Source organism: Pristiophorus japonicus, chromosome 5 (assembly GCF_044704955.1).
Source record: "Pristiophorus japonicus isolate sPriJap1 chromosome 5, sPriJap1.hap1, whole genome shotgun sequence".
NCBI classification, from domain to species: Eukaryota; Metazoa; Chordata; class Chondrichthyes; family Pristiophoridae; genus Pristiophorus; species Pristiophorus japonicus.
This window is the reverse complement of record NC_091981.1, coordinates 121,390,772-121,462,860: the sequence shown is the minus strand read 5'-3', so window position 1 is coordinate 121,462,860 and position 72,089 is coordinate 121,390,772.

The following is a 72,089-nucleotide window of genomic DNA, read 5'->3' as shown; positions in this document are numbered from 1 at the left end:
ATGGATAGGGCTCAGCTTGGACCTTTGTGCCTTGTTGCACTACAGTCTCTCGAAGGCCTTTTTGCTCATGATAGACTGACTCGCACCCGTGTCCAATTCCATGGATACTGGAATTCCGTTCAGTTCAACTTTTAACATGATCGGTGGACATTTCATGGTGAAGGTGTGTACCCCGTACACTTCTGCCTCCTTGGTTCGAGTCTCTAGTTCAGTTTGATCTGCCATGGACTGGTCTTCCTCTGCAAAATAGTGGTTTGCAGGGTTTGTAGCTCGTCTGCACATTCGCTGGAGGTGTCCCATTGTTCCACAGTCTTTGCACGCATAGTGTTTGAAGCGGCATTGATGGGCTCGATGATCACCTCTGCAGCGCCAACAAGGTGTTAATTGCCTCGCATTCACGCTTGATGGTGGACTCTGAGTCATCTGAGGTCATGCAGCTGCAGGCATGTACATTCTGCCATATGCATTCCTGCCTGAAAACGACGTTACTTTGTGTACAGTACTTGCCGATGCATCTTTATGCTGCAAAATTTGTTTGGTGTTATCGGTGGTGGACATAAATGCGTGGGCTTTGCTCAGGTTCGGTGTTTCAACCGTTAATAGCTTGCGAAGGATAACATTATGGCCAATGCCAAGCACAAAAAAGTCTCCTAGCATTTGCTCCAGGAATCCACCGAATTCGCAATGTCCTGCAAGGCGCCTTAGTTCGGCGACTTAGCTCGCCACTTCCTGGCCTTCAGACCGTTGACATGTATAAAATCAATACCCTGCCATCAGAACGCTGTCCTTCGGACTTAGGTGCTCCTGGACCAGCGTACACAGTCCTTCATACGATTTGGTTGTTGGTTTCACCGAAGCAAGGAGATTCTTCATGAGGCCATAGGTTGTTGCCCCGCAGATGGTGAGGAGGATCGCCCTTCGTTTGGCAGAATTCACATGCCCTTCCAGCTCATTGGCCATGAAGTATTGGTCGAGTCGCTCCACGAAGGCTTCCCAATTATCACCTTCTGAGAATTTCTCCAGAATGCCAACAGTTCTCTGCATTTTTGTGTGATGGTTCGTTATCTATTACTCATCGGCAGTTGTTATGTCTCAAATAAAGCAATGTGACCGAATACTGTAGACTTGAGCAAGTGTGACCGTAGTCTCTTTGGGCCCAAGTTTCCACATGATTTGCGCCTGATTTTTAGGAGCAACTGGTGGAGAACGGATTATCTTAGAAATCGCAATTCTCCACATTTTTTTTTCTGCAGTTCTAGTCAGGTAGAACAGTTCTACTTTGGAACAGAATTTTTTCTTCAAAAGGGGGCGTGTCCGGCCGCTGACGCCTGATTTGAAAGTTTCCACAGTGAAAACGTACTCCAAACTAAAGCAGAATGGAGCAAGTGAAGATTTTTGTAGAACTGAAAAAACCTGTTCTACACATTAAAAAATCAGGCGCAGGTTACAAATTAGGCGTCCAGAACGAGGTGGGGGGGATGGGAAGTCATTAAATTCTATAATAAATCCTTATTTATACTTATACAAATATTATACAAATAAATCCAACCTGAATAAACATTTATAAGCAAAGAAAAGATTAAATAAACCATCTTCCTACCTGTGTGAAAGTGCTTCAGCCAGGGAGAATTCTACAGCCGTTCGTGCCGCTGAGCGGGAGGTGGAGGGGGGGGAGAGAAAACCGTTCATGCCGCTGAGCGGGAGGGGGGGGGAGAAAGCCGTTCGTGCCGCTGAGCGGGAGAGGGGGGGGGAGGAGAAAGCGGTTTGTTGTTGTGGAGGGGAGGGAGGGGAAGGAGACAGCGGTTTGTTGCCGCGGAGGGGAGGGAGGGGAAGGAGACAGCGGCTTGTTGCCGTGGAGGGGAGGGGAGGGAGGGGAAGGAGACAGCGGCTTGTTGCCGTGGAGAGAGGGGAGGGAGGGGAAGGAGACAGCGGCTTGTTGCTGCGCAGGGGAGGGGAGGGAGGGGAAGGAGAGAGCCGTTTGTTGCCGCGGAGGGGAGGGAGGGGAAGGAGACAGTGAGAAGGGTAGCCTCAGTGCTGATGTGCTGATGGCAATGTGATTTTATTAAAAAATGTTCAAAAATTAAACAGCTACAAAGAACTACAAAAATGGCCGAGTGCCAATGTTTTTTTTCACACTGAGCATGTGCGAACGCTCCAACGCGCACGCGCAGCGTTGCCGGTAGGAAAAAAACTAATTTAAATAGTACCCGCCCCCTCCCACTTACAAAATCGGCGCGAGTGTAGGCTCCGCCCCCCTGGGCGCCGCGCCAAACAGACAAGGAGCTGCAAAGCGCTCGAGAATAGCGCGTTTTTTTTCTGGCGCCGTTTTAGGCGCGAAAAACGGGCGACCAGCTCAGAGGGGCGCCTGTTTTTTATCCTGTGGAAACTTGGGCCCTATATTCTGACTCCAGAGTGCCGGCACAGCATGGGAGGCCTGCTTATGTGCAGTGCTTCTAAGGGATGCTGGGATCCCTTGGGACTCCAACAGATGTGCCCTCTGGTGGTGGTCGAATGCTGGTTACAAGGTGTTGCATACAGAACAGAACTGTGTGAAATCCACTCTCCTACTTGCTCTTTGTATCCTTTACGAGAATCACAAAATGTGACAACACAAAAACAGGCCATTGAGCTAAAATTCTGTCAATGCTTTACTTATTATACCTCTTCATCAAAGTACCCACAATCTCATGGAAAAGCTGAGAAAGCAGTTCCAAACTGAAAAAGGTTTTTTGAAGAAAGCTAGCCCTGCTTGATTATCATGACATCTCTGCAGACAGTGTTGTATCACCAGCAATTGTTGGAGTGATAAAATGAAACCAGCATTCCCACCTTAACCCAAAAATTATCAAACGAATTTTACCAGAGATAAGAAAAAAATAAGCAAAAGATGTGCTGTGACTGAAAGTCTCATCCTTTTAAATTACAACTACCAAAGTTACAGCAAAGGCGCATGTGTCCGAGCAAAATTAATATAGACCAGCAGTTGTTCTGTGTAAGACTGACAGTAGCAATCATATACAGCTGCAGGCTTCATACAGTTATTTAAATGAAGGAAGTTCCTGGGCAGTTCCATTCCTGTTTTGTATCATTTTCAGCTGCAGGCTGCATACGGGTAATAAAAGCTGAGAACACAGCAGCAAAACCGAATGTGAACACAGATTCATATATGGGCAGCTTCAATCAGGTAAGTACCAAATGGCATGAAATAGCTGGCGTGCTTAAACGTTTCAATCGGTGCATTTCTAATAAATGCCTCCGGTGGTGACAAATGGTTAGCACCATTTGCTCAATATAATCAGCTGTCCAGATAAGCGTGGATGTTGTATTACAAGAGTAGGTGTTGATAAGGAGTAGAAGAGATCTCATCAAAAGGTATGAAAGTTCGAGCCAATAAAAGCTGATTTAAAAAAGAGCTAAAACACTGGAACAATAACCCTGAGATTAGTAAATTGGATCAAGGAGTCATACCCATCATCATTTCCCAATATCCTCTCCCGGAATATGCCAGGAATGCCAAATCAGAAAATCTCTCCTACCATGTGTTCAGAGAAGGAAGCGGCCATTTTAAATAAAGCTCAAGACATGCATGCTACCTCAGAGTTATTGTTCAACCAAGATACAAACCTTCATATGCATTGGAGGCACACAGTGTGACCAGAAAACTACTCTTGTGAGGAATTGAGATTGTGCGATGTAGTAAGGATCTGAGGAAAGCCTCCTTCTACTCCAGAAGACAAATCCTGTCCTCAACTGGCTTCCTACAAACACACTAATATTTAAATTAGATAAATACATGAGGGAGAAAGGAATAGAAGGTTATACTGATCAAGGAGGCTTGTATGGAGCATAAACACCGGCATAGACCAACTGGGTTGAATGGCCTGTTTCTGTGCCGTAAATTTTATGGGGGGAATTTTAATCTAAAAAAGGGTGGGTTTGGGTCGGGTGGGACGTTAAAGTGCTAAAAATCTGAATCCTGATCAGAATCAGCCTCCAATCGTGCATTTCCAGTTTTAACGGAGGTGAGACAGAGGCGGGCAACCAACCCGCTCCGAGGAGGAGGGTCATCCATTTAAATATTATAATAGGCTGGAAGCCTCTGATTTAACCTCTATTTTGAATTTAATTTTAGCTGGTCTGGTTTTGCAGGCCTTCTGAAACGTGTCAGCTAATGGAAGCTGAGGACTGCTGAATTCAGGAAGTAAGTGCCTTTACACTTACCTCCTGGATTAGCATCTGAACAAATCCACCCCCGCAATCGAAAACGCCCCACGAGGCCTCCACCCCCCAGCCCTCTGGACACCCCATACCCATGCTTCTCCGGCCCTCCAATGTCATCTGCCTCCGCCACGCCCCCCACCCCACCCCCCCGCCCCCAACCCCGCTGCACTCCTCTGGCCCTTCCCATGTTCCTCCAGCTGTCGATATTTGCCAACACCATCCACTCATCCCCCCCACCCCGTGCTGCGCCTGGCCCCCGATCCTCCATCGACCGTTCCCCTCCATGTTGTTCCCGGTTCCTGATCCTCACCCGGCTCCTCCCCGCCATACCCACTTCCCCGTGCTGCTCCTGGTCCCCAATCATTTCAGAAAGTCCCCCACTGCTCCCAGCTCCCGATCGTTTCAGAACTTCCCCCCACTGCTCCCAGCTCCCGATCGTTTCAGAACGTCCCCCACTGCTTCCAGCCCCCGATTGTTTCAGAACGTCCCCCACTGCTCCCAGCCCCCGATCGTTTCAGAACTTCCCCCCACTGCTCCCAGCCCCCGATTGTTTCAGAACGTCCCCCCACTGCTCCCAGCCCCCGATTGTTTCAGAACGTCCCCCACTGCTTCCAGCCCCCGATCGTTTCAGAACGTCCCCCACTGCTCCCAGCCCCCAATCTTTTCAGAACGTCCCCCACTGCTCCCAGCCCCCGATTGTTTCAGAACGTCCCCCACTGCTCCCAGCCCCCGATTGTTTCAGAACGTCCCCCACTGCTCCCAGCCCCCGATCGTTTCAGAACGTCCCCCACTGCTCCCAGCCCCAGATCGTTTCAGAACCGACCCCCCACTGCTCCCAGCCCCCGATCGTTTCAGAACCACTCCCCACTGTTCCCAGCCCACGATTGTTTCAGAACCGCTCCCCACTGCTCCCAGCCCCCGATCGTTTCAGAACGTCCCCCACTGCTCCCAGCTCCCGATCGTTTCAGAACGTCCCCCACTGCTCCCAACTCCCGATTGTTTCAGAACCACCCCCCACTGCTCCCAGCTCCCGATTGTTTCAGAACCACCCCCCACTGCTCCCAGCTCCCGATTGTTTCAGAACATCCCCCACTGCTCTTGGCCCCCAATCGTTTTCAAACCACTCACCGTGCTGCTCTCAGCTCACGATAGTTTCAGACACCCTCCCTGTGCTCCTTGGGTCGCACTCTGCCACCCCATCCCCCACGCAATCCCTCCCTCCTCCTCCTCTCTGCAGCCTAGTTCCACAGGCCTACCCACCCGCAGCCAGCCAGCCTCTCAGTCTGGCCGGCGGCGGGTGGGAAACAGAGATTTCCCATGCAAATCAGGCTCTGCCGGAAACCCATTCTCCCGGGTTTCGCGACCACTACGGAGCCCCCTCGCTCCCAACCTGCCTTTTCCATTATAATTCAGGCCAATGTAATTTTATATAATAGGAACACACTTCACCCAGGAATCATTGAATGGCAATCTGGAGTCAGAACCCTACCTTATTTTTCACTTCACTATCCTAAGGATACCAAAACAAATTTTCAAGCGCCCACTGCTACCCTGATGGATACGCACTAACTCAGCATAAAGCAGGTGGCAAACCCGTGACCTAATTGTACTCTGTATGACACTTCCACTTGAGAAATGATCATAAGGCACGAGTGTGAACACAGTGCAATCTCTGGAAGAAGAGCAACAAAACATCAGCACAACCCTCATTGACAGCAACCGATACTTACAAGCTCAGATTTGGGCAAATAGTGGACAATGTGATATCTCTTCATTGCATGCATTAAAGAAATAGGGACTGAATTTGCGGTCGGAGGATGGATGCCTGCGAGTGGGTACGTCTGTGGCACTAGGCTGCAGAGAGGAGGGAGTGGGGGATCGCATGGGGCTGGGGGAGGGGGGAGCGGCAACCGGAGGAGCACAGGGAGGGGGTCTGATGCTATTGGCAGCTGGAAGAGCATGCGCTTCGCAAGCTCCCCTGAGATCGCGTTGGCCGGCCCAACCAATCAAAGAAGGGAATCCCCATGCATGCTTAAGGGGATTCCGTATGTAGCAAATCTCCACAAGCATGAATGGGATCACATAAAAAATATATTTAACCTATCAAATATATATATTTTTTAAATTACATATTTAAAATGAACTAAACTACAATATAATTAAGCATTTAAAACAAAAATTTAATTTTTTTCAAAATAAATTAACAGCTTTTAAAGGGGCTAAAAATAAACTTACCTTATTGCACAGGGTTTTTAATGATTGATTGATCAATAAATGATTGATAAAATATTATTTTTATTTTTTTGAAACTCTTATGCTGGTAAAAGCAGGCCACCTTAGCACCACCTGTTAGCGCTGGAATCGTGGTGAAAAATGGCAGCTGTCACTCCAGCTCAATAACCTAGCCCAGAACTCAGCAGCCACCATTTTGGTGAAGGCTTGAGCGCTGCTGGCACTGGAGATGTAAATGAAGAGAGTGTGACATCAGTTGGCCTGCAATGCGGACTTGATGCCACGTCTGCAAACTTCGAACTTAGCGCTGGGTTGAAGCTTGCTCTGAAAAGCGAGTGTTCAGCAGACTGACAGAGACCCTTTCAGCACCTCTAAAATTGAAACACACATCTTTCAGGTAAGTTTGCATTTAAGCTTTTGGACTGGATTTCTTTTGTTTTATTGAGTTCGTGGCTCGGTGCAACACATGTTAAAAGTTTTTATGTGTGCCGGGAGTGTAGGGAGTCCTGCTGGATGCTTGCAAGGCCTCGGATGGTGAAAGAAGGCCTCTGAGAAGACAGAAAATGCTGGAAATATGCAGAAGGTCAGGCAGCATCCGTGGAGAGAGAAATAGAGATAACGCCTCAGGTTGAAATGTTGCCTGACCTGCTGAGTATTTCCAGCATTTTATGCTTTCATTTCAGATTTATAGCATCCGCTCGCAGAGGGAAGAGGGAGATGCAGAAGAGGAAGATGACGAAGAAGAGGAAGCAGAAGAGGAGGAAGCAGGAGGAAGGATGCAATCCAGACAGCCCCTTCCAGCTTTGACCTCAAGGGACTGCCTATGATGATGATTCTGGCCGGGATATATGGGATGGAATCATCCACCTGCGGTACCAGTGACCAAAACATCACTTTCCCTTTCAACATTTGTCCTACATCTTATGTTCCCTCTGTTACTGACCATCACAGCGTCCTCTTGACCACAATTCTGAAATAAAAGCCACTACAAAGCAAATTTTCCAATCTAATTTTATCCATATATGCATCCAATAAAACATCAAGAAATCAACCAATCACCCTTATGCATTTCCTTAGTTACAGTCTTGTGTGTGCTTTTTACCTATCCTACTGATGTCACGCAGTGCTACCCCAGTGGTTGCAGCCTGGCTTGTGGAAGGCTGCAGTGGGGGACATATGGGATGGCCGACCTTGAGGAGCTGGTGGCTGGGAATGTGAAATCAAGTGATGGTGCTTCTTCTTTTCTACCTCTTCTTGGTCACCCACTGGCTGGGCAGGCTGCATTTCTTGGTTGTGTTGAATGAGGAAAGCACTAGGGTGGAGTGGTGGTGAGAACAGGGCAGGAATTTCAAGCGAGAAGGAGAATAATGTATGAGAATACCAGCATTTTTAATCCTTTCAGCCCTGCGGTTGGCCAAGGGCTCAGCCGTGCCCCAGCCAAAAATGGTCAGTACCATCTCCTCCATTGGGATAAGGTGAAGCTAGGAATGCGAGATGTTTGGTAGAGATTGTTGGTAGGTGAGTGATGGGGAGCTGGGGCTTGTGCTTTGAGCATTGTGTAAGGCTCATGGTGCAGTTGGCAGGAGAAGGCTTTTGAAGATGCATTCACTGACCTTGACCACTAGTCTGAGGTCATGAAGCTTCTTTGGGCACTGGAGCCATGTCGTGGAGGTGACACTGCAGGCAGTGATGGCCTCTGTGATAGGGTCCCACATCGTTCTTTCTGGAGGGCCTCCTGGCCCCTGTGGGTAGAGGACCTCTCTTGCAGTGCTGACCCCCTACATAAAGTTGGAATGATGTGTGCAAGACTCTCGGTGCTCCTTTCCTGGCTTGCTGAGCCATTAACAAAATAAGAACATAAGAATTAGGAGCAGGAGGAGGCCATAGAGCCCCTCGAGCCATGCTCTGCCATTCAATACAATCATAGCTGATCTTCGACCAATACATTATTCCGCCCCATCTCCATTTCCCTTGATTCCCCCAGAGTCTAAAATCTATCTCAGCCTTGAATATATTCAATGTTTCATTATCCACAGTCCTTTAGGGTAGAGAATTTCAGTTTCACATGCCTCTGAGTAAAGAAATTCTTCCACATCTCAGTCTTAAATGGCTGACTCCTTATCCTGAGACGATGCCCCCTAGTAATAACTCTCCAGCCAGGGGAAACAACCTCTCAACATCTACCCTGTCAATCATAGAATCATAGAAATATACAGCACAGAAGGAGGCCATTTGGGCTCATCGTGTCTGCGTCGGCCGACCAAGAGCTATCCAGCCTAATCTCACTTTCCAGCTCTTGGTCCGTAGCTCTGTAGCTTACGGCACTTTAAGTGCACATCCAAATATTTTTTAAATGTGGTGAGGGTTTCTGCCTCTACCACCCTTTCAGGCAGTGAGTTCCAGACCCACACCACCCTCTGGATGAAGACATTGCCCCTCATATCTCCTCTAAACCTCCCCCCAATTACTTTAAAGTCTATGCTCCCTGGTTGTTGATCCCTCTGCCAAGGAACACAGGTCCATCCTATCCACTCTATCCAGGCCCCTCATAATTTTATACATCTCAATCAGGTCTCCCCTCAGCCTCCTCTGTTCCAAAGAAAACAGACCCAGCATCTCAAATCATCCCTCATAGCCAAAATTCTCCAGTCCAGGCAACATTCTTGTAAATTTCCTCTGCACCCAATCCCCCTTCGAATCTTATATATTTCAATGAGGTCACCTCTCATTCTTCTAAACTCCAGCGGGTATAGGCCCACTCTACTCTCTTCGTAGGACAACCCACTCATCCCAGGAATCAATCCAGTGAACCTCCGTTGCACTATCTCTAAGGCAAATATGTCCTTCCTCAGATAAGGAGACCAAAACTGTGCACAGTACTCAAGTTGTGGTCTCATCAAAGCCCTGTACAATTGTAATAAGACTTCCTTACATTTGTACTCCAACCGCCTTGCAATAAAGGCCAATGTGCCATTTGCCTTCCTAATTGTTGCTGTACCTGCATGTTAACTTTCTGTGATTCCTGTATGAGGCACCCAAATCTCTCTGAACACCACCATTTACAAAATATTCTGTTTTTCCATTCTTCCTACCAAAGTGAATAATCTCACATTTCCCCACATTATATAGATTGTAAACAGCGGAGGTCCAAGCACTGATCCTTGCTGCACACCACTAGTTCCGCCTGCCAACCGGAAAATGGGTCGTTTGTCTCTACTCACTATTTTCTGTCCATTAACCAATCCTTATCCATGCTAATATATTACCCCAACCCCATGAGCCCTTATCTTGCGTAGCAACCTTTTATGTGGTACCTTTTGGAAATCCAAAATATACTATATCCACTGTTTCCCCTTTATCTACCCAAAAAACTCTAATATAGTAGTCAAACACAATTTCCCTTTCATGAAACCATGTTGACTCTGCTAATCATATTATGATTTTCTAAGTGCCCTGTTACTACTTTCATAATAATGGATTTTAGCATTTTCCCGAAGACCAATGTTCGGCTAATTGGACTGTAGTTTGCTGTTTTCTTGCATAGTGGGGTTATATTTGCCACCGTCCAATCTGCTGGGACCATTCTAGAATTAAGGAATTTTGGAAGATCACAACCAATGTATCCATTATCTCTGCAGCCACCTCTTTTGAGACATTCTTCAGAATTTCCTATTGGATTTCTTGGTGACTAGCTTATATTGATGGCCTCCAGTTATGCTCTTTCCCACAAGTGGAAACATTCTCCCTGTATCCACTCTATCAAAACCTTTTATAATGTTAAAGACCTCTATTAGGTCACCCCTCAGCTTTCTTTTTTCAAGAGAAAGGAGACCCAACCTGTTCATCCTTTCCTGCTATGTATACATTCTGGTATCATCGTTGTAAATCTTCTCTGCACCCTCTCCAGTGCTCCTATATTGTTTTTATAATATGGCGACCAGAATTGTATGCAGTACTCAGAGGGCTGGAAATTCACCAACCTTGCATCCGTTTTTTCAGCGATATTTCAGTGATCCTCTAGTTTCGCCGAAGTCTTACACTGGCGATTTTGAAATACCGTTGAAAAGCGGACCGACGGCCTGCAAGACTGGAAATACCACTATCGCTGTAGTTTTGTCTTTTGGCGCACCCGTATTCTGGGTGAAAAAAAAGTGCCCGGGAAAAACCTGCGTTGCAGCCCCAAGAACAGCGATAGGTATGAAGACCTGCAAAAAAGGTAAGTTCAAGTTTTTATTTTTAATTCTTTTTCAGCTATTCAATAGTTAAGTATCTTGTGAATGTTTTTTGGTTGTCTATTTTTTGATTTTTGCAATTTTGTTTGTGTTTTCCCCCCTCCTTGGATCCAACTCGCAGCGATAATCGGCCTCGGACTAAAGTTGGCAAGGATCACAGTTTCCGCTGCGAATCCTCGTGCAACATCGATTTTTACCGCTGGGCGCATTTTTTAACGAAACTTAGGCCTTTAAAAAATGGCAGTGTGATTAGTGGTATTTTTGGCGAAAAATGCCGAAAAAATACCGCTATCACCAAAGGTGAAATTCTAGCCCTTATAAGTGTGGGCTAATCAAGATTCGATACAGGTTCAGCATAACTTCCCTACTTTTCAACTTCTATACCTCTAGAAATAAATCCTAGTGCCTGGTTTGCTTTTTTATGGCCTTGCTTACCTGTGTCGCAACTTTTCGGGACTTGTGTACTTGTACGCCGAGATCCCTTTGTTCCTCTACCCCACCTAGACTCGCACCCTTCAAGTAATAAGTGACCTCCCTATTCTTCCTACAAAAATGTAATACCTCACATTTATCTGTGTTGAACTTAATTTGCCAATTATATGCCCATTCTGCAAGTTTATTTATCTGCAAGCTGGTTATCCCTATTTGTGCCACTAATTCGTCTATCTTGTTACGAATGCTTCGTGCATTCAGATAACGAGCCTTTAATTTGAACTTTTTACCATTATTCCCTGCTTTCACCTTATTCGTTGACGCACGTTTACCATTAAACTCTCTGTCCCTTCCTGTCACATTCGGCTTATCTTTCCCCAAATTGCCTTGACTTTTCTCTTTAGATTTCTAAATTTCCCCTCATCTGACCCAGCCACACCCTTGCCCTTTTTAGTTTAAAGCCCTATCTAAAGCCCTCATTATTTGATTTGCCAGGACACTGGTCCCAACCTGATTAAAATGGAACCAATCCCAACAGAACAGCTCCCTCTTTCCCAGTACTGGTGCCCGTGCCCCATGAATCAAAACACCTTCCTCGTTGAGCCACGCATTTAACTGTCTGATCTGCTTGTCCTTATGCCAGTTTGCACTTGGCTCAGGTAACAATCCAGAGATTATTACCTTTGAGATTCTGCTTATTAATTTGGGCCCTAGCTCCTCCAACACCCTCGCAAAACCTCATTCCTAGTTCTACCTATGTCACTAGTTCCGATGTGGACCACGACAACTGGATCCTCCCCCTACCATTCCAAATTCTTCTCCAGCTGTGAGGAGCTATCCTTAACTCTGGCATCATGCAGGCAACACAGTCTTCGGAACTCTCAGTTGTGGCTGCAGAGAACAGTATCCATCCCCCTGATTATACTGTCCCCTACCACTGCAACATACATTTTCACTGCCCCCACAGTGCTGTGGTCAGTTTGCTTATCCACTCTGCAGACTCCACCCTCCTCCACACAGGCAGTAAGAACTTCATACCTGTTGGGCAAAGGCAAAAGCGAAGGCTCCTCCAGCACTGCACCTGGGACTCCTTACCTGCCTGAGTTGCAGTCACACCCTCCTCCCCCTGTACCACTACCTAACCTAAGAGGTGTGACTGCCTCCTGGATGAAAATGTCCAGATAACTCTCCCCCTCCCTGATGGCCCGCAATGTCTGCACCTCGGGCTGCAGCTCAACAACTCTGAGCTGAGGTTCCTCGAGATGCAGACACATACTGCAGACTTGGTCGTCCAGAATCATGATGCTCTCCACAAACTCCCACATGCTGCAGTTGCAGCACACCATCACGATATAACCTTGTTTTAGTTATTTAATTAATTGAAGTTTATTTATTTAATTAACTTAGCTGATAGCTTAGTTGTTTAACGAATTACTTTATCAATTTTAAGTTATAGGTAGATGAAATTAAATATTTACTTATAACACAAAACACTACGATTATTGGAGGCAAAAAGCAACATCATCTTTCCCCTCTGCTCCAAATTCCCATTCTTTCCAAATTCCCAACCTTCACACTCTGTTTGGATGCACTTCGTTTAAGAGCACTCTGTGCAGACCACCATTTGTGTTAGTGCTGAAGGTGGGTGAAATTCCGTTGCACTCGTTTGGGGGCGGTAAAATCTGGGAGACGGGACATTTTGCACCAGGCGTGGAGGTCCTGCCCCGCTCGAAAAATTCAGATTACCGCCCCCAAAAGGAAGTGGAACACAAAATAACGTGCTCAACTTCCTTTTTGGAGCGGTAGTGCAGTGGACGGGTCGGGAACGGGGCGCAGCTCTACGCACTGGGCCGCATAGTGCTGCCGTGTGGGAGGGGCTCTTCACTTCATTAAAGTGAAGGGCTCCAGCTGCAAACGAGCTTCCCTGTACCACTGGGGAGCGGGGGTGCCGTACCAACATCCCGACATGGACCCGCGATCAAAGTGCAAACGGGCCACAGAAGAATGTCGTCAGATTCTTTTTTAAAATGGCCACCACCTCCCTTTAAGTATTGCCCCGCGAGCGGCCTGCAGCCCAGGTCACGACCCCTGAAGTTGTCGCTGGCATCACTTCAGGTGGCGCTCGGCAATTTTTGTTCTGGGGTGATAATGGGTGCTGCGCATGGTGATGATGTCATCATCGCCGACACAGCGGAGTTGGGCGCTACGAGTTACCGCCGCCGCTAAACTCCCGCGGCATTTAGCGGGAGTTGTTAGAGGCGCAACGCCCGGGCAGAAAGTCATTTGCATCCCTTTAGCACCCCCCCTGGAGCGCTAACAGATGGCGCAAATGAACCCAATTTCTAGGCTAAGCACTTTTCCCATTTTTTCAGGTGCGGAAGACAGTTCAGCTTCAAGAGCTGAAGCCTCCCATTTGGGAATCCTTGAGCAGGCTATTCTTGCTGCAATGACAGTATGGCCATGCTACATTGGGGCTTCCTGCCGGGACGAATGCCACCAGGATGGCATGCACAGTGAGTTTAACTCTGGGCTAATGTTAATTAGTCATCAGCGCAAATTTACTGGTCCAGTCAGCGACACCATTTTCGACGATCTTTAACACTGGCCTGCAGTGGCACCGGCAGCTTTTTAGCACTGTCAAATTTTTAGCCCTTTATTTCTCCTATGTCAATACTTCAATAAATCGCTGTTGCCATTTTAGTAACTTCTATACACTCAATGATACTATGGTCTGCTGCACTTTAATATCAGATCAATGAAATTACAAGCTATCTCCCAGCAGTAACATGTCTTCCATACACCACCTATCTTGACAACCATCGCTACTTAATGACAAAAAGATCCAAGCATGTTCAATTGAAAACAAGTGATAAACACAAGTAATGAATAGGATTCACATGCTAAAATACCGCTTTTATCCTTCACCTTCCCGGGGGCATGAATGCCAAAGCGCTTGACATTTACAATCCTAATCGGCGACAATGCACTTGTCAAACTGTAATCCAGAACACAACTCTAATTCTAAATGATACAGCCATTTAGGATACTGACAAACCAATAACAGTCAATACAAGTTATTCTTCCACATCAGGAGGACTTATTGTATCTGCCATACCAACTTATTGTTTTTATGAAGTATGCAGCTTTGCTGATTTAATTATAAGCTAACAACAGAGAATCAAATGAAAGAGAAACTATTTTAAAGTCAATACTTATTGAACTACGAGATAAGGCATTCATGTGGGGTATAATTCAATCGCACAAAAATATTAGAAAATAAAGCAAACATGCTGTGAACACGATGAAAATCCACCGCATGAACACAAATCAATAGATACTAAGCCAAAATGTTAACAGAGTCACGCTGGACGACTGACCTTCCCAGGAGCCTTTCTGGATGGGAGGCAGTTTTATCATTAACTTACTGCATCTCACGTTAGAGTACATTATTTTCCGTTCACTTACATCCAATAAATAATAACGAATAACAGCATGCTCACCCGAACATTGTCCAAGAACTAAAGCCAAATGGGTTGTGTGAAAGCTCCAACTCTTCAGGTTTACCTTGCAAGATGACACTGCTGTCAATTCCTCCAGTTCCTCCAGGCTCTGTTTTACAGTGTTCTCCACAGCCAACAAAAATACATTGCCATCCTCTGCACCTTACAAATCACTTGATTATTGATCACCTCACTTATTCCTGTTCATTGACTGCACCTTTTTCCACAGCAATGTTCCTGTTGTTTCAACATAAAAACATAGAAAATAGGTTCAGGAGCAGGCCATTCGGCCTTTCGAGCTTTCACCACTATTCAATAAAATCATGGCTTATCATTCACCTCAGTACCCCTTTCCTGCTATCTCGAGATACCCCTTGATCCCTTTAGTCGTAAGGGCCATATCTAATTCCCCCTTGAATATATCCAATGAACTGGCATCAACAACTCTCTGCGGTAGGGAATTCCACAGGTTAACAACTCTCTGAGTGAAGAAGTTTCTCCTCATCTCAGTCCTAAATGGCTTATCCCTTATCATTAGACTATGTCCCCTGGTTCTGGACTTCCCCAACATCGGGAACATTCTTCCTGCATCTAACCTGTCCAGTCCCATCAGAATTTTATATGTTTCTATGAGATCCCCTCTCATCCTTCTAAACTCCAGTGAATACACGTCCAATCGATCCAGTCTCTCCTCATATGTCAGTCCTGCCATCCCGGGAATCAGTCTGGTGAACCTTCGCTGCACTCCCTCAATAGCAGGAACGTCCTTCCTCAGATTAGGAGACCAAAACTGAACACAATATTCAAGGTGCGGCCTCAATAAAGCCCTGTACAACTGCAGTGAGACCTCCCTGCTCCTATACTCAAATCCCCCAGCTATGAAGGCAAACATACCATTTGTCTTCTTCTCCGCATGCTGAACCTGCATGCCAACTTTCAATGACTGATGTACCATGACACCAGGTCTCGCTGCACCTCCCCTTTTCCTAATCTGCCGCCATTCAGATAATATTCTGCCTTCGTGTTTTTGTCACCAAAGTGGATAACTTCACATTTATCCACATTATACTGCATCTGCCACGTGTTTGCCCACTCACCTAACCTGTCCAAGTCACCCTGCAGCTTTTTAGCATTCTCCTCACAGCTCACACTGCCACCCATCTTAGTGTCATCTGCAAACTTGGAGATATTACACTCAATTCCCTCATCCAAATCATTAATGTATATTGTAAATAGTTGGGGTCCCAGCACTTAGCCCTGCGGTACCCCACTAGTCACTGCCTGCCATTCTGAAAAGGACCCGTTTATCCCGACTCTCTGCTTCCTATCTACCAGTTCTCTATCCACGTCAGTACATTACCCCCAATACCATGTGCTTTAATTTTGCACACCAATTTCTTGTGTGGGACCTTGTCAAAAGCCTTTTGAAAGTCCAAATACACCACATCCACTGGTTCTCCCTTGTCCATTCTACCAGTTACATCCTCAAAAATTTCTAGAAGATTTGTCAAGCAGGATTTTCCTTTCATAAATCCATGCTGACTTGGGCCGATCCTGTCACTGCTTTCTAAATGTGCTGCTATTTCATCTTTAATAATTGATTCTAACATTTTCCCCACTACTGATGTCAGGCTAACCAGTCTATAATTACCCATTTTCTCTCTCCTTCCTTTCTTAAAAAGCAGTGTTACATTAGCTACCCTCCAGTCCATAGGAACTGATCCAGAGTCGATAGGCTGTTGGAAAATGATCACCAATGCATCCACTATTTCTCGGGCTACTTCCTTAAGTACTCTGGGATGCAGACTATCAGGCCCCAGGGATTTATCGGCCTTCAATCCCATCAATTTCCCTAACACCATTTCCCACCGAATAAGGATTTCCTTCTCACTAGACCCTCGGTCCCCTAGTATTTCCGGAAAATTATTTGTGTCTTCCTTCGTGAAGACAGAACCAAAGTACTTGTTTAACTGGTCCGCCATTTCTTTGTTCCCCATTATAAATTCACCTGAATCTGACTGCAAGGGACCTACATTTGTTTTCACTAATCTTTTTCTTTTCATATATCTATAGAAGCTTTTGCAGTCAGTTTTTATGTTCCCAGCAAACTTCCTCTCATACTCTATTTTCCCCCTCCTAATTAAACCCTTTGTCCTCCTCTGCTGTATTACAAAATTCTCCCAGTCCTCAGGTTTGCTGCTTTTTCTGGCCAATTTACATGCCTCTTCCTTGGATTTAACACTATCCTTAATTTCCCTTGTTAGCCACGGTTGAGCCACCTTCCCCGTTTATTTTTACTCCAGACAGGGATGTACAATTGCTGAAGTTCATCCATGTGATCTTTAAATGTTTGCCATTGCCTATCCACCATCAACCCTTTAAGTATCACTTGCCAGTCTATTCTCGCCAATTCACGTCTCATACCATCGAAGTTACCTTTCCTTAAGTTCAGGACCCTAGTCTCTGAATTAACTGTGCCACTCTCCATCTTAATGAAGAATTCTACCATATTATGGTCACTCTTCCCCAAGGGGCCTCGCACAACAAGATTGCTAATTAGTCCTTTCTCATTACACATCACCCTGTCTAGGATGGCCAGCCCTCTAGTTGGTTCCTTGACATATTGGTCTAGAAAACCATCCCTAATACACTCCAGGAAATCCTCCTCCACTGCATTGCTACCAGTTTGGCATTTCCAGAGCTGTAAGAAATCACATACATCCACTCATCACTCTGCTATGTGATTTCAAGTCTGCTTTTATGATGTATAGCTCTTCTTAAATTGAACATATGTGACCTAATGTGAGCCTAATAAGAAAAATCACTAGAAAATAGTGCGAGTACATCTTGAAGTGATAGCATTATTTATAGTTAACATATAAGGACTATTGTTACACACTAGATTAACAGACAGTTCTCTTTCTACTTTTACAGAAAGTCTAAATTAGTGTTTCATTCTCCAATGTGCTCCTTAAACATTCTTAGCAACTGTTGTCCTCTTTGACAGTGACTGCTTAGAATCTAGTTGCATTATAGCTTATGATGTGTTGAACACTTACAGCTACAAAATCTGCTTATACCTTTTGTACCAATGCAAAACTGAGTTTGGTGCCACTAACTAATGCTTTCCAATTGAAAAAACACATTCTGCAGTAGGAGGACATTAACTTTATGCTATAATAACAACTTGCATTTCTACACTGCATTTAATGTAGAAAAACAGCCCAAGGCACTTCACAATGGCATAATCAGATAAAATTGGATGCCAAGCCAAAGAAGGAGATACTTAGATGGACTGACCAAAAGCTTGGTCAAAGAAGTGTTTTTTTTAAGTCTTAAAGGAGAAGAGGATGCTGGTTAGGGAGGGAATTTCAGAGCATGGGGCCTTAGCAGCTGAAGAAACGGAAGCCAATGGTGGGGCAGAGGTGGAAAGGTTGTGCAAGGGCTGGGTCAGACAAGTAGAGAGTTTGGAAAGGTTGTCGGGCTGCATGAGGTTACAGAGATAGGGCGATTTGATGCCATGAAGGGAATAACCACAATGGTGCAAATTTTAAAATGGGGCTAAATAAGGACCAGGACACAATATTGGCCAGCAAAGGTAGAAGTGATGGGTGAATGGGACTTGGTGTGGTATTGGATATGGGCAGCAGTGTTTTGGATGAATTGAAGTTTATGAAAGGTAGATGGAAGGGTGGCCAGAAGAGCAGTGAAATAGTCAAGTTTGGTGGTAACAGTGACATGGATAAGAGTTTCAACAGTAAACGTGCTGAGGCGAGGCAGGGCAGGTGATGTTGCCGGAGATGGAAGTAGACATCTTTGTTACGGAAAGGAGGTGGGGTTGGAAGCTCAGCTTGGGGTCAAATAGAACACCAAGGATCGGAATAGTCTAGTTAAACCTTATATGGTCACTACATCACGTATAACACTTGAAGTGTTATAGGGCTATACCTTCTTTTGGATGTAAAGTGGTACGAAAAATAGATGTAAGTAAACAAGTGATCAAGTCCAATAGAAAACAGTAATGGATGCAAATATCACTTTCTAATGTTCCTCTGTACTTTGCTCCCATCATAAAAGGAGTCATAAGCATTGTTAAAGACCAGGGCCTACAAACTGAATATGGTCACAAAATGGGCATTGTTAAGGCTGACCCCTGGTTCTAGACTCCCCAGCCAGAGGAAACATCCTCCCTGCATCTATCCTGTCAAGCGCTGTAAGAATTTTGTATATTTCAATGAAATCACCTCTAATTCTTCTAAATTATAGAGAATGTAGGTCTAGCCTACTCAATCTCTTCTCATAGCACAATCCTCCCCATCCCAGGAATTAGTCTGGTGAACCTTTGCTGCACTCGCTCTATGGCAAGTATATCCTTCCTTAGGTAAAGAGACCAAAACTGTACACAATACTCCAGGTGCGGTCTCACCAGAGCCATATAGAATTGCAGTAAGACATCTTTACTCTTATACTCAAATCCTCTTGTAATAAAGGCCAACATACCATTTACTTTCTTAATTGCTTGTTGTACCTGCATGTTAACTTTCAGTGATTCTTTTACAAGGACACCCAGGTCCCTCTGAACACCAACATCTCACCATTTAAAAAATACTCTGCTTTTCTATTTTTTCTACCAAAGTGGCTAACTTCCATTTCTCCACATTATATTCCATTTGCCATGTACTTGCCCACTCACTTAGCCTATCTATATCCCCTTGAAGTCGCTTTGCATCCTCCTCACAACTTACATTCCCACCTAGCTTTGTATCATCAACAAACTTGGATATATTACATTTGTTCGCCTCATCCAAAGAATTGATATAGATTGTGAATCGGCCCAAGCACTGATTCTTGCGGCACCCACTAGTTACAGCCTGCCAACCTGAAAATGACCCATTTATTCCTACTCTCTGTTTGCTGTCCATTAACTAATCCTTCTCAATTCATGTGAATATATTACCCCCAATTCCATGAGCCCTAATTTTGTTCCATAACCTCTTGTGTAGCACCTTATCGAATGCCTTCTGAAAATTCAAATACACCACATCTACTGGTTCCCCCTTATCTATTCTACTAGTTACAACCTCAAAAAACTCTAACAGACTTGTCAAACATGATTTCCCTTTCATATATCCGTGTTGACTCTGCCCAATCATATTATTATTTTCTAAGTGCCCTGTTACCACGTCCTTAATAATAGATTCTAGCATTTTCCCTACTACTGATGTCAGGTTAACTGGTCTGTAGTTCCCCGTTTTCTCTCTCCCTCCTTTCTTAAATAGTGGGGTTACATTTGCTGCCTTCCAATCTGTGGGAACTGTTCTAGAATCTATGGAATTTTGGAAGATGACAACCAATGCATCCACTATCTCTATAGCCACCTCTTTCAAAATCTAGGATGTAGGATAAGAGAAATGTTCTTGGGAGACCCTGGGTGGGTAAGGCTTCCTGTTGAGAGCCCTCCTGGCCCTCCTCTTCCTCCCTCTGTGTGCATCTTCTTGTCTTCCTTGCTGCCTCCACTCCCTTTCCCAAAGATACATGACTGCGAGGTGGACTGTCAGTAGACACTCCATGACTGTGAGCAAATGTTTTGAGCAGATGCCTTTAAATAAGAATGAAGCCATTCTCCACTTGCAACAACCCTCCCTGTTACCTTAGAACAATGAAAGAAGTTAACAAAGCTGCCGGAGTTGCATAAAGTTGCACAGAGCCTGTCAAACTGCAAAAACATGTCAGGTACAAGTTGTTGCTGATGATCCCTTTAAATACCACTGCTCGAGCCTCCTTCCTGCTTGTCAACGCTTGTTCAGCTCATCGCACTTAAAACATGCCGGTAAATGAAGTGGCAAAGTCGAAACTTGCAGCTTGGGCATTATGTCAGTGTTGTACTGACGTCACGATCTGCATCATCTACATAATTTTGGCGAGCACCGATATTGATAGTGTTGCCGGCCATCCTCTGAGCAGAGGGAAGCAGGACGAGTGTGCATGTGGCTTAGGATAGCGAGCTATCCGCTCTCCTCGTGGCTCATGACTCCCCTCTGTAACCCCTACTCATGCCTAGCACTCATACAATGAGAGCCATGCTTCCACCAGGAACATCATCAAGCAGACCATCAGGCTACTGAAGCAATAGTTCAACTGCCTGGTCTGCTTAGGAGGAATTATCCAGTACTCAGCAGAGTGGGTGCCTTATTTTGTCTGCTGCATGCTTCACAACTTGGCCATCATGAGGTTGCATCCTCTGCCACCAAGGATTGCGGCACCACCTCTGGAGAAGGACAAGAGTGAAGAGGAGGAGGAAAAGGATGAGGAGAAAGAGGAAGAGGAAGGGTAGCGAGGGTGGAGGAAGCCACCCAATCCCCCTTCCGGACAGACTGACCGTGAATGGCTCATCAGACTCCGATTCTAATAAATGAAACCCCAGATCCCTGTTGCTCACCGTATCCCCATCATACCATTCCTGTGTCCTGGGCACAAAACTAAAATAAGAGATGCCATGAAAAATTTAAAACAAAATTAATAAATTTATCAAAAATCAATGAACACATATTTACAGGAAAGCTATTAACTAATCACCCTTGTGCAATCCCTTAGTGCCTGTCGTTTATGTGCCTTTTCCTACTCTAGTGCTCCTACAAAGTGCTTCCCCAGTCCACCAGTGGTTGCAGCATGGCTGGTGGAAGACACCTTGATCAGCTCAGGCCCTATTAGGCCCGGCTGTAGACTGCACCACCTCAGCATGGGCGGCTGAAGTCTTGGCTGGCTGGCTGATAGACAGCGGAAAGGGCACTGGCAGAGATGGGAACAGGAATACGGTCAGCATGAGAGAGGACAGCAGGGTCCTGCTGCACTGACCCACTGCCATTCCCCCAGGGTGGCTCCTCAGCAATCCTAGTACTCTGTTGGAGCAAAAACTGCTGGGATGCTGTGACACGTTGCATCTCCCGGTCGATACTCGTACACCCAGCCATGTTGACAGCATAGAAACATAGAAAATAGGTGCAGGAGTAGGCCATTCAGCCCTTCTAGCCTGCACCGCCATTCAATGAGTTCATGGCTGAACATGCAGCTTCAGTACCCCCTTCCTGCTTTCTCGCCATACCCCTTGATCCCCCGAGTAGTAAGGACTTCATTTAACTCCCTTTTGAATATATTTAGTGAATTGGCCTCAACTACTTTCTGTGGTAGAGAATTCCACAGGTTCACCACTCTCTGGGTGAAGAAGTTTCTCCTCATCTCGGTCCTAAATGGCTTACCCCTTATCCTCAGACTGTGACCCCTGGTTCTGGACTTCCCCAACATTGGGAACATTCTTCCTGTATCTAACCTGTCTAAACCCGTCAGAATTTTAAACGTTTCTATGAGGTCCCCTCTCATTCTTCTGAACTCCAGTGAATACAAGCCCAGTTGATCCAGTCTTTCTTGATAGGTCAGTCCCACCATCCCGGGAATCAGTCTGGTGAATCTTCGCTGCACTCCCTCAATAGCAAGAATGTCCTTCCTCAAGTTAGGAGACCAAAACTGTACACAATACTCCAGGTGTGGCCTCACCAAGGCCCTGTACAACTGTAGCAACAGCTCCCTGCCCCTGTACTCAAATCCCCACGCTATGAAGGCCAACATGCCATTTGCTTTCTTAACCGCCTGCTGTACCTGCATGCCAACCTTCAATGACTGATGTACCATGACACCCAGGTCTCGTTGCACCTTCCCTTTTCCTAATCTGTCACCATTCAGATAATAGTCAGTCTCTGTTTTTACCACCAAAGTGGATAACCTCACATTTATCCACATTATACTTCATCTGCCATGCATTTGCCCACTCACCTAACCTATCCAAGTCACTCTGCAGCCTCATAGCATCCTTCTTGCAGCTCACACTGCCACCCAACTTAGTGTCATCTGCAAATTTGGAGATACTACATTTAATCCCCTCGTCTAAATCATTAATGTACAATGTAAATAGCTGGGACCCCAGCACAGAACCTTGCGGTACCCCACTAGTCACTGCCTGCCATTCTAAAAAGTACCCATTTACTCCTACTCTTTGCTTCCTGTCGGACAACCAGTTCTCAATCAACGTCAGCACACTACCCCCAATCCCATGTGCTTTAACTTTGCACATTAATCTCTTGTGTGGGACCTTGTCGAAAGCCTTCTGAAAGTCCAAATATACCACATCAACTGGTTCTCCCTTGTCCACTTTACTGGAAACATCTTCAGTGTGATCTTGGATGGTTTCAAGCTAAGTCTGCATGAGAGCAGTCTGACCTTCCACTGCAGTACTAAGATGTTGGGTTGCTTCTGCCTGTGCTGCAATGGAAGCTGTGACATCTCTCATCCTGCGCACAATCACGTCTGGATCAACACAGTCTCTTTAGGAGTGTACCACCATTTCCAGACTGGAAACCCTGGGCTTCAAGCTCTGCACAGAGCCCCATGCAATGTTGCAGGCAGACTCCTCGACACTCCTTGACATTACCAAGATGCTCTCTGGCAGGCTTTCCATTGCACCCATCAATTCGGTATGCATGCCCATCACCCTTCTTCTGAAGGCCACCCCATCGAGGTCCTCATCTGAGTCCTGTACAGCAGAACTGAAGTGCGAACTCGCCCTACAGGGAGCTAGCACCCGAGTGATCCTTTCTCCCGGCCTTGCTGCAGCCCACCTGTGCTCGGTGCCTCACCCCGTGCAGATCCCGCATTACACTCGCCTCTAAGGTATACATCGTGCCAGTTTATGTGCTGGTGTCTGCGAGTGACAGATGCAGTGACACGGTGTCTTCTTCCTCCTCTTCTATGGCGTCTGGGACAGGCTGCTCGGGTGCTTGTTCTTGATTAGCTGAAAGCAGAAAGGCTCAAGAGTCGGTTTATGGTGTGAAGTGGGGGTGGGAAGGAGCCAGACATGAGTAGCTTGAAAGTGAGAAGATATTATAGGATGAGGTGGAAATGGGATGTGAGAAGAAGAAATAGGACTGAACATACCCTTGCCATCCGATGAGTTGGAGAACTCGCTGCTCGAGCTGGCAGAAGCTGTGCATTTCAGCCTGCCCCCATCTGACTGCTGCTGCTCCCTCCAGTTGTGAGTCAGCTTGGCCTGCAGGGGAAAAATAAGTTAGTGAGTGAGTGTGCTGCAATGTGTTTATGTGATGTGCCTGCCATAGTTGAATAGCTGTCAGTGTGTGCACAATGTGAGATGTGGATGTGGGTGTTACAGCAGTGATAATGTTGTGAGGGTGAAGTAAAGCCGTGATTGTGAGGCGTGAGTAGTGATAGCTAGAGATTGTTGGTAGGTAAATGATGGGTGCAATGAGCAGTGTGTGAGGCTTGCGGTGCAGATGGTGGTATCTAGCATTTGCTGAAGCCTTCACTCACCTTGACTACTATCCATATGAGGTCATTAAACTTCTTGCTCCACTGGATGGTGGATCTTGGCACTGCAGTACTCGCCGTTACATGGCCGTTTATCTCCTGTTACAAGGTATGGGAGGTGTACGGCGAGGGTTTCCTGCCACTTTGGGGGTAGAGTACAGCTGAAAGGTCAAAATTCACGAGAACCCCCCCCCACCAACCTTGCCCCAGTGTTTGGCTCATTGGAACGGAAATTTAATTTGGGACTACCTACCGAAAAATTTGAAATCCTAACGTGCTTATGGAAGAAACTACGAACTTTAATCGAATTTTGGACTTTTACAAGACAAATTCAAGTCTGTGGGCAGGCGTAAGAAATTAAAGGAGCCAACTTGATTATTGGAACTGTCTGGGTGTTGGGACTAAAGTAAATTGTCTGGAGAAATGGATATTCGAAAACCCTTCTCCACAAGAGACATTAACATTACAACAATAACTCAGAGATGGCCAGCCAAACTGAACCGAGAAAAGCCATCTTCAGCATGAATAAGAACAAAGGGCCCACTACAGCCTGTATGCAAAAACCAAGCACAAAAGGACATTGCGATTACCAAGCTAATATTTCTCTCAGGAAACAGATTTCGAAGAGCAACCCACCCAAGACATATTAACTTTTAACGAGCCCACCAAAATATTACAAAGGAATGTCAAGCCTGCCAAATTTAAACAAAGAATCTGGACTGATTTGGCGTGAAGATTAGGACAACTCAAACAGTATAACTGGCCCCCTGTTTTAACAAAGGGTATGCCATACTGTAACTATGCCATCAAGAAGGGAGAGAAACCAACGCGACAGTTGAAAACCAACTTCTCCAGCCTCGAAGTCCTGAAGTCCAAAAGGAAGGAAGAACATCACCATCGTGGCAGCAACCGACCACAGCCAATGTGGCATCACCAAAAGCACCGCGATCGACCAAACTCGAAACAAAACTCCAACAGAAAGAAACCGAAGAATCGAAAGTTTCCACTCTACAAGCTGTTCCTGAGCTACCAACAGGTAAAACATCACCTAAAGAACTGTAAAAACCTACTTCCAACGAAAGAAAACGGGTACTTACCCCACAAATCCAAAACGCGCCTTACCACATCAGCGGACTCAACCCAACTGAAGATTGTGCAGTAAGAAGCTTCCTCCGACTTTCGGGGTACGGCAAGCAGAACCTACAGAATTCAACGAGCCCCAAAATCATGAACTACCGCTAACTGACCAGAAAGGATTGGTAAGCATAGTGCCTGCCTGTCCTGGAGTCTAACCTAGCTAGGATTAGGTATTGGGAGGTGGGAGGTGTAATTTTTACTGTAACCCCCTTTGAATGTGTAATGTATTGTTCTTTATTAGAGTGATTATAAGTTTGACAGTGTATTTTCTTATCCTTAATAAAATCAAAGTTCTTTTGCACAAAACCAATGGTCTTTTGCACTTTATCACATCCCCCAAATAAATCCAGAGACTAGAACCCAAGGGAGCGGGAGCGATTCGAACCGCTCGAGAAGGTCAGAGGTGAACCACTCGGCACTTCTGGCTGAAAATGGTTGTAAACGCTTCAGCCTTGTCTTTTGCACTCGCGTGCTGGGCTCCGCCATCATTGAGGATGGGGATATTCATGGAGCCTCCTCCTCCCATTGGTTGTTTAGTTGTCCATCACTATTCATGACTGGTTGTGGCAGAACTGCAGAGCTTTGATCTGATCCGTTGGTTGTTGGATCACTTAGCTCTGTTTATAGCATGCTGCTTATGCTGTTTAACATGTTTTGCAGCTTCCCCAGGTTGGCGCCTCATTTTTTGGTACAGCTGTTGCTGTTCCTGGCATGCTCTTCTGCACTCCTCACTGGGTTGGTCCCCTGGTTTGATGGTAATGGTAGAGTGAGGGATATGCCGGGCCATGAGGTTACAGATTGTGGTGGAATACAATTCTGCTGCTGCTGATGGCCCACAGCACATCATAGATGTCCAGCTGCTAGGTCTGTTCTGAATCTATCCCCTTTAGCACACACAGTTGTCCAGGGCCTTAGTGAGGCCTCACCTGGAATATTGTGTTCAGTTTTGGTCTCCTAATCTGAGGAAGGATGTTCTTGCTATTGAGGGAGTGCAGCGAAGGTTCACCAGACTGATTCCCGGGATGGCAGGACTGACATATGAGGAGAGACTGGATCGACTGGGCCTGTATTCACTGGAGTTTAAAAGGATGAGAAGGGATCTCATAGAAACATAGAAAATTCTGACGGAACTAGACAAGTTAGATGCAGGAAGAATGTTCCCGATGTTGGGGAAGTCCATAACTAGGGAACATAGTCTAAGGATAAGGGGGAAGCCATTTAGGACTGAGATGAGGAGAAACTTCTTCACTCAGAGAGTTGTTAACCTGTGGAATTCCCTATCGCAGAGACTTGTTGATGCCAGTTCATTGGATATATTCAAGAGGGAGTTAGATATGGTCCTTACGGCTAAAGGGATCAAGGGGTATGGAGAGAAAGCAGGAAAGGGGTACTGAGGTGAATGATCAGCCATGATCTTATTGAATGTTGGTGCAGGCTTGAAGGGCCGAATGGCCTACTCCTGCACCTATTTTCTATGATTCTATGATTCTAGTACAATGGAGGGTGTCCTCAGTGTGAAGAAGGGACTTCGTCTCCACAATGACTGTGCGTGGTCACTGCTACCAATGCTGTCATGGACAGTTGCATCTGCAACAGGTAGATTGGTGAGGACAAAGTCAAGTAAGTTTTTCCCTCATATTGGTTCTCTCACCAGCTGCTGCAGCCCAAGTCTGGCAGCTCTGTCCATCAGGACTTGGCTAGCTCGGTCAGTAGTGATCCTACCAAGCCACCCTTGGTGATGGACATTGAAGTCTCCCACACAGAGTACATTGTGTGCCCTTCGAATCGGTGGGCCTGATGCCGTCAACCGCGATTCTTCTCCCCAGGAACTCCTCTTCAGGCGCCAGGAAGCCTGAGCCCCACACGATTAAGCCGACTAAGAACCTCCTCCAGGTTCTGCAGGTGCTTAACGGTGTCCCGACCTGTAACCAAGAAGTCGTCCTGGAAGACCACGGTGCACGGAACTGACTTCAGCAAGCTTTCCATGTTCCTCTGTAAAATCGCCGCGGCCGATCGAATCCCAAACGGGCATCTGTTGTAAACGAAGAGACCTTTGTGCGTGTTGATGCAGGTGAGGCCTTTCGAAGATTCCTCCAGCTCCTGCGTCATGTAGGACGAGGTCAAGTCCAGCTTCGTGAATGTTTTCCCTCCCGCCAGCGTAGCAAATAGGTCGTCTGTCTTTGGTAGCGGGTATTGATCCTGCAGCGAGAAACGATTGATAGTTACTTTGTAATCATCACAGATTCTGACGGTGCCGTCTCCCTTGAGGACTGGCCCACTCATTGAATTCGATCGGCAAAATGATGCCCTCTCGTTGCAGCCTGTCCAGTTCAATCTCCTCCCTCTCTCTCATCATGTAAGGTACCGCTCTCACCTTGTGATGGATGGGTCGCGCCCCCGGAATCAAATGGATCTGCACTTTTACTCCGAGGAACTTCCCGATGCCTGGTTCGAACAGCGAGGGGAACTTGCTTAGGACCTGGGCACATGAGGTGTCATCGACAGACGAAACCGCTCGGACGTCATCCCAGTTCCAGCGTATGTTTCCCAGCCAGCTCCTGCCGAACAGCGTGGGGCCATCACCCGGCACCACCCAGAGTAGTAAATCATGCACCGTTCCATCATAGGAGACCTTTACGGTAGCACTGCCAATTACGGGACTCAGTTCCTTTGTGTACGTTCTAAGTTTGGTACGAATGGGAATCAGGACTGGCCTTGAAGCCTTGTTGCACCACAACTTATCGAAAGTATTTTTGCTCATTATGGACTGGCTTGCGCCCGTGTCCAGCTCCATGGACACCAGGAGTTCATTTAATTCAACCTTCAGCATTATCGGGTGATACTTTGTGGTAAATGCGTGCAGCCCATATACCTCTGCCTCCTCGGTCAGAGGCTCTGGTTCGTCATGATCCACCGTGGATCTGTCCTCCTCTGCAACATGGTGTTTGGAGGATTAGCAGGGTTTGCAGCTTGCCTGCACATACATTGGAGGTGTCCCATTGTTCCACAGCCTTTGCAAACGTATCCTTTGAAGTGGCATGAATGGAATCGATGACCACCCCCGCAGCGCCAACAAGGTGTTAGTTGCCTTGTATTCACCACCCTTGATGGCGGATTCTGAGTCATCTGCGGACATGCAGCTGCAGCGTGTAGGTCCTGCCATGTACATTTCAATTCAAAAACAACGTTACTTCGTTCACGGAACTTGCAGCAGCACTGGTATGCTGGGAAATTTGTTTGGTATTGTCACTGGTGGAGATAAACGCCTGGGCTATCGCTATGGCTTTACTCAAGGTTGGGGTCTCTACAGTCAAAAGTTTGCGAAGTATTACTTCATGGCCAATGCCAAGTACAAAGAAGTCCCTGAGCATATGCTTCAAGTGTCCTTCAAATTTGCAATGTCCTGCAAGGCGCCTTTGCTCGGCGACATAGCTCGCCACTTCCTGGCCTACAGACCTCTTGTACGTGTAGAACCGATACCTCGCCATCAGAATGCTTTCCTTCGGGTTTAGATGCTCCCGGACCAGTGTGCACAACTCATCGTACGACTTGTCTGTGGATTTTGGTGGAGCGAGCAGGTTTTTCATGAGGCCATACGTTGATGCCCCGCAAACGGTGAGCAGGATCGCCCTTCGTTTGGCAGCGTTCCCTTCTCCTTCCAGCTCGTTGGCCACGAAGTATTGGTCAAGTCGCTCTACGAAGGTTTCCCAATCATCTCCCTCTGAAATTTCTCCAGGATGCCCACAGTTCTCTGCTTTGTTGCATTGGGGTTCGTCATCTGTATCTCCTCACCAGTTGTTATATCTTGGATAAAGAGCCAGACTAGATACTGCAAGCTCAAAGTAAGTGTGACCGTAGTCCTTTATTACAGGTCTCAGAGTGCCTCTCCAGCCTGTGAGGCCTCCTTGTATACAGGTGCTCCCAAGGGATTGTGGGATTTCTTGGGACTCCAGGGGATAAGCCCTCTAGTGGTTAGACATGGTAATTACAGGTTTACATACATAACACGAATGATGAGCCATCTCTCCCCAGAAGGGGCAGAAATGACTACCCTTGATTAAGGAAACTAAGGTCCAGGATCTCAGGGGCCCAGTCTTTGGGCAAGCAGGGGCGACATCTCTTCTCATATGTTGCACATGGTTGAAACAGGAGGCGTTTAACAAACCACATCTGACATACAATGCATGAGGTATGGCATAAAGTGAGGAACACCTTGGTGACTGTGACAGTCTAAAAGATTGAAGCTGCCTCAAGATGCGAAGTGACCCTAAAGGCAATGGTTTCCTTTGTACCAGGCTACAAATGGGCACATGTGGGTCCCACATATGAGTCGAGACTGAAATCATGACCTGGAACGCTAACGATGGAGCAAACTTTCTGACTACATTTCAGTCCCCGAAGAAAGGGAATGAAGTGCAAGACTCACTTCTTTCTGACGGGGGCTGCCTGAAAGCTGTACCAAAGAGAATTTTGAGAACTTGGAATATAGAATGTAAACGCTTTCAAAGCAGCAAGTGTAAATAAATATCTCTAGAATTGTTAATCTTGTACGACTTAGCATGACAGTCGGCTAGGAAAGTTAATGGGCTGCAACATAACTAACAGATACTGATTATGTCATAAGCTAGAAGACTGAAACTCAAATGGATTATGATGTTATCAAATCTGTGTTGCAGTCTGGAGCACTAATTGCAGAAATTCATCAGACATATTTATTGTATGTTAATGTAATGGGTCAGATTTTGCTGTCAAAATAACAGTGAGGCTAATGGCACTCGCCATTATTTATGTGTAAATGGTACACCAACGTGAGGCGATGAGCAGATGCGCAGTTAAATGCGAATATCCACAATTAGCTGTCCATGTTGCGTCACTCCACCGTTAGCTTCACGAAAACAGCATCTCTCTGTATCCCTCATCTTAACATGCATTGAATGGTGTGAAGTTGCTGTATTTGCACAATAGATACAAACTAAACCCAGTGTAGATATTTAGGACTAGTAATTACAAGCGCAAGTAACCTTTTAATGATGTGTAAGTGTTAATGATTGCCAAACAACCTCTCTGGCACCAAAAATTAACTATTACAAATATGGAGCCTCATTGCTTCAGGTTTTTAATTTTTCAGGATGATTTAAAAAAATGTCTTACTTTTTCTTTCAGTCCCTTTAATTCCTCTCACTGAATTCAATATTTCTTTCCCTTTCTTTGGCCAGAATCTTCCTGGCTGCCGAGTTTGGGGCAGGTCAGCAGGAAGAATCCCAGAAATTGCGAGCGTGTTGGGAACCCGCTGTTATCACCCTGCCTTGCGCATATAACTCGGGTGGCTTTGAATGTACAACACGGACCTGATCGGCAGAGGCGTGCGATCTCATTCAAGTCATTCATCATCATCATCATCATCATAGGCAGACCCTCGAAATCGAGGAAGACTTGCTTCCACTCTAAAAGTGAGTTCTCAGGTGACTGTACAGTCCAATACGGGAATTACAACCTCTGTCACAGGTGGGACAGATAGTCGTTGAAGGAAAGAGTGGGTGGGAAGTCTGATTTGCAGCACGCTCCTTCCGCTGCCTGCGCTTGTTTTCTGCATGCGCTCGGCGAAGAGTTTCAAGGTGCTCAGCGCCCTCCCGGATGCTGTTCCTCCACTTAGGGCGATCCTTGGCCAGGGATTCCCAGGTGTCAGTGGGGATGTTTCTTAAGGAGGCTTTGTCAAGGAGGTTTTGAGAGTGCGAGGATTATTTACTGCAGTTAAGTCCACCCACGGCCCAAGCACACAAGGCCCCACCCCACTGCTGGCCAAGAACGGGGAGATATTTATTAAGTTCACCGAGGTAGTCAGGGCTCGCTGGAAGGAGCAGTTCAAAGATCTCCTTAATCGAGGCTCTGCCTTTGACACGAGTGTCCTCGACTCTATCCGCAGCATGCTACTCGCCACCATCTCAGCAAAACCCCAGACCTGCACGAGATAGAAAAGGCCATCCATCAGCTCAAGAACAACAAGGCATCTGGAGCAGATGGAATCCCCGCTGAGGCACTAAAGTATGGCAGAGAGGCACAATTGGCACGAATGCATAACCTCATCTCTATCATCTGGAAAGAGGAGTGCATGCCTGGAGATCTCAGAGATGCCATAATCGTGACCATCTTTAAAAAAAAGGGAAAAGTCCGATTGCGGCAACTACAGAGGAATCTCCTTGTTGTCGGCCACTGAGAAAGTCATCGCTAGAATCCTCCTCAACCGTCTTCTCTCTGTGGCTGAAGAGCTCCTCCCAGAGTCACAAAGTGGATTCCGTCCACTATGGGATACAACGGACATGATCTTGGTGCGACAACTGCAGATGAAATGCAGGGAACAACACCGACCCTTGTACATGGCCTTCTTTGACCTCAAAAAGGCCTTTGACACTGTTAACCGCGAGGGACTATGGAGATCCTCCTCCGTTTCGGCTGCCCCCAAATGTTTATCGTCATCCTCCGCCTGCTCCACGATGACATGCAAGCTGTTATCCTGACCAACGGATCCAACACAGACCCAATCCACATCCGGACCGGGGTTAAGCAGGGCTGCGTCGTCGCGCCAACCCTCTTCTCGATCTTTCTCGCTGCAATGCTCCATCTCACACTCAACAAGCTCCTTACTGGAATGGAACTAAACTATCGAACCAATGGGAACATTTTCAACCTTTGTCACCTCCAGACTACAGCCAAGATCGTCCCATCCTCTGTCATCGAAATACAGTTCGCGGATGACGGTTGCTTCTGCGCACATTCAGAAGCTGAACTCCAAGCCATCGTCAACATCTTCACTGAAGTGTACGAAAGCATGGGCCTTACACTAAACATCCGGAAGACAAAGGTCCTCCACCAACCTGACCCCGCCACATAGCACTGCCCCACCGGTCATCAAAATCCATGGCGCGGCCTTGGACAACATGGACCACTTTCCATACCTCGAAAGCCTACTTTCAGCAGGGGCAAACATTGACGACAAGGTCCAACACCGCCTCCAGTGCGCCAGCGCAGCCTTCAGTCGCCTGAGGAAGAGAATGCTCGAAGACCAGGACCTCAAATCTGACACAAAGCTTATGGTCTACAGGGCTGTAGTGATACCCGCCCTCTTATATGGCTCAGAGTCGGGGACCATATACAGTAGACACCTCAAATCACTGGAGAAATATGACCAGCGCTGTCTCCACAAGATCCTGCAAATCCCCTGGGAGAATTATAATTTAAATGGAGAAAAATTGTAAAGTGCTGCAGTACAGGGGACCTGGGAGTCCTTGTGCATTAAAACACAAAAAGTTAGTATGCAGGTATAGCAAGTAATCAGGAAGGCAAATGGAATGTTGGCCTTTATTGCAAGGGGGATGGAGTATAAAAGCAGAGAAGTCCTGCTACAACTGTACAGGGTATTGGTGAGGTCACACCGAGAATACTGAGGACAGTTTTGATCTCCGTATTTAAGGAAGGATATACTTGCATTGGAGGCTGCGCAGAGAAGGTTGGGCCTATACACAATGGAGTTCAGAAGAATGAGACGTGATCTTATCGAAACATATGAGGGGGCTCGACAAGGTGGATGCAGAGAGGATATTTCCACTCATAGGGGAAACTAAAACTAGGGGACTATGGGCGAGAACCTCCACTTTTTTTAGCATGCTTAACGCCCATTTAATGCCCATCTTATGGCTGCAATGATGTATAATTCCCAGATATTGCCCATCTAGCCACAAAGTGGGAACTGACGGGCATTCCTCGGAAACTTAGCGTCGTGCGTTACTTTCTCCAAGTGCTTAATGCCGGGAAAAAATAATACTGCCCACCCGCATTTTTTGGGCAGAATCATCAGAATGGGCGGAATCAATGCCCATAATATCGGCCAGCGTTAATTTCCGCACTGATTTAACGCCGAGATTCAATAATACTGCCTGCCCACTTTTTTTTCCCGTAAAGAGCACATTTACCGAAACTAGCGGCCATGAGATCGCCCAGCCTCACTTTCACCACCTCACACACATATCGCCCACAATATCACTTGCCCAAACAAACGCCCAGAAAAAGTGGAACTAACCAGAATTAATCATAGCGTTAGGGATGCCATGTTCTACATCACATGTCGCATCCTTTAAAAGACTGCTGTGCTTCAACCTCGGGGGAGTTCGGATGTACTCTGGAGGTCGTTAGAGTTGATCTGAACATCTCTATAAACATCTTGACCATACTGTGACCGATTGGAATTGAATAGGTGTCTTTGTCGGGACATTCATTTTTTGTGACCAATCGGTGGAAAACCGAGAGCTACTGCAATGGGGCCTGTCCTTTCTCGCCCTCTCTTGATGATCAATTACATGCAGCAGACTCGAGATCGCCGAAGGTACGCTTCACAGCATTATGTGCCCATTGTAAGACGTGCCAGACTGATGAGGAGGACCAGACGTTACACCCCCCGCAAGTACAGGGAGAAGCATTCTTACCTCGACTTGCCCGACACCATCTGCCTTAAGAGACTGCGCTTTCACAAAATGGTTATCGCTGAGGTATGCCAGCTGATAAGGGGAGATCTGCAGACTGCCAGCACCATCAGTACGGCACTGTCGGTCGAGGTCAAAGTCACCGTCGTTCTATGCCTCAGGTTCTTTTCAGGCCACAGCTGGCGACATTTGCGGACTTTCTCAGCACGCCACACATTGCTGCATTAGACAGGTCACTGAAGCCCTGTACGCATGCAGGAGGGACTTGATCAGCTTCCCTATGACCAGTGAGGCACAGACTGAGAGGGCTCTAGGATTCTCCAGAATTGCAAACTTCCCCAAGGTGCAGGGAGCAATAGACTATACGCACATCGCGATGTGGGCACCTTGTAAGGATGCAAAGGTTTTCAGGAACTGCAAGGGATTGTACTCCTTGAATGTCCAACTGGTTGTCGACCACCAGCAAATTATACTGGCAGTGAATGCTCAATTTCCAGGCAGCATCCATGATGCTCACATCCTGCGTGAGTGCACTGTATTTGACTTGTTTAATAATCAGCCACAAGGTGAATGCTGGATGCTTGGTGACAAAGGATATGGTGTCGCCATCTGGCTGATGACTCCCCTGCGTGACACCCACACCGAAGCCGAGAGGCGATACAACGAGAGCCACAGAGCCACTCGCAATATCGTGGAGAAAACCATTGGAGTGCTGAAGCAGCGCTTTAGATGCCTGGACCACTCAGGAGGTGAGCTCCAATACCACCCTGAGCAGGTAGCTCAATTCGTGGTGGTGTGCTCCATGCTGCAAAACTTGGCTATCAGAAGGGGACAAGAATTGCCAGAAGAGTCTGACAGTCCACCTCAACAGAGAGAGGAAGAGGACAAGGAGGTGGATGCTGACATCGGCCCAGACACTCAGGCTGATGCTGAAGTCATGCCCTCACCCCACTGTAGACCTCATGAAAGGGCCCGGGGTGGCATGATAGCTGCAAGAGCCTTACGTCAGGAGTTCATCAATGATCACTTTGCCTGAAAGAACGTTGGTGTTATTTACAAGGCTGACACACTGCTGGATGTGCAGGTCATACATCAATGGTGACCGTTAGTGACAGTTAAAGTTTAAGTTGATTGAAGTTAATTGTAACTATACCCTTTGATGTTAAGGAATCACCAGCGTGTAACAGTGCAGCTATCTGAGGCAATACGCAACAAGATTTTGTTAAATAAAAAACATTTAAACCGAACATTTTGTTGAAATCATCAGTATTTAGAAACATAGAAACATAGAAAATAGGTGCAGGAGTAGGCCATTCGGCCCTTTGGGCCTGCACCGCCATTCAATGAGTTCATGGCTGAACATGCAACTTCAGAACCCCATTCCTGCTTTCTCGCCATACCCCTTGATCCCCCTAGTAGAAAGGACGATATCTAACTCCTTTTTGAATATATTTAGTGAATTGGCCTCAACAACTTTCTGTGGTAGAGAATTCCACACGTTCACCACTCTCTGGGTGAAGAAGTTTCTCCTCATCTCGGTCCTAAATGGCTTACCCCTTATCCTTAGACTGTGACCCCTGGTTCTGGACTTCCCCAAAATTGGAAACATTCTTCCTGCATCTAACCTGTCTAAACCCGTCAGAATTTTAAACGTTTCTGTAAAAACCAACCCTTTCCGCCCCGCCCCGCTTCTCCTCCCCACCTCTACCCCTTCCCCTTCCCCTCCTGATTCCAATCTGCCTGGCCGAGGAGCTCCTCAGGCGATGCTTCATTGGGGAGGGTGTGGGGGGATGATGGCCAAACCGCTGCTTGGATGGATACAGGAGAGGACGGTCCTGAGGTGGGAACGTGCTCCGAGCCAGAAGCAAGATGTTGCTGCTGGCTCTCATGTGTCATTGGCAATGGGGGTGCAGCACCTTGGGGTGCAGTGCCACGCTCCCGGATCACTGGGAGCCCTCTGTCACCAGTGTTCCTGGCTACCAGCTCCAAGGCCTCCACCATTCTTACCATGTTACATCTTATTTGTTGGACAAAAATTCAGTGCCAACTATGTTCTTGGTGCTTAGTAGGCTTTTGGCTGCTGGTGAATCTCCCTCGTGCCTCCCACAACAGCCAAACAAGCACACACCACAGCTACACACGCCTTCAGTCCCTCTCAGCTGCCTCTCTCTGTGTCTCCTCTTCTGCGCAAGTCATGATGACCCTTGACGTCCTGAGTCATGGAAATCGAGTGTTGCCATGCCATTGCTCAGGACGGCCACACTTAAAGCAGAAGATCAGAAAAATTTAACGCTGCCGCCCATTTCATATTGCTCGCGGTAACGGCCAATTTCAAAAATGGAGACTAGGTGCTTTGAGAATGGGCGAGAAGCTGACGATCCGAAAACCCTTTTTTACCGCCCACACTGGAAATAATGCCCATTTTGGGGTGATAAGCACAAAAGTGGAAAATCTAGCCCCATAGTTTCAGAATAAGGGGCCGCCCATTTAAAACTCAGATGAGGAGGAATTTCTTCTCTCAGAGGGTTGTAAATCTATGGAATTCTCTGCCCCAGAGAGCTGTGGAGGCTGGGTCATTGAGTTTACTAAAGGCGGAGATAGACAGATTTTTGAGTGATAAGGGAATAAAAGGTTATGGGGAGAGGGCAGGGAAGTGGAGCTGAGTCCCTGATCAGATCTGTCATGATTTTATTAAATGGCGGAGCAGGCTTGAGGGGCAAAATGGCCTACTCCTGCTTCTAGTTCTTATATTCTTAGGATAGACGCACCAAAGTCAGTGTTCTCAATCAGGCCAACATCCCCAATATTCAAGTCATTAACTGCATGTTGAGAGACCCTTAGTTTTTAACACTAGCTTTTGACTTTTACTGCAGGAGCACAGAATTCACACAGCTCGGGTACCTGTGAAGGGGAGGTGGAACCTCAGTGGCCATTGGAAAGTCCATTCATTGAGAGCTGGGAAAAGCACATAAAAACTCTAGCATTACACCTCATTACTTGCCTCATAGAAAGGCTCTTGCTGACTCCATTTTGCTCACAGATTTAGGTGCCAGCAGTTCGCAGGTCATTTCTGCAACCTCAGAACCGACTCTCACCACATTGCTACTCAGTATCGGAACATTGAGGTATTGGCCCTCTGATCTCCACTTTACTTGCCATCTACTATGGGTGCCGCTTATACTGTCTTGCCTTGGTCCTCAGAATCGGATCAAGATGAGCTTCAACACCAGCGGCAACAGCCACATCAGCAACAGCAGCAGCAGCAACTTCAAGGACCTGATGTTCCACAGGAGAGAGGAGGGCACCACAGGCCTGCAGTGTGCCAGAGGCGATACCCCCAACACAGGGTATAGAGGCAGAGGATGAGCTTAGAACATAAGAACATAACAACATAAGAATTAGGAGCAGGAGTAGGCCATTTAGCCCCTCGAGCCTGCTCCGCCATTCAACAAGATCATGGCTGATCTGGCCATGGACTCAGCTCCACTTACCCGCCCGCTCCCGACATGACTGAACAACAGTGCTTCAGGAGGCTCAGACTATCGTGCCAGGTTGTTGCAGACATTTGTAACTTGCGGAACAAGACCTGCTGCCCAGAGATCCTGATGGACACGCCTTACCAGTGGTTGTCAAAGTCACCACCGCCCTTAACTTCTTCGCCTCAGTGTCCTTCTAGGAATCTGCAGCAGATATTTGCGGGATCTCGCATTCGGCCACCCACAAATGCATCACCCTAAGGACCGATGCCATGTTTCACAAGTCAGCCAATTATATCAACTTTGCCACTGATGAGTTCAATGTTACTGAGCGGGCACTCAGCTTTGCGACTCTGGCTGACTTCCCACAGGTGCAGGGCATCATCGACTGCACACATGTGGCCACGAATGCACCCCCACATCACCCATGAGTGTTTGTGAACTGCAAGGACTTCCACTCCCTCAATATACAGCTTATCTGCCTGACACACGGCAGGCTTCCATTAGTCATGCTGCAGCTACAGGGGTGAAACTGCGGAGGAATAGTAGAAGAGGTGCACGAGAAAGGGGTTATAAGGAAATGCACAATCGTGATGACTAAATACAGTTAAACATTTTATTGTTGTTTCATAAATGGTGATCGAAATATTTAATATTTACTGTTGTCTCTCATTTCAGTGTTGGGGCTTTTGTATGGAAGGGCAAATTGATGTAGCGATGAGGACGTCCACAGGAACGGGGAAGTGGAATGGAAATCACTGGAAACAAGCTTTAATCTCTTGCAGGATCGCGATGGAGTTGCTGCCTCTTCCGTCATGGGTGTTGCTGCTCCTGCCCTTCCTCGTACTCCTGCTGTTGCTCCTCCTCCTGGTCCTCCTCGTCCTCCTGAGGTGCGGCTATGCCTGGTGGCAATGGCTGTGCCCTCATGATGGCCAGGTTCTGCAGCATGCAGCAGACGATAACAATTAGGGACATGGGTGCAGTCAATAGCACCCTGCACCATGGGGCAGCCTGCTATCCTGGAAAAGCCACATGCACACTCGTGTTGCTTCTCTCTGCTCATGGGGAAGGAGATGTAGTCCCTTCTCCTTCTGTACAGAGTATCTGTGACCTTGCGGATGGAGAAATGGAGATGTTGGAGATGTCTCTTGTTGCTCCCTGGAAAGATCCATTGCCATAGAAATTGAGTGGGATGGTAACCTTGACTGCCACTGAGAGAGCTGTCCTCACCCTGGTGTGAGGCTCAAGGTCTGGTTGCAGCAGATGGCCGAGCTCTGTGAACACATCCTTCCTGAAATGCAGCCTTCGCACACAGTGAAATTGATGTAGGAAAACTGTTGCCGGAATACCTGAGGAGAGTAAGCCATGTGGCGCCTTCTTCCTGACAACTGTTGATGTATTTCTCCCTGTGCTGCTGCCTGTGGTTGTCTTTCTGTGCCTGCCCCTTTCCTTCTCCCTGTGACTCTCCCTGTGGCATGCTCCATGGGCCTCTCCATAGGCCACTCCCTGTGGTGCTCCCACTCTTTGTCATAGCCTTTCTCTCTCCCTTTCTTGATCCTTTCTGTCTGTAATTGGCGGCACCTTTGTCTTCGGCGAAGCACCCTCTGACGGTGAAGTTGGAGCAGACGATTGAGCATCAGCACAGCCCCCATGAAGGGACAGAAATGGTTGAATGTCGAAAGTGCCATGAGTTATACAGGGGAAAAGGTCGGGGGCAGAAGAATGTTTGAGCCAAAAATCGCTGGTATCGCTCCAACAGCCACTCTGCCTAACTGTTGGAAAGCAGAAATAAGTAATGGCCATCAAAAAATACTTTACAAGATGGCGCCTTTAAATAATGCTGGCACATCCAGTTCCTGACTGCAACTCGACAGCTCAAGCTGTTGTTGGCATCGCCAGGCACTAAGGTAGGTTGAGCGATGCAATTTCACTTCCGGGGCGGTAAAGGGGCGATGTGCGCATCCGAGTGGGGCGCTCCCGGCAGGAGTGGGGCACTACCTTGTAGGAGAGTATTATTGGTCTTACCAGTCACATTGGCCTGGAATTTGCCATTGTAATGACAACGAAGCTGTCAGCACTCGTCGTCATTACTGTGTGAAACTGACAGCAACTTCTGGCATCGGCACATGAGCAGTTAAATGCAGAAATCCAGAAGTTGCTGCCAGTGATACCCTGCTCCTCCACAGAGTGCGCTGTTGCAGCCTTCGCCGATGTAATCAAGACAGAATCAGTGATTTGACATGAACTTCAACTTTTTACTCACTATTCTCGCTGTAAAACCATTGAAAAGGTTAAGCCTTGTGCTATAAGGTACAATTGAGTTTTAAGTGTGTACTAAGCCATAATTGCTGCTAAACAACCTCCTAATTTTATAAATGTGGAGTGTCATTCCCTCACAGTAACATTTAACATATCCATAATTTTTCAAATAACAAAAATTATTTATTTTATTTTTTTATGCTTGTTTATGATATTTCACTTTCTACCTTAATCCCATGAGTATGTCCCAATCTTTATTTTGCTTTCTGTAAAATGATTAAAAAGTGGAGTATAATCCATGCATTTTACTTCCTGGTTTGCTGTCTGGGAGAATTCTTCAATCTGATTAGGTGCTCAGCCTGCTTGATGATTTCTCTGTCGCTGGATGCCAGAGATCCTCTATAGATGGTGCCAGATTCAAAGACATGTTGGAATAGGGGAATAGGGGAGCCCGCTACATTTTTGTGGACAGCGGTCAGCGCTGTCCCTTTGCCGCTGACCACAAAATCCAGGCCATTATATTACATGTGAAAGAGCTAGGAAGAGCACGACTGAAGCCATACCCCTTTTACAAGACACTGTACAGTGTGACAGCCTCACCATCATTTCTGTGATTCCAGCTCAGTGAGGGAAAGGGTGGAGTGAGGCAGTATCAGATAGATTAAAGAACAGATTCCCTAACTTTCTAAATTGGAAAGGTATTTTTTGAACCAAAATCTTACAAGGGACTGACGTTGCACAAAAAAATTGTTGATGCTGAATTACTGCAGTGTAGCGGAAGAACTGCACAAACACCACCTATTCACAAACGCACGCACATTACCTATGGCTGCTGAAGTCCTGCAGTATAGTGCAGCTCAGAGTTTTAATACATATAAATGAGAAGCAAAGAAAATCTCCCAGGCAGAAAACATTAGTGAGAAATACTGGAACAGACCGGTTATTCCATATTTCGAAGAGACTTAATTTGAATGAGTGCGAGAAAGAAAATTTTTAAACACACAGGTGTAAAGTTTGTCTGGCCCGGTAGCGCAAAATGGGTAATGGAGAATTGACAGCCTGTTTTACATTTTGGAAAGGAAAATCGGGCAGGTGTAAAAAGTGTTGCTTATTCGCTATCAGCAGTTTTGCGCTACTGTCCAATACCAATTTCACTCCACAGTATTATGTTAGGTCAGTTAAAGAGAAGAGATTGAGAGGGTCAGTGACAAAGAAAGGAAATATATGCAGAAAGCCTACATCAGAGACAAGGAACGGGGATAGTGGAATGAAGCAGTCAGAAAGATAGAATATCACTGTAAATGAAAGAAAGGGTCCACACCAAACTACTACAAGCAGATATAAAAAGTCATAAAGAATTCCAGTATCACAGATTTCGATTCTGAAATACCAATGGAGGGTGCAGTTTTTGATCGGAGGACTCGGGTCGGGGAGTGGGGGAAATCAGAGGCCTCGGTGGGGAAGGTCGGGGGGAGATCGGAGGCCTTGGGGGTACGGGGGTGTCCTATCGTGGGAGGATGAGTGAGGCATGAACGCTGGATCCAGGAGGTAAGTGAAAAGGCACTTAATTCCTCGATCCCGCAGCCCTTGCCTTCATTTAGCTGGTGAATTCCCCGAGGAAACCCAACCAGCCAGAGTTAAATTTGCAATGGTGGAATACCATGGTGCACACCAGCCTCAATATAATAGTTAAATGGATGTCATGCCCCCTGGAAGCGCGTTGGCTGCCCATCCCCCGTCCCACCTCAGTTAAAACCGGAAGTGGACGGGTTGGAGGAAGTTAGTATTTGGGATTCCGTTTTTTAATTCTTTATCCTCCCACTGGCCCCAACCCATCTGGTTTTTGGGGTTAAAACTCCCCCCATGTGTTAACAAAAATATTCAATTAATTCAGCAGAAATACAACAAAAATAATACTGGTGGTGACATTCCTGGTTTAATTTGAATATAATGAGCGTTGTTTCAAGGAGATTATTTTTTATGTTATCAAATTAGTACCAGCTGCATAGACAGCAGTTCCTGGCCAGTATTGAATTTTCTAGTCTCTGAAGCCTCCTGGTTGGAATCCAGGATTAAAAAGGACAGCAATCCTCAGTGAGCTAACTACAGCCACTTTCTGATGGAGTTCATATTTGACGTCAGCTAAGCAATACCCTGCTAAGATTGAGGCCTGAAATAGGATCAATAGGTTGCTGCAGGGGTTGGGGGCGGATAAAAATAGAATTTCTTTATGGGATAGGATTTTTTTAAAACATTTTTTGCTGCAACAACATGGGAATTGAAAGAGTCCATCACACTAAATGTGCTTCTCCTTATACTTAGCTCCTTATCTGTATTTTTTGCTTTTATTGAGTTCACTGGTATGAATTGTTAATTTTCCCCTGCTGGTCTTATGTCCACCAACTGTGAAGTGTAAATGCAATCATGCGGGAATTGTTTCGCTTTTCATTCTGATTGCAAGCTTTTATCCATTTCTCTGTAATCTTCTGTATCCAATTTAACAGGCTATTTACCAACACAGATAACAGGTCGCTTTTTGTTTAACAGGTTATGGTTAAAATACAGTTTAACAACAGTATCTTAATGATACTTTGTTTTTTTTCCCCCCATCTTTCTGAATAGCTGTCACAATGGCTTTTAATGAACTGGAGGATGCTAATAAATTCAATCTCAATGACAGATATGTCCTTATCTTATATTTTGAGCATAACTGTATACTAGAACTATAGGTAATGAAGAACATTGGCACAGAAGAGCAAGTTAGGATGAGTCACAAATGCATCAGGGAGACTTTTCTGAAGTTGGGTTCAGGTTCAATACTGGAGCAATATAAAGGAAGATTTCAAGTTCTATTTCTTTATCACCTTATCACATATCTCAAATATGCAAAACTCTTCGGGGGCCGAAGTTGCCCCTACCCTTAAGGCTTGTTATCGCCGGAATTCGGCGGCCACGCTGCAGAGTGCAATGGCCGTTGATTTTTTGTGTAATGGCCGCCACTTTGAAAATTCTGCTCCTGCGGTATCCCGGTGGTGACCCGCTCCCCCCACTACCGCTCCGATGCTGCCGATCCATTGGAGCGCACACCGCCGATGTTCCCCTGATGGTGAAATTCCACCCAAAAGCTTTTTCTGCTGGTGCACTGTGTTGGGAGTCCTTCTAAAATGGTGGTGTGGCTCCCATTAAAGGGGAGGTCCTACTGCCGCTACTGCCATGTTTTTTTTCCCGGCCGACTGCCATGTTGGGCCGACAATTATGCCCCCAGATTTGGCTGGGCCGCCAACAGGCAGTCTGGCACCACCTCTTGGCCCGGCCGAAACCCTCCCTGGTGGCCCAGTGGACCGAACTTAAAAGAACCATGAAGGCTCTCCCCTTTAAGTGAAGGGGAAAGCTGTGATAACGCGGCATCTTGATGACATCATCAGCGCTACGCTGATGACTGACAGCAGCGGACACTCCGCCCGCCCCCAACTTCCACCCCTCTAGACTGCGAACTTCTGCTTACCGCCACACATCCGCCCCCATTATGACCAACTTCCGGTCCACTGGTAAAAATAGCCAAAGAGCGTAATTTCGCTCAATAGGCCATCACATCCACCGCACCCCGTTTCCAGCAGTGGGCAATTTCGGCCCCTTTATGTATAATTATATATTTAAGTAAGTTGTGTGCAGTGATTGTCATTAGGTAAGCACAGTGAGGTCGACAACCCTCCGACAACTCCGCATTCCTCCAATTCAAGACTCTTGATTCATCCCAATTTCCTTTGCTCCATCATTAGCAGCTGTGCCTTTAGCTGTCTAGACCCCAGGCTCTGGAATTCCCTCCCCCAACCTCTCTGCCTCTCAATTCTCTCTACCCCTTTAAGACTCTCATTAACTTACCTCTTTGACCAAGCTGTTGGCTACCTGTCCTAATGTCTCCTTCTTTCGCTCAGTGTAAATTTACTTTCATTGTTAACTTATTTTGGTCAGCCAGATGTCAAACATGCACAGAAACCCATCAACATATTCAAAGGTCAACAAGCCAAGCTACTGAGAAATTGACACAGGTAGTTTCTGTTCGCCTGATGTGCTCTGCATACTCTCTTCATGGAGACACATTCTACTTACTTGAGACCAGAAATTAGATACAGGTTGGTAAATTCCAATGTTTGTTAACCTCTAAGTGTGTATAGAGGTACTACTGAAAGCCAACCAGCGAAAACTGTGCATCTTACCTGTACAGAGTGCTGGTACCATAGCTCCCAATTTAAGAGTTAATGCAGAACTAGAAATGAAAACACCGACTTCTTGAAAATTTCAAATAACCCACAGTCTTTTGGGGGAGGGGGAGCCAGTTCCAGATTTCCACTGCCCTTAATGCGAAAAAGTCATGAATGATTTCACCACTAAATAGCCTCGCTCTAATTTTTAGATGTTGCCCCTTGTTCTTCATTCTCACACTGGAAAAAATAGTTTCTCTGTATCTACCCTGTTAAAGTCCTTTATCATTTTAAATACATTGATTAGTCATTCCTCAACTATCTTAACTCAAGAGAATACAAGCTAAGTTTATGCAACCTGTCCTCACAATTTAACCCTTTAAGCCCTGTTAGCAATCTGTATCACTCGTACACACGGGGCACTGTCCTCACCAATTGACGAGCCTTGTTTAATATATAGCGACGAATGTTACAAAACTCAAAATATGGCAGCAATGTTGAAATTTTCATTTTTTTTATGTGGATGTGAAACTAACTCAACGCAACAGCAGTCAGCAAGTCATAGAATGGGTAGACCTTCTCCAGGAATACAAGATGAACAGCATTGTGTCATTTCCACAATTGAAAAATAAATAGTTCTTAAATTATAAGCAAAATGTTAACACTTTTTTTTATAATGACCTTCCACATCTTGTTGGTGTCCTCAACTATCAAAATAGCAGCGCTCACGATTTCTTTGTTCCCTAATGGCTCCACTTAGCCTGAGGCACAATGTTATATTTACACATGAAATCATAAATCATGTCCCACAATCGCAAAGTAAATTTATATGCTAATTTTGTTTATTATAGATTACTGTAAAATAGTAAGTATTATATTTTCACAATTTTTCTTTTTAAAAACATGGCGATTTAGACAGTACAGTAGCAAAGTCTTCTGGCGCATACAGATACATTGTCAAAAGTTTGCTTTAGGCAGATACAAAGAAAATCTTCTGAATACAAAGCAAGCTACTTGAAATTTGGCATCAACACTCAAAAGATCATTATTTCCAGAACTTTGCCAACTCCCATTTAATAGTGACAATAATGTGAGTATGCCGTGTACAGTTGATTGATATAACAAATCACAATTGGCAGGAACAGCTATTTTTTTCCCTGGTATTTCTGAACTTGTAAAATTCATTTTAAATATATCCCACAAACAGAAATAACTGCAAAGGGAATGGAAAAATCTGAATTTGAGAACAGTGTAAATACTTTGAGACTAGGATATGGGTTTTCAGTTTCTTGCTCATCAGCTATTTTTAACCACCTTCTGTATCTTAACTTTGCTTCCTTGCTTTCTTTCTCTGCCTCTTTCTAACTTACTCAATATTTGACAGTATATTTGAAATATTAGACCAATCACTGATCTACAAGTACTCAGTCATTAGTATAAGTAATGTGCAGTATTCATTGTCATCATCATCATCATCATCATAGGCAGACCTGAACTACGTCTTCAAGGTTGGAAGATGCCTGTGTGTGGATTTTTTTAACGTGTGGTGGCCGTTGCACACCAGCCACCACATGGGCTTGACATGGCTAGGTCTTGGTCCAGTGGCAAGGATTACCCAAGACGACTGGAGACCAGCTCTGCAGCACGGACCAAGTGCGCACACATTTTGCAGTGTGGGTGGCCCGTGCTGCCCCTGGGCCCCTGGCCCCGAACTCACACCTCCCCTGGGCCCCAATCACATCCCTCCATAGTCTCTTGCTGATCCTTTGCCCGAATCTCGCTGCTCCTGCTGTATCTGCCCACGCTCCAATCATGGACCTGGACCTTGGTGACATCACTCTTCGCTGCCGTCGCACTCCTGCACCAGCTCACGCTGCTCCCTGAAGTGGTATGTGACATGTATTCAACTGTCATTGTAACCCATGTATAAGCTGACCTAAGTTGTATACCTTGAGAACATTGACCACAGGGGGCGAACTTGTGGGAGACACTCCTACCCTGGACTTTCCGGTAGAAAAGGGGAGGCTCCACCCACCGTCTTCCTCTTGAGGTCTTGGCAATAAAGGTAACTGGTCACAGAGTGATCTTTTCTCAAGTATGGGCCTCGTGTGCATTTATACTGTATAGTAAGGACATATTATTGGCGACGAGAAACTGGGATTTTAAACCACGTGAGCATGGCCACTAGCAGCACAGAAGAGAGGTACTGTGTTGGTGATGATTGGGACGACTTTATTGAGAGACTACAGCAAAGTTTTGTCACTAAGGAATGGTTGGGACAGGATTCGGCCGACAAATGCAGGACTCATCTCCTGACAGTTTTTGGATCCAGAACGTACTCCCTGATGAAGGACCTTCTAGCGCCAGAGAACTGGTGGATAAGACGTTCGAAGAGCTCAGTAAGTTGATCGGGGAACACCTTAAACCGGTGAGCAGCATGCACATGGCGAGACACCGGTTTTACACGCACCGGCGGCGAGAAGGGCAAAGCATTCCAGACTTCGTGGCAGATCTCAGGTGACTGGCGAGCCTATGTAAGTTCCCAGAAGCATGCAGAGTGGAGATGCTGCGAGACTTTTTTATTGAGGGCATCAGACACGCTGGGGTTTTCAGGAAACTGATTGAGACCAAAGACTTGACCTTGGAAGCGGCGGCTATGATAGCCCAGACAATTATCTCAGGGGAGGAAGAGACCAGAACGATTTATGGCAAAAGTCTTGGCTCAAATGTGGCAAACGACCAGGGAATCAACATTGTTAATGCGGCACACAGTTCTCTAGGCAGACAAAGGCAATCGGACATGCCCCAGCATGCAGTCGAACCCAAAGGGAGAATTCAAAAGAGACAATGGCTAGCTGAACGGCGATTCATGCCATCGCAATGCACAATGCGACCAGTAATGGGGCCATCAACACCTGTTAATGGTGCGCTTAAGGACAGTTACAGAGACAGTCAGAAACGATCGACTGGTAATGGACCTTTTGTTTCCAACAACGGGGCCTCCAACTCAGGCTGGAGATGTGGAGGCAAACACCCAGCCAGAGCTTGCAGTTATCCGCAATATACCTGCAGAAACTGCAACGTCAGCGGTCACTTGGCGCGTATGTGCAGGAAGCCTGCAGCCAGGTTGGTGTACGAGGAGGACGGGCCCGATGTAAGCCCTACGAGGCCAAATGAATACTGGGGGAAATCGCTGGAAGCTGAAGTTCAGCGAGTTCATGTGGAGCACATATACAGTTCATATACCAGGACGCCACCGATAATGATGAAAGTGCTCCTTAATGGCATCCCAGTATTAATGGAGCTAAACACGGGGGCCAGCCAGTCCCTAATGAGTATCAAACAGTTCGAAAGGTTGTGGGTGTTCAAGGCCAGGAGGCCAAAATTATTGCCGATTGACGCACTGCTACGGACATATACAAAGGAGATCATTCTGGTGCTAGGCAGCGCCACGGTAGTCGTGACCCACTAAGATTCGGCGAACAGATTGCACTCTGAATTGTCCCGGGGGACGGTCCCGCACTATTGGGGAGGAGTTGGCTTGCTGTCATGAACTGGAAATGCGGCGATGTCAATGCAATTTCTTCTGTGGAGCGAGTATCATGCTCACAGGTCCTGGACAAATTTGACTCATTATTTCAACTCGGCATCAGGACTTTCATGGGGACCAAGGTAGTGATTCACATAAACCCGGACGCCAGGTCAGTACACCACAAGGCCAGAGCGGTGCCATACGTGATGCGGGAAAAGACAGAAGGCGAATTTGACTGCCTGCTGAGGGAAGGCATCATCTCGCCAGTTGAATTCAGTGACTGGGCAAGCCTGATCGTGCCGGTGCTCAAGGCGGATGGGTCGGTCAGGGTATGTGGTGATTACAAGGCCACCATCAATCGGGTGTCACTCAAAGACCAGTACCCGCTACCGAGAGCGGAGGATCTCTTTGCGACGCTATCCGGTGGCAAACTTTTTTCAAAATTGGACCTGACTTCAGCTTACATGACCCAGGATCTGGCAAGTGAGTCGAAGAAGCTGACCACCATCACGACACACAAGGGGTTGTTTGAGTATAACAGATGTCCGTTCGGGATTCGTTTGGCCAACGCGATCTTTCAGCGAAATATGGAAAGCCTCCTCAAGTCGATTCCAAGGACGATGGTTTTTCAAGACGACATCCTCATCATGGGTCGCGATACTGAAGAACACCTCCACAACCTGGAGGAGGTGTTACGCAGACTGACCATGTAGGGCTGCGAGTGAAAAAGGCGAAGTGCGTCTTCTTAGCTCCAGAGGTAGAATTCCTGGGAAGGAAGGTAGCAGCAGACGGGATCAGACCTACTGCGTCCAAAACGGAAGCGATCCAGAGAGCACCCAGACCCCGTAACACGACGGAGCTGTGTTCGTTCCTGGGGCTCCTGAACTATTTTGGCAACTTACTTCCCAAATTGAGCACGCTGTTAGAGCCGCTACATGTGCTCCTACGCAAAGGTCGCGATTGGGTCTGGGGAGACAGCCAGGAAAGGGCTTTTAATAGAGCACGTAATTTGTTATGCTCCAACAAACTGCTAACGTTATATGACCCGTGTAAGAAACTAGTTTTAACGTGTGATGCGTCGTCCTATGGGATCGGGTGTGTGTTGCAGCATGTGAATGCCAATGGTCAGTTACAGCCAGTAGCTTATGCCTCCAGAAGTCTGTCCAGGGCAGAAAGGGGCTACGGGATGATAGAAAAGGAAGCGCTAGCATGTGTATATGCAGTAAAAAAAAATGCACCAGTACCTGTTTGGCAGGAAATTTGAGCTGGAGACAGATCACAAACCCCTAACGTCACTTTTGGCCAACAACAAGGCCATAAATGCGAATGCATCGGCCCACATATAGAGGTGGGCACTTACGTTAGCCGCCTATGACTACGCAATTCGGCACAGACCGGGCACTGAAAACTGTGCCGATGCACTCAGCAGGCTACCACTAGCCACCACTGAGGGGGCAGCTGAGCATGATGCTGAGATGGTCATTGCTGTTGAAGCTTTTGAAAGTGAAGTCTCACCTTTGACAGCCGGTCAGATTAAAGTCTGGACGAATAAAGACCCGCTACTGTTTTTAGTTAAGAAATGTGTCCTGAATGGGGACTGGGCAGCCACGTACGGGGCATGCCCTGAGGAGTTTAAACCATTTCATAGGCGCAAGGATGAACTCTCAATTCAGGCTGATTGCTTACTGTGGGGAAACCGAGTAGTCATGCCCCAGAAGGACAGAGAGGTGTTTATCAGAGAACTTCACAATGAGCACCAGGGCATTGTCATGATGAAGGCAATTGCCAGGTCACATGTTTAGTGGCCAGGGATAGATGGAGACCTGGAACTTTGTGTTTGCAGGTGCAACACGTGTGCTCAGCTGGGCAATTCACCCAGGGAAGCCCCCCTTAGCCCCTGGTCCTGGCCTGCCAAGCCATGGTCACGCATCCATGTGGACTACGCAGGGCATTTCATCGGAAAATTTTTTTTGGTTGTAGTCGATGCCGACTCCAAATGGATTGAGTGTGACATCTCAATTCAAACACATCCTCTGCCACGGTAGAAAGTCTACGGGCAATGTTCGCCGCCCATGGTCTACTGGATGTCTTGGTCAGCGACAATGGTCCGTGCTTCACAAGCACTGAATTCCAGGACTTCATGGCAGGCAATGGAATCAACCATGTCAGAATGGCACCGTTCAAGCCGGCCTCAAACGGCCAGGCGGAACGAGCAGTGCAGATAATCAAATAGGTGATGCTCAGAATCCAAGGGGGTTGCCTACAAAGCCGCTTATCACGCCTCCTGTTGGCCAATAGATCCCGACCACATTCGCTCACAGGGGTTCCACCCGCAGAGCTGCTAATGAAAAGGATGCTCAAAACCAGGTTATCCCTTAGACACCCTACTATGAAAGAAATTGTTGAGAGCAGGCATCAGTCACAATGTGATTGCCATGACAGGAATGCGAGGGCACGATGTATTGATGTCAATGACCCTGTTTTTGTCCTTAATTACGGTGCAGGGCCCAAATGGCTTGCAGGCACTGTGATTGCCAAAGAGGGGAATAGGGTTTTGATAGTTAAACTTACCACTGGACAAATCTGCTGCAAACACGTGGATCAAACAAAAAGGAGGTTCAGCAACCCCATAGAAGAAGCAGAGGAAGAACAAGACATAGAGTTCACTCCACCACAGGTGACCGAACACCGGAACCAAGTGCAGGAGAGCCCAGCCATTGTGGGCAGTCCGGACAGGCTTGAGGCACCGCAAACAGCAGATACTCAGGCCAGCGCCCAACAACCGGAGCCCCAACTCAGTCGCTCTACAAGGAAGCGTAAACCACCAGAGAGACTTAACCTGTGATCCCAATAAGACTTTGGGGGGGGAGGTGATGTTATCTATTCAACTGTCATTGTAACCCATGTATAAGTTGATGTAAGTTGTATACCTTGAGAACACTGACCACAGGGGGCGAACTTGTGGGAGACACTCCTACCCTGGACTTTCCGGTATAAAAGAGGAAGCTCCACCCACCGTCTGCCTCTTGAGGTCTTGGTAATAAAGGTAACTGGTCACAGAGTGATCTTTTCTCAAGTATGGGCCTCGTGTGCATTTATACTGTATAGTAAGGGCATATTAGTCTGCTTCCACATCGCTCCTTTTATAGCCCCGACCTGCCGCTGGTGTTCTCACGCAGGTCGGGGCCTCCACGCAGTATTGACACAAATGCGGTTACTGCTTCAGGTGGGGAAACCCTATCAGTACACAATCAGTGGGGTGGCCTGCCTTTCTACCGCCACACTCCCAGGCCAAGGTAATCCCCTCAGCTTTGCCAAATTTTCTATGCTTCCCTCCCCCTACTATTCTGCTGTAACCATTTAGCTCTCCTCTGGACACAACTTTTGTTTCTATAATTGTCTTATTATCACCTCCTTTTGTCTTGCATCATCCTTCCATTTGTCATTTAATCACTCCTGCCCACGACCCTATCACAGACACATTTCCCAAGCTCTGTATTTGCTTAAAAGCAGTTAATCTCTAACATCTTCCAGTTCTGATAAAAGGTCATCGACCTGAAATGTAAACTCTCGCCACAGATGCTGCCTGCCCAGAAGAATAATGATATAAAAAATGTGCTGTGATTTTTAAATGTGTGAGAAATATTACAAGAATTACATAGAATGTACAACACAGAAACAGGCCATTCGGCCCAACTAGTCTATGTTGATGTTTATGCTGTATATGTGCCTCCTACTATCCTTTTCATCTAACTCTATCAGCATATTCTTCAATTCCTACATTACAACAGTGACTACACTTCAAAAGTACTTCATTGGCTGTAAAGCGCTTTGGGAGATCTAGAGATTATGAAAGGCTCTATATAAATGTGTCTATTTCATGTGTTTATCTATTTTCCCCTTAAATGCATCTATGCTATTCATTTCAACTATTCCTTGTAGTAGTGAGTTACACTCTCTGGGTAATTAAGTTTCTCCTGAATTCCCTATTGGATTTAGTGACTATCTAATATTTATGGCCGCTAGTTTCGGTCTCCCCATAAGTGGAAACATCTTCTCTATGTCTAGTCGATCAAACACTTTCATTATCTTAAAACCTTTATCAGGTCAACACTCAGCCTTCTCTTTTCTGGAGAAAAGAGCCACAACTCTGTTCAATCTTTCCTAATAAGTATAAACTCTCAGTTCTGGTATTGTCCTTATCATGGGCCGAAAATTGTGGCCTCGCCGGGTGCGTACGATGTGCGCACGCACCCGACAAGGCCTCGCAAATTCGGGTTCTCGGCGCGCGATGCGCCTGCGCCAAGAACGGGCTTTTCCGCATATCTGCAGGTAGGACATTTGCGGGGCAGAGATTAGGCTATTTGACAATGGCGGCCGCTGGTTTAGCCAGCGATTTTTTCACTCCAAGTGCCAAAAAGCAGCCGATTTAGCATCCATCTCGCCGGGTGCTAAATTTATAGCTAATTCGAAGTGCCCTCCCCAATATCTCGCTGAGGGCAATTAATACCTCCAAGGGCAGGTGAGAGGCTGGATATTCTTCCATGAGTGACTCACCTCCTGACTCCCCAAAGCCTTTCCACCATCTACAAAGCAAAAGTCAGGAGTGTGATGGAAGTCTCTCCACTTGCCTGGATGAGTGCAACTCCAACAACATTCAGGAAGCTCAACACCATCCAGAACAAAGCAGCCTGCTTGATCAGCACCCATCCACCACTTTAAACATTCACTCCTTCCACCACTGACACATCGTGGGTGCAGTGTGTACCATCTACAAGATGCACTACAGCAATTCGGCAAGGCTTCTTCGACAACACCTCCCAAACCCGCAACCTCTACCACCTAGAAGGATAAGGTCAGCAGTCTCATGGGAACATTATCTAGGTTCTCTTACAAGCCACACGTCATAGTGACTTGGATATATATCGCCATTACTTTATCGTCACTGGGTCAAAATCCTGCAAATCCGACCTAACAGCACTGTTGGAGCACCTTCACCACACAGACTGCAGTGAGTCAGGAAAGCGGTTCACCACCACCTTCTGAAGGCCAATTAGGGATGGTAAATAAATGCTGGCCTTGGCAGTGACACCCACATCCCATGAATGAATGAATTAAAAAAAAACAATATGTTGGTGAAAACATTCTGCAAATGGTGCCACTGCCTAAGTTTAATGTGAAGTCCACAGATCTCTGTACTTACCATTACTTGCTTAAGCCTTGAATCTAGAATGCTTGCAACTCCTAGGCCAGTGTTGGGCAAAATACGGCCTGCGGGCCATATCCGGCCCGTCAGGTCATTCTATCCGACCAGCTGAATGAAACAGAAATAGAATGTGAGCTGGAGATCGAGCTGTACATTCGTTTATCTACTTTAATTTCTCATGGGTCAGAGACAGACCCAAACTGCAGCCAAGGAAAAACCATTGTAATACTTCATTCAAATTAATAATTAGCAGAAGTATCCGTTCTGTAATTCTGGGTCTCAATGGCAGATGTCCATACCCAGAATGCATTGCCTACTCGAATATGCCTTATTCGTTTTAGAGCGGAGTCATGACAAGTCGGCAGGGGAGTTTCCATCTGGCACCAATTGGGACGGCATTAGTAATCTTTGCAGAGGGGCATAAGGATGACTAAGGTGGGGAACTGATGCAGACACAGGCTCTAAAAAGGATAGAGCTCTATTTCACAGCACTGATATACAGAGACCAGAAGATACAACATTTTAATCTTTTATCTTTCTGATTCATTTCTAAACAGTATCAAGTACATGTAAGATAGCATCTGATTACTATCTGATTTTATGTTTATGCAATGTTCTCTAATTGTTTTCGCGCGCGGTCCTTTTAAATTTGCTGCACTGCCAGCCACTACACAGCTGCGCATGCGCCATATCTCTTCCAGCGGCAGGAGGTGGGGAGCGGCCTGCATGGTACCGGGTGATTGTTATGCGACCGCGCAGCCATGCGCCTTTGGGGGAACATTGGTGGGCGGCCCTCAACAGCTCACCAAAACTTGTTAAGTGGCCTTTCAGCTCAAATAATTGCCCAGCCTGCCCTAGGATCATATGCTGCTTAAACACTTGCACAGACCAGTTGGTTCAAATGGCCTGCTCTGTAACTGACTACGTTTTGAAAGTGAAGATATAGGTTGTGTTGGTGCAATAGTGCTGGTTGTGTGAGTGTCTTCCAGCAGTGTTTGTGATGCGCTGGATGGTTTAGGTTATTCTGTGAAGAGAGCATAGGGTTGGATAATATCAGCTTCGGAAGAGAGAATACACAGTTTCACAGGGCAGTTAATGTTGCCAATAAAAGCAAGCCATGATAGGTGACAGAGGGGAAGAAATTCAACTGGAACCATTCAAAATTGGCCCAAAGAGTGTCAGCTTTGGAGAGGGTACAGAAGAGATTTACTAGAATGGTCCCAATTGATCTCCTTAGAGCAGATAATGCTAAAAGCAGATTTGCTAGTGGTGTTTAAAATCATGAAGGATTTAGATAGAGTAAATGACTAACCAGAGGGCATAGATTTATGGTGATTGGCAAAAGATTCAGAGGTGACATGAGGAAAAATTTGTTTACGCAACGAGTGGTTAGGATTTGGAATGCACTGACTGATTGGGTGGTGGATACAGTTTCAATAGTAGCCTTCAAAATGGAATTACCGGTAGTTAAATATTTGAAGGAGAGAAAATTGCAGGAATCTGGGGAGAGGGGGAGTGGAACTTACTGGATCACTCCACGAAAGAGCCGGCTCAGACTCGATGGGCCGAATGGCTTCCTTCTGTGCTGTACTATTCAATGATCGGCTTGAAAAAGTGAATGCCAATTGGGCGTCCCAATGCATCTCGCCGGTTGGGCCCTTAGGAATTTTGGCCGGCTTCGATGCCGAGCTGGCCTGCAGGAAGGTCCTGGGTGGGGGAGGCAAAGCAAAGGATCGACGTGGCCCACAGCATTTGTATAGAGCCAGGACAGGCACTCCTGTCTTCTTAGCGCCATAGAAATGAAAATCTTGAAATGTTTACTTACCTATTTTTGGGCAGCCTCCAGCTGAAGACTCAGAACAACTGGGCAAAGCACACACAGCATATTCTCCACCCATTTGCTCACCAATTTTGCACTGGGGAACCTAAAACCAGTTTTATGAGTCTGCTTTGCATATTCAAGGCACGTGACGCTGGTTTCAGGTGAGCGCCCTGCACATTTGGAACTTGCCACTGCACTTCGAGGGAAGATCGGGCGTGCAAGATCATGATCCAAAATTTGTCCTTCCAACATTAACTTTTCGCTCTCAAACCAGGAAAAATTGGACTGAATTTCTCCACCAGGGTGTTTGTAAACCCATCTTGCTACAACACTTTGTACTCTGGTAAAATGCATAGGAAAGTTTAGATTCACTGAGAATATACCTATTTCAGCTTCTGTCATGGGGAGGGTTCAGCTGCCCTCCAGTTCAGTGAGTTATCTAACAGGTAAACATACCTTTCTGTTACATTTTTAGTAGTCGCTCAATCAGCACAACTATACTGGTGATTTTTTTTTATTGGGGCCAGATGCTCACTTTGTATTTGTTAATATGCCAACCTTTGATTATAACTGGTCTACTGTGATCGTAATGTTTAGGGAATGCTAATGTATCCAACAGTGGGTAACCTAGAAATGATTAGAAGAAACTTCATTGTCCCCACACTTCTACAAATTCTTCACACAGGAACACAAATAGATCATTAAAGGCCCATATTTCTCACACCCAGGCATCAAGTTGTTTCAGTGCACAGAGCTTCATTTGCTGCACTGTAACCTTGGGGCTTAATTACTCCAAGGACAGACATTGGGACCCAATTAAAATCTCACCGAAAAAGTTCATGGAAACAAAGTGTCACAAGGCATACGCAATAGAGCATTGCTATATTATGTGGGAGGAAAAGAAAATACCATGGTCAGTATGTTGAGTATGTAGTTTTTTGGGGATTCTGGGAGGTTATTTGTTAATTGTGACCTTTATTTGATGAGGTGTTGGACCCAGAAGACCTCTTATTTAGTGGTTCAGGAATTAACTTGCCCATACACTGACAGCAGAGTTCATCTGCCACCCAGCATTAGCAGGTCTATTTCTAGAGCAAAGGTGCTTGAAAACAAAATCCCAGTTCCAGTCAGTTTAAGAAAAGAAACAGTTGGTCTCTAAACCACTAAATAAATATTTTCTGGGCTCTGAGGAAAAGCCCTTTGACGACAACCTTCTCAATAAATAAAGATCACAGTTTAAAATGTTGTTTTAAATCCCATCAGCAATACATCAAGGAGAGTACTTACTTATGGAGGTCATTGCTTATTTAAGTTAAAAGTTAAGTTGAAGCAATGAAAATTTATGCGAAGAAATGTAATATAACTCTAATCTGACTCAGAGGTTTTATCACACAAGTAAATGTATTCTTTAAATATTTAAAGTGCATCAAAATTAGCAATTCAAACTGCTCTAACCTGAATGTTAAGATTGGGGCATTTTCTTGCGATTCCAAATATCTAATATGGCCATTAGAATTTGTACCTTAAATATGTAATTGGATAAGCAGATTTATATTATGCACATAATGAACATCAGTTTGTCAAGGAGTGACTACAGAAGGGTGAATGTTTGAAATATATGTGTACTTTAATGCAGAAACTAAAGTAACATAATTAGTGACACTAGGGCCCCGATTTTAATTCTATCGGCCTGGAACGAACAATGCACGGGTTAAAATCCTGAGTAACGTACAAATTCCAGGCTGCTCCATTTCCTTCCAGCAACATTTTATCTTCACTGACTTTCAAGTTGGCCGAGGCTCCCGCAGCAAGCAGGAGAGCACCCCATGAATATGATGTAAATCGTGACCCTATGATGTAATCCAGACCCCAACACCATTTTAACATTAAATAAAAGGAAGTCCCACCCATTGACCAGGTGCTTTCATGAACCTCAAAAGGTTTCATTTCATCAATTATTAATTTATATGTGATGAATCATCGAATTCTGTGACTCGTGGTGAAGCTGTGATGATTGATTTGAATGGTGTACGAGAGGAAAGGGACTGTGAGCTGTTGCAGTGCAACAGATGTGGAAGGGAGGAAGTGTACTGATGTTTCCTGATCTAGTGATGTCATTAAATCTCTTGCAGCAATGTATCTAGATCCTCAAGGTGATTTTCCTGCTGCCGTGTTTTCCTCGTGATGCTGTTGGACTTTCTCTTGCCACTTTGTGAGAACAGCACTTCTGTCCTGGCCCTCACAGCTGCAAGTAAGGAGTAAGAAAATCTGGGGGGCAACCCAGCTTCTGCAGCCAACTTCTTGAAGCAGAAACCACATTGCAGAAGCCAAAAGCAGGGGTCACATTGACAGAATACAACCTCGCTTTAAAAAAATGCATTTACGCTTTAAACAGTAGCCTGGGATTCCTGAAGGAAATTACACGGTAAAGGTGGGCGGTTTGCTGCTGACACTATCGGCTGACCTGACCGCCAATCAAATGTAAATAAGGCCCGGTTGTTGGCTAACAGACTTCCATGTGCCTAGCCCATTTTGGGATCTCCATGTACTGATCCCACCCAAGTTATAATCAACCATTAGATAGATGTCAAAGGCAGCAGAAGTGATACCAAGAACCAATAGATTTTAATTCACGCTTTACAAATTTCTATTTACAGCCATTTCCATTATATGTAGATTTCTTGGTTGATGCAGAATGTCAGGGTGTAGCTGCAGCAACCTTTGCTTTCCTGATAAAACAAGGTATGACATTAACAATGAACTCTTGTGAAACTTGAAGAGGATTGACAGCCCAGCCATATCGCTCTGACATTGAAAGCTATGGACTCTGTCACACAGCAGACCACTTTCATTTAGTTCATTAGTCTTAAGGACTTTGGATTGAATTGAAACCAGAAGCAAGAGATTGTTTTTTCTTAAACAATTATAATGTGTTGAGGTCTGAATAGACTCACAATTCGCCAAATCCTGGCATCAGAATCACAACGAATTTCGACCATAAAATGTATTCTGAACCCAGTTTCATTGTAAAGGATGATTTTACATGAGCGCCAGGTCAGAATGGAGTTGTTCCTGATTCACATGTTGAAACCCTATTCCACCCATCATATTATCATCCTGTACTATGCACCTCAACCATTTTGATTTTATTACAAAACATTAGACATCGTTTGTTTACATGGCAGTGCACAGCATGAAGCTACTGTCAAGAACAAAGTGTCATTTGGACAGCACCACTTAATCCACTTCTGCTGATTCAAAATGCTGAGCCAGAATTATGGCATCAGGGCCTAACATTGTTACCAAAATGCTGCAAGCGTTATCCTCATTCTTAATTAATGCTGTAAAGTTACACTAAGCAGAAAAAAACCTTCCGATAATTGCTCCTTTCAGAAAACCCACTGGGGCTGATGATTTTCATCTACAGCACAAAATCAGTTCTAAATAGTTAAGAACTGGTCCTAATCCCACCTGAATGGCTCTGCAAATAGGACTCAGTTCTCTGATATAAGCTAATTTGAATAATTATTCACAACTCCAGGTACATACTGTCATGTATGTAACCACAATATAACACCACTAAATTACTGTATACACACAACCTAGATGCACACCTTGACCACAAGGGGTGAACTTGTGGGAGACACTCCTTACCTAATCACCCAGGTATATAAAGGGAGGTCCCATGCAGGGTCATCACTTATGGAGTGCTGTGAATAAAGAGTTGAGGTCACGGAGTGACCTTGTCCCCAGAATGTGCCTCGTGTGGTTTCATGCTGTAGAGTAAGGACTTTATACATACTCAGTAGGCCATAAAGCTGTCGGATTGTCATAAAACCCAACTGGCTCGCTAAAGTTCTTTAGGGAAGGAAACCTGCCATCCTTACCCGGTCTAGCCTACATGTGACTCAAGTCCCACACCAATGTGGTTGATTCTTAACTGCCCTCTGAAGTGATCTAGCAAGCTACTTAGCTGTTCTAGGGATGGACAATAAATGCTGGTTTAGCCAGTGACACCAACAACAACTTGTATTTATATAGCGCCTTGAATGTAGTGAAACATCCCAAGACGCTTCACAGGAGTATTACAATATTTTTTTTTAATTGACACCGAGCTGTATAAAGAGAAATTAGGGGATATGACCAAAAGCTTGGTCAAAGAGGTAGATTTTAAGGAGCATTTTGAAGCTTGGGGCCTAGGCAACAGATGACATGGCCACCAATGGTTGCGTGATTACAATTAGGGATGCTCTAGAGGGTAGAATTAGAGGAGTGCAGACATTTCGGGGCTTGTGGGACTGAGGGAGATTACAGAGATAGGGAGTGGCGAGGCCAAGGAGGGATTTGAAAACAAGGATGAGAATTTTGAAATCATGGCATTGCTTAACCAAGAGCCAATGTAGGTCAGCGAGCACAGGGGTGATCAGTGAGCGGGATTTGGTTGGAGTTAGGACACGGGCAGCCGAGTTTTGGATCACCTCTAGTTGACGTAGGGTAGAATGTGGGAGGCCAGCCAGGAGTATGTTGGATCCTGAGAATGAAATTTTAAAAAAGAGCGATGGGAGGAAAAAAATTGCACTCAAGTAAAGTTTAAAGGGATTAAACGGGAGCATCCTGATGGGCAAAAAAAATTCAGCAAGCCATTGAGGAGCTTTAAAAGGCATTTCAAGCTATCTGTAATCTTTGCCAAGACTGATGCAACAAGGGATTAAGAATTTCAGGCAAAATCGAAGTGATAGGGAATCCAATATGCAGGCATGAGTAGTAAACAATTGATGGCACAGTTGATGGCTGCTAAAGTCGAGATGGTACTGCATAAGTTGCTTCCAAGAAGCTTTGTTGGTGCCATTATGGCATCATTTGCGTCGGCCATTTTTTCAGCATGCTTGCAGTAAGTTACAGGCTACAGCTAACTGTCACTATCCCTGCATGAACCAGTTCTATGCTGCATGGTAGTTGCCGATGACTCTACCTTCATCAATGCATCCAATCACCCTGGCTTGCTGTCTTTCGTGTACAAAATTCTGTGATTGTGATGCTTCTGATAAACCTTTCATTGGTCCAAATAAAGGGAGTCGTAGAGAAAATTAAATAATGAAAACTACTCACAACAAAGGTCGATTAGGCCTAGACTAAGGACTTAGAATAGGCTGCTAATTTTATCTTTGACATTAGTAGGCCTTTTAAAGGCTCTTCCATCTGAAAGTCTGGCATTTACCCTTTTCTTCCATGATTCCTGGGTAAATTATTTCATGGTCTGTGCCTCCAAAATCCCACCCAGATGGCCAATGTATATATTGATCACTTCATGTGAAGAACTGCCTGATAACAGTCTTATGGGTATGATACTGTAGTCGCTATGGTACTAGACTATCAATGGGCGATGTTCTGGCCTTAACGATTTTTTATTTTTCAAGATCGCTGTAAGATCGCCAATTTTTTGATCGCTACTTTCGGCTTTTTATTTTGAGCAATAGCCTTAGCGATGTGGAACGGGCCTTAGCGATGTGAAATGGGCCTTAGCGATGTGGAAGGCTGGTGTCCATAGCAACGGCCATTCTACATATGCGGGGTTTTTATTTGCAAAGAAGTTTTCCCGCGATTCAGGAGATAAGGGGTCATCTGTGCATGCGCAGAAGACAAAGGGAGAGAGAGAGAGAAAGCTGTTGATTTTTGCTGTGAAGAAGTTGCACTCAAGTAAAGTTTAAAGGGATTAAACGGGAGCATCCTGATGGGCAAAAAAAATTCAGCAAGCCATTGAGGAGCTTTAAAAGGCATTTCAAGCTATCTGTAATCTTTGCCAAGACTGATGCAACAAGGGATTAAGAATTTCAGGCAAAATCGAAGTGATAGGGAATCCAATATGCAGGCATGAGTAGTAAACAATTGATGGCACAGTTGATGGCTGCTAAAGTCGAGATGGTACTGCATAAGTTGCTTCCAAGAAGCTTTGTTGGTGCCATTATGGCATCATTTGCGTCGGCCATTTTTTCAGCATGCTTGCAGTAAGTTACAGGCTACAGCTAACTGTCACTATCCCTGCATGAACCAGTTCTATGCTGCATGGTAGTTGCCGATGACTCTACCTTCATCAATGCATCCAATCACCCTGGCTTGCTGTCTTTCGTGTACAAAATTCTGTGATTGTGATGCTTCTGATAAACCTTTCATTGGTCCAAATAAAGGGAGTCGTAGAGAAAATTAAATAATGAAAACTACTCACAACAAAGGTCGATTAGGCCTAGACTAAGGACTTAGAATAGGCTGCTAATTTTATCTTTGACATTAGTAGGCCTTTTAAAGGCTCTTCCATCTGAAAGTCTGGCATTTACCCTTTTCTTCCATGATTCCTGGGTAAATTATTTCATGGTCTGTGCCTCCAAAATCCCACCCAGATGGCCAATGTATATATTGATCACTTCATGTGAAGAACTGCCTGATAACAGTCTTATGGGTATGATACTGTAGTCGCTATGGTACTAGACTATCAATGGGCGATGTTCTGGCCTTAACGATTTTTTATTTTTCAAGATCGCTGTAAGATCGCCAATTTTTTGATCGCTACTTTCGGCTTTTTATTTTGAGCAATAGCCTTAGCGATGTGGAACGGGCCTTAGCGATGTGAAATGGGCCTTAGCGATGTGGAAGGCTGGTGTCCATAGCAACGGCCATTCTACATATGCGGGGTTTTTATTTGCAAAGAAGTTTTCCCGCGATTCAGGAGATAAGGGGTCATCTGTGCATGCGCAGAAGACAAAGGGAGAGAGAGAGAGAAAGCTGTTGATTTTTGCTGTGAAGAAGTTGGATTTGTCTGTGAAGTTGGAGATGTCCCACGAAGAATCCAGAGAGAGTGGTCAGGGTGTGGAAGGGAGAAGGAGGGCAAAACCCTTCTCCGTTGAGACCAATGAGGCCCTCGTTAATGGGGTACAGACTCGGTGGGGCCAAATATCCCGGCGTGTTGCTGGATTGAAATTACGCTGGTTATTCTTGCATAGATTCCTTGCTAAGATTGGACTGGGTTAGGAACCTGCACCCTTTAAGTCTAATTTTGACACCGTCTCCTTTTGGGTTATGTTGGTGGATGGGGCATGACTGAGCACTGAGGGGTGCGGTCACCTTTACCCAGACTATGTCAGTCTCTCTGGCTGCTGTCACTGGACTGGGGCAGAGCTGCCCTGGAACACTTTGTGACATTAGCCCTGGCCACACGGAGCACAGCCCATGGACACGGTGCCCCCTCCCATTACACTCTAGTCATTGCCGAGCTCACCAGTGGTCCTGATTCCTCCCCCTGGGGGATCACCATTGAATCAAATAAATTGCCTACCTTCCCTCTGGCGCCGAATGCAACGGGCCGTGGATGGGGCCCTTCCTCGAGATTGTACGCAAGATGTTTGGTGTCAAGCATTAGTTACTAAACCCGATCTTATTAAATATTTTCTCTGAACGTAGATGTTATAACCATGCATCCATTGGATACAAACCGTATTAGCATATAATGTTAGAATCTGTTGTATTTCCGTAATAGTACCTCGTCAATTAGCTTAGGTCATGCTCTTGTCATGTTTGCAGAGGAAGATATCTAAGAATCGAGCCGAGCAGAAGCGCAGTGGAGAAGGCCCTGCTCAAATAGTGATGCTCAGCGACTTGGAGGAATGTGCTGCAGCACTTGTGGGCAGCCACAATCACTCTGCCACCCGTGGTGATGCAGATCCCGTTGTTGCGCCACGTGAGTAATGTGTAAAGCAGTGGTAATTTAAAGTAATGTAACGGCATTTCATTATAATATATGAATGATGTCATGTTATGCATGCAGCTTCTGTACTACTCTCAGGTTAACAACATAACAACATAAGAAATAGGAGCAGGAGTAGGCTATTTGGCCCCTCGAGCCTGCGCCGCCATTTAATAAGATCATGACTGATCTGATCATGGACTCAGCTCCACTTCCCTGCCTGCTCCCCATAACTCTTTATTCCCTTATCTCTCAAAAATGTGTCTATCTCCACTTTAAATATATACACTGATCCAGCCTCCACAGCACTCTGGGGCAGTGAATTCCATAGATGTACAACCTATGATGTAATCATATATGTAGTGTCTCTCATTCACATTTACTGCAGTAGTGTGCACCTCCTATGTATGCCAGCGCAGCGCAAGCATTCTCATTTCTACCCTTCTGTTCCAATAAGCTCAATTATGTTTTGCAGGTCCCCAGATTCCTGAGGCACAAAGGGAGGCCGTATCTGTCCCCTTACAGGTGGTCATCACCACAGTTAGAGAGGACACCACTGAAGGAGAGGAGGAGGAGGACGATGACCCGATTTCAATCGGTTGTACCTGCGGCTACGTCGTCATCGACAGATGAAGTAGTGGGGCCAAGCGACTTGCAGCAGGCAACTCCAAGGCGTACAGTGCCCACGCCGACCCCACGGAGGTTGAGTAAGCGAGGTAGGTACACGCTGCGATGGGCAGATCCTAACAAGGACATGGTCGCACTGTCCAGCGAGAGCGTCGACATCGGTCGAGAGCGCATCCAGGCCATTGGTGGGTTGACCAGAAATATTACTGCAATGTCCACTCGAGTAATGGAGGGCATGGAGCGCATAGTTGTGGCAATGGGCCAAACAACCGATGCTGTCCAAGCCTTGCAGCATGCGATAGTGTCGGGAGACGGCACTGCACTCCAAGGTGCTGTCCCACCAACCACCTGGACAGATGCAAGTCAGGAGGAAGAAACGTTTTCTCCTCCAGCCATTGAGAGGATGCTACCGACGTCACCCCCCGCCCCCCACAGCAGCAGGTCTTGAGGTCCCCTGCTGCAAGACATCCTGGTCCCATTACTCAGGGATTAAAACGGGGTGTTACGACAAGGGGGGGTAAAGAATCAGGAGGGAAGTTTGGCCGCAGGTAGGAAGGGGGGTGTCTGTTACTTGTTAATCATGTTATTGTTGTGTTGTGTTGTGTTGTGTCAAAAGGTCTTGGTCCAATGGCAAGGGGATCCAAGACGACTGGAGACCAGGCTCTGCCGCATGTGCCAATACATACACAGAAACTCAAACATACTCCTACTGTCCTTCCTCCTTCCTACAGGACCTCTCTATATGTGGAATTCATAGTGCACAATGTGAGCCTCACGACCTCACAGCCTCGTTATTGTCCCATGCTGCGCCTCCCCTTGCTCCGTCAAGCCCGTGTGGTGGCTGGTGTGCAATGGCTACCCCACTTTATAAGAATTCACTCATAGGCATCTTCCACCATTTAAAATGAGTTAATCAGTCACCTGAGTACTCATTTTTAGTGTGGAAGCAAGTCATCCTTGACCCCGAGGGACTGCCTATGATGATGATGTGTTAATAATATTATTAAATGTTCGGGGCGGGGGGGGGGGAGGTTGTTATATATGTTTGTTCTAAAAAATTTCAAATTTCTCTGTCATTATTAAATTACTTTATTTAACTTTACAATTGTCCTGAAGTGTCTTCTAATAACGTAAGGTGAAACATGAATACAATGGTTGGAAACAATGGCTATGGCCAGGCCAGGCCAGGCAAGGATGGAACGTAACGCAAACGTAACTATCACCAATGTAAGTTCACGCAAAGCGTTCATTTATGAGCTGCCGACACAAGAATTTTGCAGCTGCGTAACTACCACAGGGCTTTTCCAGTGTTGCAGAGGAGCATGGAGGCATGGGTTCATCACCAGACTGATTGTCCTCCCCGAGGTCCTCGTCATCCTCCTCCTCCTTGTCTTCCTCTTCTGACTCCCCTCTCTCCTGAGATGGACCAGCGGTCCCATCTCTCCTCATAGCTATGTTATGCAGCACACCACAATAAACTCAGCGACCTGCTCAGGGTAGTATTTTAGGTTGCCTCCTGAGTGGTCCAGGCATCTGAAGTGCTGCTTAAGAACTCCAATTGTCTTTTCCACAACATTGTGTGTAGCTATGTGGCTTTTATTGTAGCGCTTCTTGGCTTCCGTCTGGGGATTATGCAGGGGAGTCATGAGCCAGCTGGCAAGGCCATATCCTTTATCGTCCGGCATCCAACCGTGACCTTGTGGCTGACTCTTAAATAGGTCAGAGACGGTGCTTTAACGCAAGATATGCGCATCATGGATGCGCCCTGGAAAATTTGCATTTACTGCCATGATTATTTGCTTGTGGTCGACAACGAGCTGCACATTTAGGGAGTGGAATCCGTTTCGGTTATGAAACACCTCTGCATCCTGTAAAGGTGCTCACAGTGCGATGTGCATAGAGTCTATTGCTCCCTGCACCTTGGGGACGTTTATTATTCACGAGAAACCCAAAGCCTACTCAGTTTGTGCCTCCCTGGTCATTGGGAAGTTTATAAAGTCCATCCTGCATGCGTAAAGGGCTTCAGTTACCTGTCGAATGGGGCAATGTGTGGCGTGCTGAAAGATACCGCAAATGTCGCCAGCTGAGGCCTTAAAGGAGCCTGATGTGTAGAAGGAAAGTGCCACAGTAACCTTAACCTCAATGGACAGTGCGGTCCTGATGGTGCTGGTAGGCTGCAGATCTCCCTTAATTAGCTGGCATATCTCACTGTTGATCTCCTTTTGGAAGCACAGCCTCCTATGGCACGTGTTATCGGACAAGTTCAGGTATGATCGCTTTTCCCTGTAAATGCGTTGGGTGTAAGGTCTCCTCCTCTGCAGCAGTCTGCCATCTCTTTGATTGGGCGCATAATGCTTTTAAATATACCTTCTCCTATCTTCAGTCTGCAGCATGTGATTAGTGACCAATACTGGTAGAGAAATTACAGACCCCATCACTATAAATCGCTATAAATGTCCTAAACTTGTGCTCAACAGATACAAATGTGATTAGATGATTGGCAAGAGTCAAAAAGGCCCTTAAAATCTTTCACAAATTGATTCTCCTCATAAACACTTGAAGCAGCCTTTCAGTACAGATCCTCCGACGTTCAAAATGGCTTCTGTAGTGCCGAGTACTGCTGAGTAGTGCCGACTTAAGGTCAGGTGAGTGCAGCTTTTCTCCAGCGATCTTTCCGGCCAACTACCAGCTCGGCGAAGTGTGGGCGATATGGCAAAAGTTGCGATCAACAATTATCTGGGCGATAGCCTTAGGCTGGGCGATGCAGCACATTCATGTGTGTTGAAAGTTGGGCCGGCGATGAATGGGCAATGTTCCGGCCTTTCCACTGTTGAGCAAAAATGGGCGACAGCCTGCTTATATGGGCAATAGATGGGCAATAGATCGCCGATCATGAGTGGAAAGTCTAGCCCATGAGCTGGATTTTCAACTTTTCTATTTTCGGGGCGATAATGGGGGCGGGGCGGGAAAGTTAGCAGCCGGGATTAGTTTGCACTTTAGTATTTAAGTTTGGGTATCTGGGCACTGCATCAGGGGGTGCAGCGCTAAGGGAGGCATTGTACAACTCTTGGCGCAAGGAAGGGAAACTCCTGAGCTAAAGAGCCGGGCCATGAGCACTCCGAGAGAAGCCGGGCTGGGGGAGGGCGGGGGGGGAACCTAAAAAAAAACCCACAAAAACATTCCTAAAACATTGCCCACGCCACCGCAACACAAATCACACAAACATTTAAAATAAAAAAACACTCGCACTTACTTTTGAAGTGCTTTGCCTTCCTCATCACCGCCGAGATCGCTGGACATCTCTGATTTCCCAGGCGGTCATTGTGGGCGCACTTCCGGGTGGATGGGTGGGGCAAGACTCAAAACTTACGCAACCAGGAGCATTGCACCCGCAGCGGTGCTGCTGAGCACTGCCGCGAAACCCGACCTGAAGATCGCAGCGGGGCACCATCTATATGGAGTTCAGTACTGGAACCAGCATCAGCTGTCATTACAGCTGTCAGCTGTATTTCAGCGCCATCTCCTGGCGCTAACGTGTGGCACAAGCCACACAAATTGACCATGAAGGGATTTAAACACTAGGATGGGAATTTTAAATTGGAGATGCTGGGGAACCAGGAGCCCATGTAGGTTATCAAAGACAGAGGTTATAGGTAAACGGCATGGTGCAGGATAGGATATGGCATTTTGCATAAGAGTTACATGCAGTCTACAGCACAGAAGCAGGCCATTCGGCCCAACTAGTCTATGTCAGCATTTATGTTACAGATTTATGGCCCCTAGTTTTGATCTCTCCCATAATATCTTCTCTATGTCTTGGATGATCTGAAGTTTACAAAAGGTGGAGAAAGATAACAATGGCCAGCAGAGCATTGAAATATTTGAGACTGGAGGTTACAATGGCATGTATGAGGGTATCAGTAGCAGATGGACTGAGGTAGGGGCGCAAAGCCAGGCGCTGTTATGGAGATGGATGTAGGCGGTCTTTGTTATGGAGGATATGGGGTTGGAAACTCAACTTGGGGTTTAATAGGACATGAAGGTTGCAACAGTCTGATTCAGCCTTAGTCAATGGCCAGAGAGGGGATGAAATTGGTGGCAAGAGTACAGAGTTTGTAGTTGGCACCAAAGACGAAGGCTTCATTTTTCCAACGTTCAACTGAAGAACATTGTGGCTCATTCAAAACTTAACATAAAAAAGCAGTCTGACAACACAGAAAAAGAGGAAATGGAAAGATTGAGAGAGAAGTGCTGCAGTGTGATCAGCATACATGTGGAAGCTGACCTCATATCTATGGATAACATCACCATGGGCAGTACATAGATGAGGAACAGCAGGGAGTGAAGACTAGATCCTTGCAGTTTCCAGAGATAATGTTCAGGGTTGGGAAAAGAAGCTATTGCTGGAGATGCTCTGGCTATGATTAAATAGGTAATTGGAATCAAGCAAGGAAAGTCCCACTCTTAACAGATAAAATTTCTCCATTCTTTCCTCTCACCCCAGGGTTTAGCCATTCAACCCCAGATCTGGCTGGACCACATAAAGCACTATCGAGTCCTGCTCTCGTTTGCCAAAATTGCTCACTCTTCCAGAATCATTCTGGAATGTAAAGATAAACCCCGGCTTCTATTCTCCACTGCCAACTATCTTTTTAAACCACTCTCCCCTGTCTCCTCCACCCTCACCTCTGACAAGAAGTGTGAGGAGCTCATGGACTTCTTTGTCTCTAAGATTGAGACCATCCATTCGGCCGCCTCTGCCTCGTCCCTTCCTTCTCCTAGCCCACCGGGTTAAACTTCCTCCAAGGAAGCCCCGTGCCCTAGCCCTAAACTCACATCTTTCTCCAGTTTCTCTCCGATCTCCTCTCATGACCTTTCCAAGTTCATCCTGTTCATGAGACCCACTTCCTGCTCCCTTGAAACTATTCCCACTAAACTGCTGGCCACCCAACTTCCTTTTCTGGCTCCCATGTTAGCTGACATTGTTAACGGTTCGCTCTTCTCAGGGGTACTGTCCCCCTCTCCCTCAAATCTGCCGTCATCACCCCCTCCTTAAAAAACCAACCCTCAACCCCCTCCATCCTTGCAAACTACCGGCCCACCTCTAACCTCCCTTTTCTCTCCAAAGTCTTTGAACATGTCGTCACTTCCCAAATCCATGCCCATCTTTCCCGCAATTCCATGTTTGAATCCCTCCAATCCGGTTTCCACGCCTGCGACAGAACCGAAACAGTTCTCATCAAAGTCACAAATGACATCCTTTGTGACTGTGACAGAGGCAACTTATCCCTCCTCGTCCTTCTTGACTTGTCTGCAGCCTTTGACACGGTTGATGACTCTATCCATCTCCAATGCTTCTCTACCGTCATCCAGCTGGGTGGGACTGCACTTGCCCTGTTCCATCCTTATCTATGTAATCATAGCCAGAGAATCATCTGCAACGCCCCCAAATCGTTACCTCTGTTGTTCCCAAGGATCTATCCTTGGCTCCTCCTATTTCTCATCTACACGTTGTCTCTTGGCGACAATACAGCATTAGTTTCCATATGTACGCTGATGACACCCAGCTCTACCTCACTATCACTTCTCTCGATCCCTCCATGGTCTCTAAATTGTTAGAATGGTTGTGCAACATCCAGTTCTGGATGAGCAAAAATTTTCTCCAATTGAATATTGGGAAGACCGAAGCCATTGTTTTCGGTCCCCGCCACAAATTCTGTTCCCTAGCCACTGACTCCATCCCTCTCCTCAACTCCTGTCTGGGGCTGAAGCAGACTGTTCGCAAACTTAGTGTAATATTTGACTCAGAATTGAGCTTTCGACCACATATCTGCAGCATAACTAAGACCGCCTATTTCCACCTCCATAACATCGCCCGTAGCCACCCTTGCCTCAGCACATTTGCTGCTGAAACCCTCATCCATGCCTTTGTTACCTCTAGACTTGACTATTCCAATGCACTCCTGGCTGGCCTCCCACATTCTACCCTACGTAAACTAGAGGTGATCCAAATCCCAGCTCCCCATATCCTAATTCGCACCAAGTCCCGCTCAGCCATCACCCCTGTGCTCGCTGACTTACATTGGCTTCTAGTTAAACAACGCCTCGATTTCAAAATTCTCATCCTTATTTTCAAATCCCTCCATGGCCTCGCCCCTCTCTATCTCTGTAATCTCCTCCAGCCCCATAACCGCACCCCTCCGCCCCCCCACCCCTGACCACCTCCACACCTCCCCGAGATGTCTGCGCTCCTCTAATTCTGCCCTCTTGAGCTGCCCTCTGCCTGCTCAACCATTGGTGGCCATGCCTTCTGTTGCCTGGGCCCCAAGCTCTAGAACTCCCTGCCTAAACCTCTCCACCTTTCTACCTCTCTTTCCTCCTTTAAGTTGCTGCTTAAAGCATATCTCTTTGACCCTTTGGTCACCTGCACTAATTGCTACTTATGCAGCTCGGTGTCAAATTTCTTATCTCATAATACTCCTGTGAAACGCCTTGGGATGTTTCACTATGTTAAAGGTGCTACATAAATACAAGTTGTTGTTGTTGTTGTAGGGATCAATTTCATGTTTCTTCTCTGCTTCAAAGTGTCTCTTGTGCCTCAGTACTAATACTGGACATGATAGTCAAGTTGTGGTCTGACTAAAGCACTATACATTTTCAGTATGAACATTGTCTGACTTGCAGACCAATATTTGTTCAATAAAGTTCAACAATCTATTTACTTTGTTGGTTGCTGCCCACAATAATTCTAATGACATTCAGTGAAGATGCATGACATTCATTTTTCTTGCCACATATACAATACTTTACAGTTTATTAAATGTCATCATGCCACTGGTCCACCTACTTACATTATCTTTCTCACTTAGTCGTTCCTTGACTGCCTCTTCAAATTTGATTGAAATAAATGTATTAATCATCCTAAATTGCAGAATCTGCTTACTGATTAAAAAACAATTATATTTTTGAATATAGTATACATATTTAAACACAATGTTGGGATTAAAAATTATTATACATTTATCACATCATCATAGGCGGTCCCTTGAACGAGAATGATGCTTCCACGAGTTCACAGGTGTTTTGTTGAAGGACCTGATGTTCCAGTCCTAAACTCCAATTGAGGGGGTGGCAGATGCATTTATGCGGCAATTGAAAAAGTAACATTAAAGTGATGAGGGAGAGAGAGCCAGAGAGATGTTCAATTATCAATTCTCGAATAATAGCTTCCGTATTTATTTCAAAATCAAAGATGTTATTGTGTTCTTTGTAATCCTATTAGATTTATTTTGGTTCTGTGTACTATACAGTTCAAGGTGCTCCACTGCTACTGATTATAGAATCATAGAATGGTTACAACACAAAAGACCATTCAGCCCATCGAGGCCGTGCTGACTCTCAGCTCGTCCCACTCTCCTGCACTTTTCCCGTGGCCCTGCAATTTTTTTTCCTTCAGCTACTTATCCAACTTTCTTTTGAAAGAAAAAATTGAGTCTGCCTCCACCACCCTTTCAGTGTATTCCAGATCCTAACCACTCGCCGTGTAAAAAGATTTTTTCTTATGTCGCCTTTGGTTCTTTCGCCAATCACCTTAAATCTGTCTCCTCTGGTTCTCGACCCTTCTGCCAATGGGAACAGTTTCTCTTTATCTACCCTCTCCAGACCCCTCATGATTTTGAACACCTCTAGCAAATCTCCTCTCAATCTTCTCTGCTCCAAGGAGAACAACCCAGCTTTTACACTCTGTCAACATAACTGAATTCCCTCATTCCTGGAATCATTCTCGTCCTTTGTCGTTAAATCGACCTCCCGGTGACAGTAGCAAACCAAGCAAATCCGAACGATCCTCTCCAAAGAAAACTACATGTAGGCCCAGCCATCCGAATAGGCCAACTCAACATCAAAGGCATCTTTCGTTCAAAATACTATTACCTCGAAAAGTTACTCAAGGAACACAGCGTCGATGTTCTGGTGCTTCAAGAAACACACAGTGAACACATCCACCAGTTTGACACAAGAGGACGGATCACAGGTTTTGACCTAATCGCATTCAATAACTAACCCAACATATGGCCTGGCATGCTATGTTAAACAAAGCATCGAAGGCTGCATTGAACTTGAGCATACCAGTATTGCTAGAGTTTTCATTACAGCAATACGCTAGGAGAGCGAACAATCTCCAATGTCTACAAACCACCACTCGTACATTGGCCTGACCCACCGCTCCCTCCTAGTCACTCCAGCAGGAAAGCATGGACCCTGCTCCTTCAACTTGGCAGGGCAAACCCCACCTATAGCCAAAGGACGATCATCAGAGCGGATGCCATTGCATCCTACTTGATACAAGCATCAAAGACTCCTGTGGACAAAGAATTTTGTCAGCAGATGAAATGGCAGCTTTTGACAAACTTGATGGCAGCACCAAGATCGTCAACTATGTCTGATCCATTCATCTTGGATGAACTAAACGCAGCCCTGTCAACAACCACATCTGGAAAAGCTGCTGGTTCAGATGGTGTTCACCCAGAATTCATAAAAGCACTGGGACCCAAAGCAAAGAGATGGTTGACCTCCTTCTTCTCTGAGGTACTGCCAACTAATTCCACCTATTTGGAGGGACACTAAAATAATTGCCCTCATGAAGCAGGGGAAGAATGCTTGTGAATCCTCCAGCTACCGCCCAATCTCCTTACTTTGTACTTGTTATAAAGTGCTGGAGAGGCTACTACTCCACAGATTAGCCTCCATCCTAAGGAGCAAGCGAGCTTCTGGAACAGCCATAACTGCTGCGGCCAAGTGTTAGCTTTAACAACGCACATCAAAGCAGGTTTCCAGCGCCAGCTCAAGACCGCCGTAGCACTCATGGACCTGTCTGTGTGACACAGTCTGGAAGCATGGACTCCTTTTCAAGCTCTCCAGCATTTTACCCTGTAGAACAACGATCCATCTTCTCAATTCAATGCTTAGCAACCGATGCTTCCGTGTACTCTGACACCCAGAAGAGCACATATAGAACATTGAACAACGGACTCCCACATGGTTCTGTCCTAGCTCCCATGTTATTCAATGTTTACACCAGTGATCTGCCTGAAACAAAGTCCTGCAAGTTCGCATACACTGATGACATTACTTTCGCCATGCAAAACACGAATCTGTCCATCACCGAAGAGACCCTGACCAGTGATTTACAGAGAATGGAGGCTTACTTCCGCCGATGGTGACTCCAGCAAACCTGCAAAAGACTGTCACTTCAACATTCCACCTAAACACCCATCAAGCAAATCAAACTTTGAAAGTCTCCTTTTGCGGCGCAGAGGTAAACCATGCCAAAAGGAGTCACACTTGATCACACCCTGTCATATGTAACCTTGGGAAGAAACTAAAGAGTAGCGTCAACTTGATCCAGAAACTCGCCAGATCCACGTTGGGAGCAGATGCTCCAACCCTCCATGTGGCAGCACTCGCCCTGGTATACTCTACAGCGGAGTAATGCTCTCCGGCACAGCTATCATGCCCGCATGTCAAATCCGTTGATGTCCAGCTGAATTCTACTAAGATAATTATCATCGGTACGCTTTTATCGACACCAACTCCTTGGTTCCCCGTGCTTGGAAACATCGCACCACCACA